Genomic DNA, 67,541 nt, shown 5'->3' on the forward strand with positions numbered 1-67,541 from the left:
AGCGCGAAGCGCAAGAGCCTTTATATAGTAACATGAAAGATTTTGCAATTTTTTCAAGTCTTCCCCTCATCGTATTTTATTGACTCGATCCTTCCTCGTATTTTTATTTTTTATTTTTTATTTTTTCCCTTTAATTCTCTCTTTCCCCTTCTTTTTCTTTGTTTCTTCCTACCCCTTTTTTGCTCCTCCAATAGGGGCCCCTCGGCCTCGGCCCCTCCTAGATCCTATAATCATTCATGTGAAAATTATACTATGACAGCCAATTTAGGACGTGTATGGGCTGGACATGGGTCCCCTTGTGCACCTGGGCTTTTGGGTTTTGGAATCTCGTATGAAACCATTAGTTGGAATTGCGCTATTTTCCCCCGTTTATTTGATTTTAAACCGAGAAGATAATTTTTTTAGGCAAGCCCCCCCCCCGCCCCCGGAAAAATAAGATATATGCCTATATGGATCTATACAAAAATATATTATTGTATTATTATCATTTCTTATCATTCTGTGCTTTTCCCATGAGGCAAATGCTTAAAATGAATTAATAGAATGGATTTATATAAGCTTAAAACTACTACATGTAATAGTTGGACACATTTCCATCCTCACTTGCGTACGAGGGATCGAGGGGGGGGGGGGGCTTGCTTATACCCCCTTCATGTTCAACCAATTAATTTTAATTACGTGTATTGTTCATATTTATTCATCGTAATTTTCATCTGTTTATTTATGTTCGGATATGTACGTTGTTAAACTAAGAAAATATGTCTATGAATGAATTGTTAAAATAAAAATTATTTATGATAATGATGCTCGAAAAGGGTAAAGAAGGGCACTTCTGCACTGCACACTTCCCGTGCATCAATAAAAATGTTTGTAATTGGGGTGGGCCGGGGCCTTGGATTAAAGTAAACTCATTCAGGTTAAAGTTCGGTAACAAAAAATTCCAACATTCTGCAATTGAAAAAAAAAAGAATCTGTTCGACTTTGACACACGGTGTAACATACTCGGTAATAATATTTTACGTGCTCATCTTTAGGCCGAACTGCAAAGCTTGGCATTGTAACATAGCGAAAAGCCTTGGTTTGGGGAGGGTGTTCACTGTCGGGATTTTCCTTATGATGTCGGCCATGAAAATCAATTTCTCCGCCTCTCCGATATAAAGCTACGGGTTTCTCATTCTCCTCATTAGCATTTGTAAACTACAGCTACACTCACACAAAACAACATTCAAAATTACCATTTGTAATTTTTATGGATTGGGGAATTATTTTAGGTCAAGTAATGCATTCAACAATGAATTATGCTTTCTAGAAAGACAAAATAGATGGTGAAATTGTTTGATTTACAATTTTGTTAGTGAATATGTACTTGCATTTGGTCCATGTTATTCTGTTTAAAGCAAGTGCAAAGATGTGCCTAACGAATTTTATTTTATCTACGTTGTTCCTGCATTGAGAACATTTTCTATTAAAAGGGTCGATTTGGCTCTCTTATTCATTTGCACGAACGTAATTCCAATTCAAAACTCTGGAAAATTATATTTTGTGAAGTAAAATTGCCATTTCGTGTAAATTCCATACATATATGACCTAACGCACTCTGGAGGGTTTCTGGAATCCCTGAATTAATCAGTGCTTCGACCAATCAGCATCGCGTACTAAGCAGTTCACGTTGCAGTCGTCATAGCTACGGGGTCAGTCTCTGCCTTGATTGCTTGACAGGTGCGTGTCAGTATAGCTACCCAGCATGTTCCCTAAAGGGAAAGGTTCAACTGTACCTTCGGACAGTCAAGCGAGGGAAAAGTAAGTATTACTTTCATAAATTGAATTATACACCTGAAAAATGAATTCTACGACTTAAAAACTATGTGTTTCGATACAAAATTCGACGGCTTTCTTCGCCGCAGTCGACGAAACACATAATCTAGACTGCAGACTATACACTGTCGCAACCATATATCGCACCGCGTACATTATGTCGCACCCGCAGCGGAAAGCGTCGTTCGAAACGAGAATGTAACACGTATTTTATTTTCTTTTATTTTCATATTGCATTATATTTACAGGTTAGCACTCTATGTATACGAATATTTACTCCATGTCGGGGCACAGAAGACAGCACAGACATTTTTGTCCGAGGTAAGACCTTCATAAAAATATATTTAGTTTGTGTAGTAAATGCATAGGCAGTTTCGGTTATTATGGTCTTGCCCATTGGATCCTGTGCATTAGTCTACTACGGACCACTGCACAGTGAACATGCATACAACTTTGTAGTACTAGTAGCCAATATGAGCGGACTTGTCTTGCGCGCTGTCGCTCATTCCCCGTATACTCCCCGTGTGTATACACTCAATACTTTGCTACCAATTCAATGGCTGTATATATAAACTACAGAATCCCTTTGTAATCAAATAAAATATGTCTTTTCCTGAAGTAGAAAACATGTAAAGGGAATTCAGTATTTGGGTACTTCTGAAAATCACAACAACAACAACAACTGAAAATAAGGCCATGGTGACGGTCATTTCTTTTTCTTTGATTTAGCTAATTCAAAATTATTGCGCAAAGCAATATTATTATTTTTTTTTTTCTCACTGTCGGTTATGGGGGGGGGGGGGGGGGGGGCAGTAGCGGACCGTGACCCGGAGGAGACAAAGCATTGGAGGGGCACCGTATTGTTTGTGAACAATGCTGTGCCCCCCCAATGCTTTGTCTCCTCCGGGTCACGGTCCGCCACTGGGGGGGGGGGGGGGGGGTGGGGATTTTTTTTCAAGCACAGCAAAGAAGTTGAGGTGGGTATTATGCAATTGCCTAATCACTTTAGCCTAATGCAAGATCTGTAACTGCATGATCCTATGTATTATTACATGGATCAATGCAAGATAAAATGTAATGAAGAAAACAATATTCCAAGGCATTAGAGTTAAGACCCTACACTACAGTAAGCAGAATTACATTTGTATCTTTCTAGGTAAACAATCTTCATTCTGAAAATTACAGTTATTGGTAATGGTATATACACTAAAGATATTACATGAATGTTGATATTTTTGCAAATTTGTATGTACTGAAAATGTGTAAATAATTTATACATATATTGAGGTCTAATATTTATGCCCTAGTACTTGTGTAATACTGCAGATTATTAATTGTATCGTAGACAACTCTAGTTATGAATACATCTAGGCCTACATAGGATATTGTAGATAACTGTTTTTATCTACAATACCCTATGCAGGCCTAGATGTATTGTACGATGTTAATTACATGCATATTGTACAATGTTGCATACAGCTCCTCACTGACATGTACTAACCTTTCGCTATACATTCAGGGGTGGTGGAAGTGGAAGTGTGGAACCATGCAGGGATGGGGGTTTCTGCTCTCTCTTTTTTTCTGTAGTACCCATGCATGTACAAAAATATGAAATTTACTATCAAATTGTGATGTTATGCATATTTAACCTCTCTAATATCAATTTGTTTTTTTAATGTTTAGACACCAGTCACTGATAGTTTTAGTTTGTATCCCACTGCTGCCACCATTCCATGACCTTTGTGAGTAAGGTGGATTGTGTTTCTAGTTTGGGAGTTTGGGACAACAGTCATTTTATGGCATTTGGCCATATGGTGCTGCTGCCACCATGCAATCAGGGTTTCCTTTTATCGAAGGCTATTTAAGGCTGTGGATGCAGACACCCTTTTGATGGGCCTCAATGGAGCTTTGTCCCCTTTTTAATGTTTTACAGTAATATGCATAATACGATCAATGACTTTGTAATATGATCTACGATTCTATGTACCCTACACAAAAGTGGCATTTCCTTTACAGTAAAGAAGTTTAATGCTTGTTAGCATGATTTTGCGTAAAAGTTTATTAAGTTTCTACTAGTTTGAGACACCAGCCAGTTTGATCATTTTAGTTTGAATCCCACTGCTGCCATCATGCCATGGTGATTTTTTGGAAGAAGGTTTATTGTGGATCTAGTTTGATACACCAATTTTGATGGTTAAGTTTATATTCATTTGGTCTCTAGTCTGTACCCATCAGAAATAATAATTTAGTGTTATCAATTTTTTCTAATAATATTTGTTTCTCTGTTGCACTTGGTCTAATTTCTACCTATTACAATTGTTGTTTAGCTTAATGACGGTGCCAATTGACCATATAGTCTGATTTCTACTTTGCCTTATTATTTTTAGCAAATGGTCTTAGATTAATTGCCCAGTCTAACAGGAAATTAGACAAAATGGTAGATTGACCAAATAGCAGTTAGAAGTTTTAGCTAGAAGACAAAGTAGTTGTTGAAGAATTATTACTATATACCATGTAAGATGAGACCAAATGAAAAGTACACAAAGCGGCAGTAGACCAAGTGGAAATTTACTGATGGGTTTTTGTTGTATTCCACTTCTTTCAACATGCCATGGCAATCATGAGTAAGGTTTAGTGTGTTTCTAGTTTGGAAAACCAGTCACTTTTATTGTTTTGGTAGCATCCCGCCGCTGCCACCATGCCATAGTGATACAGTTTTTTTGGTTTGGGTCTTAGGGACACCAGTGACTTTGGTGGTTATATCCCACTGCTGCCACCATGAAATGGTGATGTTAATTTGGTTTGGGTCTTAGGGACAACAGTGACTTTGATGGTTATATCCCACTGCTGCCACCATGTCATGGTGAAACAGTTTTTCTGGTTTGCGTCCTAGGGACACCAGTTACTTTGGTGGTTATGATTTGTGTCCCACCACTGCCACCATGCCATGGTGATATAGTTTTTATGGTTTGGGTCTTAGGGACACCAGTGACTTTGATGGTTATCATAATCCAAGGTGCTACATAAGCACTTGCCCGATTGCCAGGGGGCAAGTAAAAGTTAGAATCGGGCCAGTGTTTTGAAGTAAAGAACAAAACTACTTGCCCGAATTGGGCAAGCAAAATTCTCACAGTAGAATGACAAAAATTAGGGTCGATATGATATTGACTCTAATTTTGGTCATGGCAGGTAGATCAGTTCATGTCAAAAGAGAGAAAAAGGTTAATGGTTTATAAAACTGCAAAACTTTCTTTTGAAGAGGTAAAACTTTTTTTTCAAGGATTTTTCGGGAATATGAAATAGATTTTAGGGCAAGTATATTCCAACTATTTGAATAATTTACTTGCCAGACTGGGCAAGTGCTTCTAAAAAGTTATGTAGCACCCTGCATAATCCCATTGCTGCTACCATGCCATGGTGATACAGTGTTTCTGGTTTGGGTCTTAGGGACACCAGTAACTTTGGTGGTTATGATTGGTATCCCACCGCTGCCACCATGCCGTGGTGATACAGTTTTTCTGGTTTTGGTCTCAGGGACATCAGTGACTTTGGTGGTTATAATTTGTATCCCACCGCTGCAACCATGCTATGGTGATTGTAAATAGGGTTTTTCTGGTTTGGGTCTTTGGGACACCTGTGACTTTGGTTGTTTTGGTGAGTATCGCACCACTGCCACCCTGCTCTGGTAATTGGGAATAGGGTTTTTCTGGATTGGATCCTTGAGACACCAGTGACTTTGATGGTTATGGTTGTATCCCACTGCTGCAACCATGCTATGGTGATTGTGAATAGGGTTTTTCTGGTTTGGGTCTTTGGGACACCAGTGACTTTGGTTGTTTTGGTGAGTATCCCACCGCTGCTACCCTGCTCTGGTAATTGGGAATAGGGTTTTTCTGGATTGGATCCTTGTGACACCAGTGACTTTGATGGTTATGGTTGTTATCCAACCAGTGCCACCATGCTATGGTGATTATGAATAGGGTTGTTCTGGTTTGGGTCTTAGGGACACCAGTGAATTTGGTGGTGGTGATTTGTTTTACTGCTGCCTCCATGCCGTGGTGATTGTGAATACCTGTAGGGTTTTTCTGGTTTGGATCTTAACTCTTTGGGACACCATTGACTTTGGTGGTTGTGGTTTGTATCCCACTGCTGCCACCCTGCACTGGTGATTGGGAATGGGAATAGGTTTTTTTCTGGTTTGGGTCTTAGGGAAACCAGTGACTTTGGTGGTTATGGTTGGGATCCCTCCACTGCCACCATGTCATGGTGATTTTGAATAGGGACCGGGTTTTTCTTGTTTAGGTCTTAGGGACACCAGTGGCTGTGGTGTTTATGGTTAGTATCCCATCGCTGCCACCATGCTACGATCATTGTAAATAGGGTTTTCTTGTTTCGGTTTTTTGGACACCAGTGACTGATGGATATGGTTTTTATCTTTCTACTGCCCCCATTCACGATTCATTATAGAAGAAGGGTTTATTGTACTTTATATTGCTTCTACCAACATGCAAGTTATTCTTAGTAATGACTATTGGGTTTCTGGCTAGACAGAAAATCATCTCATCTCTTGGCACTTGGTTAGGGATTGGGAGTCAGAAGGCCCTCGGTTAGGTTTGGGAAAGAAATTTCAAGTTTCAGTCTGGACTATCAGATACCCTGCACCAGTCACTTTTATTGTTTTGAGTATTAGATGGTGGAAGTTGTTATCTTACTGCTGCTGCCATTCCAGTTCTGACGATTCTGAGTAGGGTTTACCATTAGTGTTGATAGTATTAGACACTAGTAATTTTCATGCTTTGATCAATATACCACTGTTGTTACAATGCCAGATGTAACCATTGTCATTAGGAATTGCTGTGTTTTGAGATATTGTATCGGTCATTTTGATGGTGGTGGTTTGTACCCAAATACTGTCACTTTGCCAGTTATGATGTTGAGTAGGGTTTATTGTGTTTTTGGTTTGAGTCTGAGATGAGGTCCATTATCCTCCACTGTCACTAACTCGCCACCATTTATGCCAGTCATTTCGATTCTGAGTAGGGTTTACTGTGTTCAGTATGAGACAACATTGGCAATTGTTGATATTCCATTGCCTTGTACGGTCCACCTTGCCAGTTAGAACGATCCTGACTAGGGTTTACTGCATTTCCTGTTTGAAACACAAGCCATTTTATGGAATTTGTCAGTGTTCTTCCATCTGCCACCACAACAGATGTAATGATTCTGAGTAGGGATTACTGTACATGCATTTCTAGTTTGAGATTACTGGTCATTAAATACGACTCATGATCTTACCACTGCCACCATGGTAGACATAACCCTAATGATTGTGAGTTTATTTCTGATATATGAGACATATTGATCAGATGGCATTCAATGGTCTCCTACTGCTGCCACCATGCAAGTTCTAATGATTCTGAATAGGGTATATTTGCAGTATTTTTAGTTTGAGATTACCAGTAATTTTAATGTAACTGCTTTATATCCCAGTGCTGTAGCCTGTCACAATGCCGTTAAGAATCTGATTAGAGTTTATTTTTTATTTGAGACACCAAATGGGTCTTAAACCATGACTCAAAATAAAAGATGACTCCAAACTCATGCACAGCATCATTGGATTGTATCTCACTGTATCCATCATGGGAGTTACATAATTGATTGGGGTTTACTGTGTTTATGGTTTGAGTCTTATGTCAGCTCCAAAGTCCAAATGATTATGGAAGGTTTCTTATGTCTCTTGGAATGTGTTAAAAGTCTTTTCTATAGTATTGTGTCCCACGCCAGCCACATGTCCATTTTGACTTGTACAATGGCATTCGTTCACTGCTTGTGACTTTTAAATACTTGGAAGACTGTTATGCAGAGTAATCACTCATTGATTGTGCACATTGATTCGCAAAGTTGTGGGATTTAACTTGACCAAAAACAGTCTGTTAATATACATGTAGACCTCATTTCCAAGTATTTCTTTATGGATGGGTATTTTCTCTATCAGGAATATTACTATTGAGACCCTTTGTTGACGCGGAAGTTGTGGGTATACATGAAACTTTATTCTTTTTAGTAGAACTGTGGATATCAAGAAATTAATTGTTTATTCCCTTTTTTTACTTCGCTGTAACAGATAAGGTGGGAGAAAAACATCACATTAGGAGAGCCCCCGGGGTTTCTGCACTCATGGTGGTGGTAAGTATCATCTGTTGAATATTAAGTGTCTTTATTTTTTCTTGAGGTAAATGATGAAATAAAGTGTTTAAATCTACAAGTAGGCCTGTTAATCAACATAGCAAGTGTCAGATAACCATAATAAAGTCACTTTACCTCATAGATCCACAGAGCTACCAAGTCTCATGCATGTGCGTGAGACTCACGCATCCATTCATCTCACGCATGGAACCCATTTTTCTCATGCATCGAGACCCGACAGAAAAAAAGAGAAAAAGTAGCATTTTTTGCTAGATTATACGCACTGGCCGACCGCCTTCGCATGCCGTCGCGTCTACCCCGGCACGTGAGACGAATCGAGAGTGCAGTCAGCGCACAGCTAGTACGTGTTACGATGAATCATGTGCGCGCATCGCATGGTTTTGTAGTATGGATCGATATCATTTCGAAACGTACAAGTGTAAATACTGGCCGCGTGCGCGCAGAGACGCCGAGTCATGAAAATCTCTCGCATAACATTTTTTGTAACTTGGCATCTCTGGATCCATTTGAACATTTGAGGTACATATATTGCCGAAGCAATATGTTAGAAAACAAGCATGTTCAGGAATTCTAGCATTTTGACAGTTTGGTAGGAGGCGCGATAGCTGAGTCGGTAGAACAGGTGTTTCGGATTCTGGTGACCCGGGTTTGATTCCTACTTGGTGTGCTAGTGTTCTATGTTAAGGCATTAATCCTTAATACCTGGTCCCTTGGATAGGACCTTAAGCCACCAGTTCTCTGGTTGGTTGCTTGTTTACAATGCTTTCTGTCTCTGAGCAATCAGGTAAAAAGAAATCACCAAATTACCAGTGATATCTGTGTGTGCCAAGCATATTTTTCTTTTGTTGTTACAACTGTTTATTTCTATGTTCTATTTCAGTGTGTTTTGGGATTTATATTGTGCTGCGCCAGAGAGGAGAGAAACATGTGAACATTCAAGTGAAGCGAAGGCCTTCCATGATTATGTAAGTCTAGTTTTTCAGTCTTAGTTTGATGTTCCCATTAACAAATTATATGATTTATGATAGAGGTTACCATGCCCTACAGACATATTTAATCCAGGGGAGACAATTTGACAAACTATATGCCACAGTCACATCTGCAACACTGTCTCTAGACTGACAGAAAATTCTGTTATTTCCAATTACTCCAATGACATGTCATCGATCAGTTTGGTGTCGGTATCGTTGATGTGACTGTAGGTTTATTCCTGTATCCCCAGATAATGTTTTGGACCATGTTTACTTATATGCTTGTATTGATGTGGGGTGCAATTGTGGCACCCACAAAATTAAATATTCAACAAAGATTATCGATTTGGTGTTCGTGAGACAATAGAGAATTTTGCAATCACTACGCGGCCACTCTACAACGCACCAATACCTTTGAAAATGCAAGTCAAATCACAATGAAAAACTGAGAGGCTTTTGTCGACAGTTGGTGGACCGGGACAGCAACGTTGTCTTGTGACTCTAAACAACGACATATCTGCTATTGTCCGTCTGGTCTAAATCTACGGTTTTGTGCAGCCCCGGTTTTCCAACCTTTGACAAAAGCCTTTCAGCTCTCCATTTTGATATGACTGGCATTTTCAAAGGAATTAATGCGTTGCAGAGAACGGCTGCAACGTGATTGCGAAAACTCTCGAACTGGGAATAGTGGAAAATACCTGCCTTCCGATCAAGAAAGGTTGAACTGGCCATACAGAAATGTTGTTAGCACTAACAGAGCACTTACAGTAGGCCCATTCACAAATGTTGCTCCGAGATGTAAATAATACGCTGTAACACTAGTAATCGCTGCAACATTATTGGTTGTAACAGGGGCCTCTGTTAATGTATTGTTGGTGCTAGTAACATTTCTGTGCGGCTGGTACTGATTTGGAACACAGGTGTGTGTGTAGCCAGCATGTGCATGAGGACACTTGGATGCCGGACCCTTTCTATTTTGAATCCTGGCCAATGGCCGTATCATGAGCTGAATGGAATTATTTACCTCAAGTGCTCAATGTGAAAATCAGCATATTTGAGCATTCAGAACATGGCATCTACATAAACATTGTACAGTGTTGATGTCTTGGTTGTATATTAATGTGTTATGTTTTTAAAGCTCCCTCTTTAATGATGGAAGTATTGCTTTGAGAGACTTCTACTTATAGGTATCAAGTCTCCATGCATGAATAATCTCAACTATCGACCACACCACAGTCACACCTCTTGTCACTGATGTTTGGCAGGAAAGCTCACAAAATTTACACATAAATTTCAGGATTGTTCATGAAAGACTCATAAACTACACCCAATTACAATTATTTGTGGCAAAATGCTAAAAGATACCCTATTTTAATAAAATGATAATTTTTCCTTGAATTAAGCCCCTAAAAGTAAAATAAACCCTTTTCCCTGAAAAATCATGAACACATGGTGAGTAGAAATACAGAAGGGTCTCCGGGGGAGGGGGCACTTCCATTGACGAGTGGATACCAGGCGCGACCATGGGGTTTCGAAAAGCACCCTAAACAAGTATTTTCCAAATATATTCTAAACATGCACCCCTTAACACGTATTGGCAACAAAACGGTACCCTTGACAAGTATTCCCTGAATTGACCCCTTAATCAAGTACAGCGATATTTTAATTGTTATGTCACAGAGTACTGCCCCACCTCCCACACATCGCTCAAATCGGACCAAGTCTAAACACTTAGTTTTGGGACAAAAAGTACATACTTTAGTACATAAAGCATTAATAGTCTTTTTTTTATACCCTCGCGAATTTGACCGTAAACACATAGCTTTCCTAGTGAAATATATGTATACCCTTTTTTCAGTATTTTAGTGTTTTTGACACTCTTATTTCGTTACGTACGTAACATGCCCAATCTTGAAAAAAAGATCCTTTTACGCATTTCTTTGGTCGCGCCTGGTATCCAATCGTCAATGGAAGTGGCCCCCCCCCCCCCCCTGGTGGGGTCTCCATGGACAATAAGATGGTAGCTCCTGCTATCTGCAGCTGAAAATTTTACAAGAAAAAGCAATGGTTCTGCATTCATTTCCAATGGGTTGCAGCCAGTCTGCACTGGAGCTGAACTAATGATTCCTTATTTTTATACCATATAGCAAGAGTTAGAGCTATATCTATTTGCATCTGTGCGCTGTTGATTGTATTTTTATCTAGATGTAAATACAGTCAACAGCGCACAGATGCAAAATCGTCTCAAACTTAAGAATAATTGTTGAATTGCACTAACAGTAACAGTGTTGTTTATTGTGTCATCTCATATTTGCTGAAAGAGATCTGGCAACCGCTGAGCATGGTGAAGATAAATAGTTACATGTAAAATTGTATATCGTGATTCAGGTTGTGTGTACACTTATGTTGTTGGTTTGTTTATTTACATTATTGAGATGGGAGGATTGGGATAGGAATCCAACACCGCTGGAATGACAGTGACCATTATCATTCATGATGAACGTTGCCTTTTTATGGGTTGAAACTCTTAAAAATTGTTGCATGTTTCCATATCTATAAAATTTATAATGTAAATTTCAATTTATTTATAACTTAAAAGATATCTTTTAGTGATGATAATTGATCAACGTGTGAATGAACATCTTTGAGATGGGATTAAAGTTTGTTGATGTAATTGACAATCGTTGAATACATGTATGCTGTCACAATGGGTCAGATGCATAAAAAGTAGCAATTGCTTTTGCTAAGCTTTTGCGCTTGGTGTTTGCTTGGTTCTGTAATCAGTATGCATAAAAATGAGTGAGCAAATGCTTTTGCAAGTAAGCTCAAGTGACTGCTAACTGCCTGGTAGCATTTGCTTGACAATTGCTAAAACGTGTATGCATAAAGACGAACGTTTTGCTTGTGTGATTAAGCATTTGCTTGGGATTTTTTAAGCTCTGTCAGAGAAGTTTGAGCGTTTGCTTGATCAGGGTGTTTGTTTAAGTAAGGGATATAATAATGTTCATGCACTTGAGAGAGAACCCCAAGGTGTAAAGTAGCCTACATGAACACATTTTCTTCCTAGTAAGTACAAACCGACTGCAAACTACGGTATATAGATTTAGTAATTAGAAACAAGTTAAAAGGACTAGTTTTATACCACATCTCAGGAAAAGATGTTACACGAGAGTAGCAGTATTTTGCCCTACCACACATCTGCATTCGAGTCCAGACTTTGTTCTGGGAGCCGTGTTCTCACTGGTCAGCGTGACGTCGATATTGTTCAAACCGCTAGCAAATCCTTTACGAAGGCAAGAAAAGGGTTATGCTTTTGAAATGAAACAATTGCTAAGGCATGAAGGCATGATCTTTTGCTTAGCGAGCAACTACTTGTGCTTGAAGCAATTGCTGTCCAGTAATTGCTACTTTTTATGGATCTGACCCAATAGTAGTGGTAGCCTGAGTAAAGGTTTGCTTCTAAGTTCTAGTTGCTCCAAGTAGGGCCTCTGCTTGATGAGCATTTTGCCTAACTTGTAAAACATGTGCTAACCTATACTGTTGGAGCTGGAACATTTTTGTGTGTTTCATAGCTTGATGGGAAATGGTTTCTGAAATTTGGACATCAGAGCACGTTTTTGTTTCATTCACTTTTTTCTGGCAGAACCTTCGAAATATATCACACTTTTAGTGACTGTCCTGTTGTTCAAAATCGGTGATTTCTGTTTAGAAATGGTATTTGAACTACATGTAGCCAGTCAAATGACTTTAATCACAAAATTTAAGAGTCTCAATCCACTCAATTGATTCCATAGATAGTGTAATGTCAAGGTATAAAAAGTTTTGCATAAAATCATAGTCGCACTTTACAACAAGTGTATCTCGAAAGCTGGCTTCCCTCTGCTCAAACCCTTGAAGAATAGTTTGTGAAATGGGTGACAATAGGCGGTTTCAAACCGCCTCGATCACAAGAATCCCCGTTAAATTACGAGAACATTTTTAGGCTAAAAAATACCCATTAATTATTCCTGCATTCACACCGCCCCGAAACATACCCTTCGGGATAAATTCCTGAAGTTAGGAGCATGCGCAGTATGGTCTAATAAGCAGGCAAGGCGCGAGATTCAAAACCACTAGCCCAGCAGCCACCCACGGCGCCCGCGCCCAACGACACGATGGGCTAAAAGTTCCCGTAAATTGCTTTCACATTGCCTAAATACCTGCGACCTTGGAAAAATCCCCGCGAAAGTTCTCGTAATTTCGCCAAGTACCTACTATTTAGCGGGTATTTTCTTTCGGGGAAATTACGCGTAGTTTGCTTTCACTTTACCAAAATACCTGGTATTTTCTGATCGGGGTAAATATCCCGATCAGAGAATACCTGGAACTGACGAACTTCGAGGCGGTCTGAAACCACCTAATATGAACACCAACCAATTATAATATTTCTGGTAAAACACCTTTTTGCCATAGGATGTACTTATTGTTATTACCAAGAGTTGAGCAGATTGGCCCTTTTTTTACTCAAAGTGTAGACCTCAGGAAGATTTCCATCCAGGTAAATTGAAATCCCTTAAGTTATACCAGTGGCGTACGCAGGGAGTTGGTCACGGGTTCAACCCCCCTTAAATTTTTGGTACAAAACGACCAAAATTTTTGGTTGAAGACTTTTTTTTTTGCTTGTCAAATTTTTTTTTGGAATGAAACAACTACAAAAACATTGTTGGTGTTGAAGACCTTTTTTTTTTTTTTTTTTGCTTGTCAGCTTTTCAGTCAGCTTGAACCCCCCTTCCACAAATCCTGCATATGCCACTGAGTGAAAGGTTAGGATGTATTTATGCTAAATATGTTTGTTAAAAGATGTAATGTAATCGTTTACATTCAATAAACATGGATTTTAAAGCGTTCTTGTACAGTGGCAGATAGACATTTTGACCAACGTGAGTGCTAGACTTGTGACATCGCTAATCAATGCATAAAAAATGCGTATTGATTATGTTCTTTTGTCGATAGTTTCTCGACATAGGCAAGATATTTTTTGCGATATATCAACAGAGAATTTTCTTATCGATAACAGCACTATGATCATCTATGAAATATGTAACACATGACTTGTTAGCATACTGCAGTTCAGTATTGGCCTATTATCTCATGTAGTGATGGCCTTGTGCTTCGTCCAATCAATTTTTTTCTTCAAAAGTGTTTATCTTCCACTGTTAACATAAATTTGAATTATAAATTATGAACTCTCAGCATGAATCTGTTAAACTATTTTGTCCAGAAATACCCAGGGCCCTAGTCAAAAGTGAAACCTTGAAAAGTGTACTTGATTGTAGTTAATTGTTTAAGCATCCCAGGGGTTTTGGCATGTAAATGTTTAAAGTTTATCAAGAATTCATTACAAACTAGTTTTTGTCTCACCTGCATAGCAGAGTGAGACTATAGGCGCCGCTTTTCCGACGGCGGCGGCGACGGCGGCGTCAACACCAAATCTTAACCTGAGGTTAAGTTTTTGAAATGACAGCATAACTTATAAAGTATATGGACCTAGTTCATGAAACTTGGCCATAAGGTTAATCAAGTATTACTGAACATCCTGCCTGAGTTTCATGTCACATGACCAAGGTCAAAGGTCATTTAGGGTCAATGAACTTAGACCATGTTGGGGGAATCAACATCAAAATCTTAACCTAAGGTTAAGTTTTTTGAAATGTCATCATAACTTAGAAAATATATGGACCTAGTTCATGAAACTTATACATAAGGTTAATCAAGTATCACTGAACATCCTGCTTGAGTTTCACATCACATGACCAAGGTCAAAGGTCATTTAGGGTCAATGAACTTTGGACGAATTGGGGGTATCTGTTGAATTACCATCATAACTTTGAAAGTTTATGGATCTGATTCATGAAACTTGGACATAATAGTAATCAAGTATTACTGAACATCCTGTGCAAGTTTCAGGTCACATGATCAAGGTCAAAGGTCATTTAGGGTCAATGAACTTTGGCCAAATTGGGGTATTTGTTGAATTACAGCCATAAATTTGAAAGTGTGTTGGTGTAGTTCATAAAACTTGGACATAATAGTAATCAAGTATCACTGAACATCCTGTGCGAGTTTCAGGTCACATGATCAAGGTCAAAGGTCATGTAAGGTCAAAGAACTTTGGCCACGTTGGGGGTATTTGTTGAATTGCTATCATATCTCTATAAGTGTATTGGTCTAGTTCATAAAACGTGGAAATAAGAGTAACCAAGTATCACTGAACATCTTGTGCGAGTTATAGTAGTTTTCAAAATCAGCACTGCTGCTATATTGAATCGCGTGATGCAGGTGAGACGGCCAGAGGCATTCCACTTGTTTATAATGATATATTTCATTATACTATCACTGCAGGATGTTTTTTTTTCTCATATGATTTTCTTCCCACTGTCAGAATAGGGTTTATTCTTTCAAAGACTACACCTCATGAATATTCATGTCATGAATCGTACAGCTACTTAGTAATATGTGCTACATTTCGAGCAACTTGTCAGTTTGGTATGAAGGTTGCAGGTCCAAATCTCAGTATGGGCAAGAATGTTATTTCCAAATTTTCTCTTTCGTTTGAAATTGAGGCATGATGTTTGAGAGATATAAGTCAAAGAAATGTAGACTTATTATTCAAAGTCTTCGAAACTGGTTGTGTTAAGGTTATACTTATAGTCACTTTGAGCAAGGGCTTTGTCATGTTAATCCACTTCGGTGATCCCACAGGGCTATGTAAAGTCTCTTGCGCAAGTAGTCCCTCATTTGTGTCACACGTGAATTGTTAATGCACTTTTGTGACCCCATACACATAGGGCTCGCAATGGCTCTTTCATTTGTTTCACATGCAGATTCTTTTTTTTTTATCACAAGGGGCTATCTCTTTGAGCAAGGGATCTCTCATTTGTTTCACATGTTAATCCACTTTCGTGATCCCACAAGGCTACATATAGTCTCTTTTAGATTAGTCTCAATGATCAAGGGCTATTTCATTTGTTTCAGATGTACATGTATGTAAATTCACTTTTGTGATCACAAGGGGCTATCCCATGAGCAAGGGATCTCTCATTTGTTTCACATGTTAATCCACTTTCGTGATCCCACAAGGCTATGTAAAGTCTCTTGCGCAAGTAGTCCCTCATTTGTTTCACACATGAATTGTTAATGCACTTTTGTGACCCCATACACATAGGGCTAGCAATGGCTCTCTCATTTGTTTCAAATGCAAATTCACTTTTGTGATCACAAGGGGCTATCTCTTTGAGCAAGGGATCTCTCATTTGTTTCACATGTTAATCCACTTTCGTGATCCCACAAGGCTACATATAGTCTCTTTTAGATTAGTCTCAATGATCAAGGGCTATTTCATTTGTTTCAGATGTACATGTATGTAAATTTACTTTTGTGATCACAAGGGGCTATCCCATGAGCAAGGGATCTCTCATTTGTTTCACATGTTAATCCACTTTCGTGATCCCACAAGGCTACATATATTCTCTTTTAGATTAGTCTCAATGATCAAGGGCTATTTCATTTGTTTCAGATGTACATGTACGTAAATTCACTTTTGTGATCACAAGGGGCTATCTCTTTGAGCAAGGGATCTCTCATTTGTTTCACATGTTAATCCACTTTCGTGATCCCACAAGGCTACATATAGTCTCTTTTAGATTAGTCTCAATGATCAAGGGCTATTTCATTTGTTTTAGATGTACACTCCCCTCCAAAAGTTTGGGAACACCTGCATTCAGTGTGTGCTTTTATATACTTGGTAGACTTTATTGATATTGAGGCTCATAGCATAGTTGATTTTTTTGTTTTAAAGTGAAGATTATACAGCAGTGTAAATTTTGTTATTGATTCAAACAAATTTATACTCTCTTAAATGTCTGGCTACCAGTCAAGATGGCATTCTTTCAAAATGCTAACTTCTTTTATTACATGCAGTTATTGCAGTTATTCAGAGCTTTGACACTAAAACATGTGCAACTTCATTCATTTGTCCTTTTCCTAGTCAGAAGTCAGACACAAAAATAAAATTAAACAATACTCAGTGTTTCACTGATATGGAAAATTCGATGGGAAACTCGATGGGATTGAGATCTGGGGACTGGGGTGGCCAATCCATGATTTCCAGGACTTGCTTCTCTTTCTTTTTCTTCAAGTAGTCTTTGCATAGTCTTGACATGTGTTTTGGGTCATTGTCCTGCTGGAAAACGAATTCTTCTCCAATCAGGCGTTTCCCTGAAGGGATGGCCTTCCGCTGTAGGATTGAATGATAGCCGTGCTGGTTGAGGATACCCTCTACTCTGTGCAAGCTGCCTACCTTTCCTGCACCAAAGCAACCCCAAACCATGACATTGCCACCACCATGTTTCACAGTTGGCTTGATGCACTGGGGTAGCATCTTTTCTCCCTTTCGCCCTCTCACATAGGTACGTTGCTTGCTGCCAAACACCTCGAACTTTGATTCGTCAGACCAAAGAACCTTCTGCCACTGCTCCAAAGACCAGTCTTTATGCTTCCTAGCCCAAGCAAGCCTTTTCTTCCGGTTCTTTTCTTTGAGGAGTGTTTTCCTTGAAGCCACACAGCCCATCAGCCCTGCTCCACAGAGACGTCTTCTAACAGTTGAAGAACATACAGGCATCTATGGGTGTTGTTGAGGCCAGCTGTAATTTGTGGGCAAGTCAGACAACGGTTGCGCAGACTGCTCACCCGGATGTATTTATCTTCAGCAGGAGATGTTGTTTTTGGCCTACCACTTCGTCTCCTGTTCCCATTAGACCCAGTGGCTTCTTTGCGTTTCAGGCTGTAGTGAACCGCATGGATACTGATCTTGAGTTTCCTGGCTATTTCTTGCATGGAGTAGCTAGCCTTCTGTCCTCAAAACTACAATTGACTGATGTGTTTCCAAAGGAAGCTGTCTTGTCTTAGCCATTTTAATTTTGTGACTGACTTCTGACTAAGAAAACTGAATAGGCAAATTGAGTGAAGGTGCACTGGAATAAGTGTAAAAAACTCTGAATAACTTTTGAATTCATGAATTTCAAATTGCACTGTCTACTCCACTTCCATGTATTTTCTTTAAAGAAGGATTAGGCATTTGTCAAGTTCAGATGTTTTTCAGGATAAAGATGCAGATTTACATTAATTAACTGTCTTATGAACAATACTGAGCAACAAATTCTGAGGACATCTGCTGTAACATTCACAAAATATTGGGAAGAATTTCAGAAAAGAACCCCAAACAGAACAATGTTAAAAGAAGTAAGCATTTTTTATAGAATGCCATCTTGATTGGTAGCCTGCCCTCTTTGGCAGCTGCACGTCCCTTAAGAGCTTTGAATTTGTTTGAATCAATGATAAAATGTACACTGGTGTATAGCCTTCACTTTAAAACAAAAATACAGCTGTACTATGAGGCTTAACCTCAGTAAAGTCTACCAAAGTTCGAAAAACACACACTGAAGGCAGGTGTTCCCAAACTTTTGGAGGGGAGTGTACATGTATGTAAATTCACTTTTGTGATCACAAGGGGCTATCTCTTTGAGCAAGGGATCTCTCATTTGTTTCACACGTTAATCCACTTTCGTGATCCCACAAGGCTACATCTATATTCTCTTTTAGATTAGTCTCAATGATCAAGGGCTATTTCATTTGTTTCAGATGTACATGTATGTAAATTCACTTTTGTGATCACAAGGGGCTATCTCTTTGAGCAAGGGATCTCTCATTTGTTTCACATGTTAATCCACTTTCGTGATCCCACAAGGCTACATATAGTCTCTTTTATATTAGTCTCAATGATCAAGGGCTATTTCATTTGTTTCAGATGTACATGTATGTAAATTCACTTTTGTGATCACAAGGGGCTATCCCATGAGCAAGGGATCTCTCATTTGTTTCACATGTTAATCCACTTTCGTGATCCCACAAGGCTACATATATTCTCTTTTAGATTAGTCTCAATGATCAAGGGCTATTTCATTTGTTTCAGATGTACATGTACGTAAATTCACTTTTGTGATCACAAGGGGCTATCTCTTTGAGCAAGGGATCTCTCATTTGTTTCACATGTTAATCCACTTTCGTGATCCCACAAGGCTACATATAGTCTCTTTTAGATTAGTCTCAATGATCAAGGGCTATTTCATTTGTTTCAGATGTACATGTATGTAAATTCACTTTTGTGATCACAAGGGGCTATCTCTTTGAGCAAGGGATCTCTCATTTGTTTCACATGTTAATCCACTTTCGTGATCCCACAAGGCTACATATAGTCTCTTTTAGATTAGTCTCAATGATCAAGGGCTATTTCATTTGTTTTAGATGTACATGTATGTAAATTCACTTTTGTGATCACAAGGGGCTATCTCTTTGAGCAAGGGATCTCTCATTTGTTTCACATGTTAATCCACTTTCGTGATCCCACAAGGCTACATATAGTCTCTTTTATATTAGTCTCAATGATCAAGGGCTATTTCATTTGTTTCAGATGTACATGTATGTAAATTCACTTTTGTGATCACAAGGGGCTATCCCATGAGCAAGGGATCTCTCATTTGTTTCACATGTTAATCCACTTTCGTGATCCCACAAGGCTACATATATTCTCTTTTAGATTAGTCTCAATGATCAAGGGCTATTTCATTTGTTTCAGATGTACATGTACGTAAATTCACTTTTGTGATCACAAGGGGCTATCTCTTTGAGCAAGGGATCTCTCATTTGTTTCACATGTTAATCCACTTTCGTGATCCCACAAGGCTACATATAGTCTCTTTTAGATTAGTCTCAATGATCAAGGGCTATTTCATTTGTTTCAGATGTACATGTATGTAAATTCACTTTTGTGATCACAAGGGGCTATCTCTTTGAGCAAGGGATCTCTCATTTGTTTCACATGTTAATCCACTTTCGTGATCCCACAAGGCTACATATAGTCTCTTTTAGATTAGTCTCAATGATCAAGGGCTATTTCATTTGTTTTAGATGTACATGTATGTAAATTCACTTTTGTGATCACAAGGGGCTATCTCTTTGAGCAAGGGATCTCTCATTTGTTTCACATGTTAATCCACTTTCGTGATCCCACAAGGCTACATATAGTCTCTTTTATATTAGTCTCAATGATCAAGGGCTATTTCATTTGTTTCAGATGTACATGTACGTAAATTCACTTTTGTGATCACAAGGGGCTATCCCATGAGCAAGGGATCTCTCATTTGTTTCACATGTTAATCCACTTTCGTGACCCCACAAGGCTACATATAGTCTCTTTTAGATTAGTCTCAATGTTCGAGGGCTATTTCTTTGTTTCACATGTAAATTTACTTTTGTGATCACACATGAGGGCTATTGTCTCTGAAAAATGGCTCTTTCATTTCTTTCACATTTAAATACACTTTTGTGATCCCACAAGGCTGCTTATAGTCTCTTTGATCAAGGGCGATTTCATTTGTTTCACATGTAAATTCACTTTTGTGATCACACATGAGGGCTATCTATTTTAGGATTAGAGGAATCTCTCATCTCTTTTTCATACAGTAATTCACTTTTGTTATCTCACAGGGCTATATATAGTCTCTTTTGAGCAAGGGCTTTTTCATTTGTTTCACATGTTAATTCACATAAGTGATCCCACAAGGCTATGTCTCTTTGAGCAACATTTACCATCCCTTAATGTAAGACTTTCCAGAGGAGGAATATAATTGGATGAATTTAATGATACTCAATGACCTTTTGTGGGAAACCGGAAAATTTTGGATGAGTCACCAGAGGAGTTTTAATTTTTAAGGTGAATATCAATATTTCCATGTATTCCATGAAAAATTCAGTCATCTTTCGCCTGATGTGACATTATTTAGGTCATCCATGAGAACGGGTAAATTATGATTGATGATCATGTAGAAATCTTGTGTGTGATCTTGGAATTATCCCACTCCAGTGTAGGAAATAACTTATATTTAGGGGGCTACTTTTTCACTTTGGGGCAACTGTTAAATTTTGGGGGCTATTTCTTTTATGAGTTTTTTTTATACATTTTACAACAACAGTGTAGCACTTATTTGGTAAATGAAGATATCATGTGTGTTGTGGCTTAGTGGAGAAGTCTCTGGACTTTGAACCACAAGGTCCGGGGTTCAAATCCCATGGAAGCACTTGCGTCCTTTGGCAAGGCATTTATCTATATTTCCCACTCTCCACCCAGGTGTAGTAAATGGGTACCCGGTAGGAAGGAATTCCTTAAATCCTTGAGCATCCGATCAGGGTTGCTGTGCTAAAACTGGGGTAATATCATGTAGTGCTTAGAAACATTCGTATTATACCACTATATAAATGTTGCATGTTATTATTTTATTCTGCCAGATGTAGAATATTGATGTTCTAAATTTTCCTGAATATACTTTTCAGACTGCAGTTTTTTTACCCTTGACTACCTCCGGAATATACTTCAACCTATTATTTTACAAGTATCTTTTTTTTTGCTCCAGACTGTCTCTCACTCTCTCACTCTCTCTTTAACCCACACTATTTGTTTACCCAAATTTAAGAATTTTAATGCAATCTATAGAACTGAATACTGACAAATTATCATCAGCATTAGCTGGTATGGTTTAAAGATCATTGTATGTATCTTGTAAAATCCGACAGTTTCATCTATTTTTTTTTTTAATCATACACTCTCTGATAGGTATTAATAATGCCTTATGGGTAATTCCATGTACATTTAGGTCTATTATAATTAGAGCCGAGTCATTAAATTTTTTGTTTTTTTCCGGTGACCGCCTGAGATTTTTTTGGCAAAGTCTGGTGGACCGCTAAAATAAAGAACCTACGTAAGAAATTCATTGTCACCAAAGACAATAAAAAATAAATCAATTTAAGGCCTAAATTTTCTTATCTGATACCGTCTTCACACTGGCCTTACACTCCGCTATAGTTCCGGGAAATTCCCGATACTGAAGCGGTGTTGCCTTCAGTGTGAATTCTCTGACTCGCTGTAAACTACCCCAGGATAACCTCGCCTCGCTATAACTCTGCAACAAACTTTTGCTCTTAAACCATGCTAACAGTAGCAGGACATCGCCCCGCGACTGTCGTGTTATTGTAAAGGAACTTCGGTACAACATTGGGATAAACCACTTGTGATTTGTTTACTTACCAATGTATTCTACATCATGTCGGTGGAGATAACTCTTTCTTCGCTGCCTCTTTCTTGTTTTCATTTTCTTAGAGAATGAGTCCTGCTCTTTGACTTTTAGCAAATTACGATATGTTCTCTGCAACTGAAAGATAAATAGCAAAGCATAAAAGAATAGATAGCTCCATAATTGATGTAGTAACTTAAATTGGTCATGTAAATAGTGTAGAGTGGGCAGAGGATTTCAAGCAACCCCACCCTCAAGTTTTCCGGTGTATCAGAGTTGGGTATCTCACGGGGTCACAAGCCTACACGTTTTGTTACGGAGGTCATAAAAATCACCTGTTGCAGTGTGAATGGGTACATGAAATTTATCCCGGGACTATGACAGGATAACTTTTCTACTGTGAATGCATTTATAGAGGGTTTGTAGCGGGTTTATAGCTGTTTTGCCATCCTGTGACAGCACCGGGATAAATTTGAAAACCAGCGTGAAGACGGTATAGATCTAGATATCAAACTTTCACATGATTCTATATTTCTAAACCTTTAATCCACCAGGTAGAATTACGAAAATAATTTTGACACCCAATGTTTTTCTTTATTTTCCACCGGTCTAGAAGAAATTCCACTGGTGACCGGTGTCATCGGTCAGTCGCTCGCTTCGACTCAGCCCTAATTATAATGAACGGGTCTATGCGATAAAATGAAAAAAAAAATGTGTTATGGACACCAATTCTCACAATTTTATTTCAATTTACAAAGTGTGCAAAAAGATGTACTGTGTGCATCATGCCTCATCAACAGTTTTAAGTAATGTATTTGTTAGTTGTATTGACCATATACTTTTGTTATCTTTTTTTCATGTACACGTAAGATAGTGTACTTTGTCATCATACAAGGTATATAGCAAGTAATTTTAGGGTACCGTAATTCAATTCAGTTGATGAATCACAAAGCCAGACCCATCTTACGCACAGGAGACAAGCAGGCCTATGCATCTCTCCTGGGTGTATAGTAAACAATTAGCTACACAGGGAAGATTCCATAGGGAGGGAGGTCACATGGGAGAAGAGCGACTCTGTTTCACCCTTCATTGTGTAGTCTCATTATGTATGCACACTTTCATTCATTCACACAGGCTTCGGTGTACAGAGTCTCCACACATGTGAGCGAACACACAAATTCTTTCCTCACAATAAGTGAATAGAAGTGAATACAAAGAGACACATACATACATGTACACAAACACAGTGAACATACATGGACATATACTCAGTGTGCATGCCCATTGATTTTTGGCAATAGATGTAAACATATATATATATGTTTATGTATATGTGCATCATATATATACTCCTACATATTATTATCAAGAGGCAGACTTAGACCTGTGCTCAAAATTTATCTGCTGATTTTGTGTCAACAAGACTTTGTAACTGAAATGTGCATAAATGAAGTTTTACACTGAGTGCAGACAGTGGGCTTTATACATGTATAGTAGACCTCAGTCCATACATGTATATTTTTTAGGACTTGCAAGAAAATCCAATAGCATGTCATATTGTCCTACAGATAAATGTTCATACATTGTAGATCTATTTGACCCTTTAAGAACTTTTTCAATATGCTAAGCATTTTAATGAATTCCTCCTGAAAATTTTTGTTTCAATTTTTAAGGAAACTGTTTTATAAAATTTTGCTCACAAAGAATAAAAGACAGACTTTAATAGGACCTGCTATTTTTTGCAAAGTGAATATGACAGCCTACAAAACACATGCTTTCATGTAGGGGATACCCATAATCTCACAAATTGAATTTGTTTTTAGAAAAGCTCTATACCCAAGAGTTGGTGTAGTATAGATCTACATAACCATACGATACAAGTGCAGAAAAATTGCATGATTTATTTTGTGCAATCAGAGTCCAGGTTGAAAATTGCCTGAGCAGCTCAGGATTTTTCTTTAGTATTCATTTATGCCAGTGTTTTTTATAGTAATAATAATAATGAAATGTTTTTGTATAGCGCAAAATACATAAGCAAAGTTGCATGTCTCTAAGCAGTCATGATATTGATAATAAATCAAGATCATACTAATAGCAGTAATGATAATAGTAACAACGACAACAACAACAATAATAAGAATAATAATAATAATAATAGTAATGATGATGATGTTTATAATAATAATAATAATATTAATGTTAATAATAATGAAAATAATAATAATAATATTAGTAATAATAATAATGATATTAATAATATTAATAATATTAATAATAATAATGATAATAATAATAATAATGATAATAATGATAATGATAGTAATAATAATAATAATAGAATGGTAATGTCATGGTAAAAATCATTATTATGAATAGTGGTAGTGATACTAATTTTAATAATTTTGATTATTATAATTATGTTACGAATTAAGAAAGACCTTGCTTGTAGTGCCTAATTTAGACCAACTCACCTCTCTATAGCAGCCACTTCCTTTCAATGACTTCTAATATTGATTTTCATGGAAGCATATTATGTGTCAAGAACATATAAAACAGCCAACTGTGTATACTGGCCACATTTGTGTACCCCATGAGTTATCCCAGACAGGTTTTTATGTTACCGGTACTCTATATTTTTTCAAAAGTCTTGAAGTGACTTACAAAATAATAAGCAAGATTGTAATTGGATGTTGATCTTTATTCATGTACTTGTAGATTGCCCCTTTAACTTCTTGTAAAGTTATCTGGATCCAGTAATTCCAGTTCATATTGCTTTTTTCCCATTTCCCTGAAATAATTGCAACTCTCTACAAGTAATGAAATAGGAAGCAATGGAAACCACCTTCGCCAATTGCCACATACTACATTTCCTGTGTTTCTGCTCTTCAACAAAGCTCCGGAACCATTTGAAAGTTCATAATTTTGACATAAAACAAGAATAGGATATGTTTGCGTTTGCGATAAGCATGGTGGTAGCCATTTTCGTAACTTTGAAGTAACATCCATTGAGCCAACAATGAGGTTTATCATAATAGTTAAACAAAGAATTTATTGCTATAATTTTATTTGATAATTCATTCAGGATGTTTTCTTTTAATGCAGTGATTGCTTTAATGTAGTAACAAGGGTTAGAATCCTGAATCTTAACAAATATTAATATTCCAATATACATTTCATGAAAGCCACCAATCCTTTCAGTGGTTTAGGTTCCATCCCACCGCTGCCCCCACGTAAAAGCCGAAGACATTGTGAAGACAAGAAATCACACCATCTTAAAGGGGAAGTTAATCCTAATGAAAAGTTTACTGTAAAAATAATCGAAAAGCTATAAAATATATTGGTAAAGGCTTGAAGAAAATCCATCAAAGATTGATTAGAATTTTAATTATTTGATTTGTGACGTCATATGCGAGCAGCTTCCCCATATATTGTGTTGTAAAAATTAAATGAAACGTAATTTTCTCAAAAAATTGTAAATGGTTTTTATTGTACCATTAACCATTGGCATTGACCATTAGAGGCATTGTCTGACATTGATTTTACTTTTTAAAAATCTGATCTGAGAGGTCCCACTTATCACCAGAGTCAGTGATATATTGAAAAATGAAGCCCAGAAAAAAAAATCGCGTCCGAAAACCATTATTTAGTGCTTTTAAAAAAGTGAAATACAAAGTGACCGGAAACACCATCTTAATTTCGTCACATACACTTAAAAAAAAATTACATGTCTATAAATGCCTTTATCTGTGATTGCAATTTTATTTTCTTTCTGAACAGAGTGCGGCGGGCCCGAACTCAGTCATGGGACAGATCCCCCAAGGAGCAGATGGCATGCCTGGTGGGCCCATGCCAGGTTTCTTTCAGGTAAGAGCCTACCTCTGAGATAATATAGTATACAGGGACTGTCACATCTCCACGTTCTAGCCATCATATTGCAAGTTACTTTACCTGTAATAGCCCCCACCATGTTTTTCCCTTTAATCCCATCTATCGATATCAAGCATTCCAACCTTGATATCAAGAATTGGATTTTATTAACAACACAAATATTGAACTCCAATTCTTCATAAAATGGATCCTATATATGCATTGTTTACTGTCTAGGATGAAGAATACCACATACATATGTTTGAGAATTGTGAAAGTTCATTTGGTATTTTACTCCTGATTTCCACCGTATAACACTCATTGTTGACCTGCATGTACGCTATACTTCTCAGACCATCAACCCACCACTTACCGCTCAAGCGGTCAAAATGCTCTGTAAAAATACAAACACACTGTCACTGACTCATTGGTTTAACACTAGTGGATGAGCAGGCTTTGTGACTTTGCAAATGACAATTGTCCTTTGAGCCAGAGGACAAATATTCTTTGTTTGTCATGTGCTAAATATTCATGTAGATGGGAGAAAATTTACAGTGCTCAGTAATATGATTTGCTGCTGGCTGTAATTTTTAATCATATAATTATAATAAATTATTTTTGTAGTTCCTACTGAAAATATAAATGCATTTGAACAAATGTTTGAATTGAAGATTATGAAAGACAAAAATGAGGTTGATTAAATTAACCCATCAATGATCAGGAGGGTTCATATTGGAGAACTTCTTTTCTTTGGAATTCACTTACAACACATTAATTTTCTTTGTATACACCTTTTTTAACTGTGTGTGTTATCTTGGCACTTATTTACAAATTGTTACCTAAGTTTTTTCTTTCTTTTATGTCACCATGCACACTTATTATGAAATTCTTTCAAATTCCCATTAATTCTACAATCATTGATACATATAATGGTCACACTAATGTTTTGCTAAGGATGATACAAAAAGATAAAATGGTTAAATCTATAATTTTATACCTTGATAATATTATGCACTGGAATTTTACCTAAGTTCAAAGTGTTTTACATACTGTTAACATAGCGAAATGTTCTTTTAAAGCATATCATTTTTGTCTTGCCTGGATAGCAGAGCGAGACTATAGGCGCTGCTTTTCCGACTGCGATTACGGTGACGGTGGCGACAGTGGCGTCGTCAACATTGAAATCTTAACCAAGGTTAAGTTTTTGAAATGTCATCATAACTTGGACCTAGTTCATGAAACTTGGACATAAGGGTAATTGAACATCCTGTGCGCATTTCAGGTGACATGACCAAGTTCAAAGGCCATTTAAGGTCAATGAACTTTGGCCATGTTCGGGGTTATTGTTGAATTGGCATCATAACTTATAAATTTTATGGATCTACACCTGTAGGTAGTTTATGAATCATAGACATAAGGGTAATCAAGTATGAATGATTGTTTTGCAAATGTCTTAGGTCACATGATCATGGTCAAAGGTCAGTTTGGGTCAATGGACATAGGATTTTATTATAATTTATCATTATTTATGAGTGTTTTCTTTTGTGAATAATTATTCAATAGCTGTTTTCAAAGTCAGCACTGCTGCTATATCGAATCACGTAATGCAGGTGAGACTGCCCGAGGCATTCCACTTGTTAAGAGCATATACTGTCGACATAGGGTTGTATCTGTGTTTTATGGTTGCATTTTTCAACAACTTTGTCCATTACAACACCATAATCGATGTAGGCCTATATTTAGAATTAGTTGGCCAAACACATAGGCTTGAATTATGTTTTAGCTACAGTGTTAGCTCTTAATAAATAATTAAAAAAAAAATTAACTAGTGGAAAACAAACATACCAAGCAAAGTGACCTGCTTCACCATCATAAACGCAGATTTTAGTCTTAGTTCCGGAGCCACATTGTATCTCAGTGAATTGAATTTCACTGGCTGGTGATGTAGATGCCTTACCTGGGAAATATATATATATCTGTGGAAAGGTCAGGGGGATAGAAGAATAGAATTGCTTGATATTTGTATTTTGGCTACCCGTTCATAGCGATCAGTTCCAAGCACTTGCATGCGGGATACCTAGATTTTAGTCATACTTCACAAGATAGGTTCAAGAGCAAGAGTAAACCGTCAAGTGGCTTCGTTAATTGGTGAATGTGAATAGGATCTAACAATTCAAGGGAAATTTTTGTTCAGGATCATACTATTTTGTTACTGTAGAAAAATCGTTAAAAGAAAGTCCTTGAAATATAAACCCAAGAATTTAGAAAAATCATATTTAAGAGGAATATGTCCATTTGAGTAATGTTCCCTTTTTTTAGGGGGGAGGGGACTGAATGATGGTAAAAATGTCATGACCCATGTAAATGTTTTCAAAACCTGTATTTGTTTTGTGGTAGAGAGTGTCAGAATATAGATTTACTTGATTATCATTTTTGGGTCAAGTTTTTGCTAGGGGCAGGGATAGGAATCTATGTGCCACACAGTATCTTATGTTGATCCTGCTTCTGCTTGCTTGTTGAACTGTAGCAGACCCCGTTTCAATAAGTTTTTGATGTGATTATGGGTGTGTGATTAGGTTACAAGAAGGTGTCCGATTATGGCCCAATATGAGAGGGTGATAACTTTGCATGGCATATTCATATCCGGACCTCGAGTCAAGAAATGTCAAAGGCCGATTCTTTAACCTGTTATCCTATGTCCGTTGATAGTACCCAGTGCCAAGGCATATAGCACATTGTGAACATGTGGAAGGCATTGTGTTTAGAATCAACATGGATGTCATCATACTGCTCATGGTCATGGTCAAGGCTACTATAATGTATCTCCCTGTTGGAAATTCAGCCATGAACGGAGCTATTCCTTTTGAAAAAGGAGGATGTTTTTTGTCATTGTTGGCTCAGTTCCTGGTCATCTATTGTCTAGTCAAATAGCAGGTTATGTTCTTGGGTTCGTCATATTGTTTCTATCAGGGGATAATTTCATGAAACAAATGGTCAGTTATTGTCATTATATAGGGCCGTTTGCACCAGCCCGAGTTTTCAAATTAGCGCGCTATTTCTGATCCGGCAAATTATCCCTATCTGAACAATCTCAAGATATTTTGTAATGGAGATTCAATTATCGCGCTAGTTCGTAGTCCTTAATCTTGAGATTGCAATCCCAAGTCAACTTGGGATTATTTGCAAAGTAACGCGCTATTTTACAAATTATCCTGCTAATTCGCAGGTGCAGAAGCACACGGGATTATTTATTCACGGCGTCAGACCATAATTCATCGATGCCTCGCTTGAGCAGGATTCGCCCTTCTTGCGATGGTGGAGACGGGGTGTCTTTAATCTCGAGATTAATCGCGAAGAGGGTCGATCGAGTTAAAATCTCGAGATTGAGCAAACTTGGGCTTGTGCAGCACCGCCAATTGACTAAAGTTATAAGCATTTGAAATACTTGGATATGGTTGGCTAAGAATAGGTGAAAACTTTATAAAACACATCCCAGATGTGATTATTTGATTGGTTTTGATAGTGAGTTTAGTGTTTAGTTGGTAATATTATACATGTATTTGTTATCAAAGCGTAATTTTAGGCTTATGTGAATTTAGCCATGATTGATGCATGAACTTGTGTAATAGCTTTTCTGCTATTTCTTTGGCCAAAGTCAGAATTTCTAAAGATAAATTGGTGTTATTGAAAAAAAAAAACATTTCTGTAGAAATAGCATTGGACAGGTATGCATCTTCAGTTCCCTACAGTTTGTACATTGAGCACCACTGATGTTTGGTGGTTTGTAACTCTTGAATTGGTTTTAAGAATTTGTCATTATTTGCTGAAAAGCAAACAATTTTTCTATCAAGGAGGACAGGTCTACTCAGATTGTGAAAAAGTCTTATGTTACAGTCAGCTTTTGCAGTGAAGTATAATTTCAATTTGCTTCAAACATTGTAATTATTATATAACAATGATTTTATTTTTATGGGGTTTTGGTCAGATGACTTAGACAACTATGCATGTATGCACATCCACATTTTCTTAAAAAGAAATTGCTAAATGCTCTTAAAATTTACTTTGTATGTTGCAATGCAAATAATCCCCCACCCGACTACAATTTTTACCCAGCCACCTTCACCAAAGTGACTTTGATCCTCTCCATTATTTAACAACCACATTACTAATTATTAATGCTGATTCTTATATTCAAATATTATTCTTATATTCAAGTCTTAATTTGCTCTGCTTTTTTGCTTTTTAGATTATTTCAACCAAATAGAAAGACACAATCCTGTCTCATTTCCCAATATTAACCCTTTATTAAAGTTCATATGGGCATTTTCACCACAGATGGACACAGAGGCAAAAAAATCAAGTTGATATTCATGTAAAATGCTTTATGTTTTTTAATAAAACAAGACCTGAAGTTTCTGAGACAAATTTTTTTTCCAACTCTGGCAGCCATTTTTTATTTCAAAATGGCTGCCAAAGTATGGATACAAATTAGTGTTGAAAATAGTATATTGATACATATTTTGTTTTGACAGATTTTTAAAGAACAGGTTTGATCATTATGTTTTCGCCTGTGATTTAGCTTGCTATTATAACACTTTTTAAAATCCCACAGAAAGAAACACCAGTAATTCATAATTCATTCATCTGATTAAAAAACATTGATGAAGTATGTGATATGGTATGTAATGTCAGTTACCGAAAACATGAACTTTTTTTTCTCATTTCCTGGAAAAGAGGATATATTATATGAAACTTGGTAGATTTCCTCTCTAGGTAACACCCCTCCCTTCTACACCAAAATTAAAGATTACCATTTAACAATGAAGCCATAGGGTACCATTAAATATATGTAATGTCAGTTACCAAGTGGAAAATGTAATGTCAGTTACCGAGATGTAATGTCAGTTACCATGATAAAATGTTGGTTACCAATATTGAAATGCAAATATGTGGTCAATTTTATGGTGAAGAAATATTGTATACTTGTTATTTAAGTCAAGCCACACCAGAAGGAGCTTGCTATTGACTTTTAAAAGGTATAGTTCACAAGGAATACTATATGAAATTGTTCTGTACATGCACTTACCAAGTACCTAATTGTTTGTATCAGACAATTTTTTGTTTGGTTTGGGGGGGGGGGGGTAGGGGGTACTTTTCCCAACCTATTGCCTAAATCTGCAACATTTTTAAAGCTTAACATTGTGATGAAGGGGATTTCCAGGGTCCCTTTTTTAGTTTCTAGGATTCTTTTGAGCATTGCCTCGCTAAAAGTAAATTCCTGGTTTTTATACCTGTTAGTTGTGTGGATGTGTGATACAATTTTGTTTTTGGTTTACAAGTATAGATGAAAAGTGAAATTTGACAGTTCTGATCAATGTTGCATGGATCTACTAAAACTGTGGTGTTTTTTTCTAATTTACAAATAGTTCAGTTTCAGTTTATAAGCTGGAGTTTATTTTTTGTTGACAGCTTATAAAAGAAATTAGCAAAGAAAAATTATTAAACAAATTATGAAGAGAATTGAAATCCGACAGATATGAACAAGCATTGCTTGCACTGACCAGAATAGAAATCAATAAAACTACATGGAGCCCTGCATGAGATTCGGGGGAGGGGTACATGTAGCCTAGGAGAGGAGACCCTTATTCATTTTTGCCTTTTTTTAGGGGAGGGGGAGGTTGGAGAAGGAAAAGGAATAAAAAGTCAATATAAAACTGATGAATATATTATGGGTGTATAGTCAGAAAAATCCATGTGTACAGTCAATGCAATATTAAATTACTATAGGAAAACATGTAGCTGCTATGACCCCACCCCCCCTCCGAGTAAGTAAAACATACATTTCTTATCTTTTGATAATTAAAAATGTGAAGTATTATGAAACTTTTATGATTTTAAAAAGCCTTACATATAAGTACCAAGAAAATTATGCCTTTGAAAATCATATAGCACTGGTAAATGTTAATGTGTATTGTCAGTTACCGATAAGTAATGATAAAAATGTTCAAATCAAAGAAAGGAATTAAGAAAAAGAAAAAGTTTTTCATTGAAATGTTCCTAAAAACTCGGGTATACTTCCACATCAAGCTCACTTTCATGTGAAGCCCTGCACAGAAGATACTATGCAATGATTCCACACATTTGACTTCCATGTGTTATCTCTATGGCAAATTAAGTGTAATGTCAGTTACCGTAATGTCAGTTACCAGCATGGTTGTGGAAAAATTATCATAGTCCCCAAAAGACAAAAACGAATTTTTAAATATTTTGACACATCTTAACCTAGTAACGGAGGTATATTTACATATTCAAATTATTACTCTATCTACTCAGGGACATGAGATATTTCAATTTTAATGAACACCCTGAAATTGCATGTCCTTTTGCGTAATGTCAGTTACCGACACATTTTTGCTTGCTGATGCGTAAAAAATTGGGTTATATAGGAAAACTTAGTATCAGAGTATACAGCAAGGTTCACTTTATTAACTCTATCAAAAGCAAACTCCCATCATTTGTTGTTCTAGAGATACACACAATGAAAGGTGTGAAAACATTGTGCCGTGTAATGTCAGTTACCGTGAAAATGCCCATCTTGATATAATATAAAAATGACTATGTTTTCGTAATATACATTTTATTGTAGTTCATTTGACTTAAAAAAATAAAATTTGCAATTAACCACGTAATCTCTCATAGTTGTTTATAATAATCCTGATATCCTGAAAAATTCCTGATGTTTTATTTCTGTAGCCTTTGTGTGACTTTGTAAACAAGAATCTAATATAAATCTCTGGTAGGTAGATAAATCACTGAAAAATATGATAATTCAGTTTGAAATATCAGGGACATCCCTTGAGAAGAAGAGTGGATTAAAAATAATCGTGACTTTTTAAACATAGCATACGTAGCATAGATGGAGGAATTCTTTTTTTGACAATCTTCAACCTTTTTTATCTTATGAGATGTGCGATATTTCAGAAAGTCTATATACCCTTAGAATTTCAGGTCAGAATTTTTTGGGGGGCTGGCACGCGACTAGTACACATCTTTCATGCTTAAATACACGAATATGTAGATGATTGGCAAGATGGTAAAACTAAAACTGAATTTCTGCTATTGTCCATTATATTTTTTATTTTTGATAAATTGTTCCCTGTAATTGGGTCTATGATGTTAATTGTTTAAAGTGTTATTATTTGGCGATTGAAATGTTTGGTTACCAAGAGGTGTTTGAACATTTACCCTGCTTAATGTCCCAAGTTCCTAACCTGAATTACTTGAAAATCAAGTTTATTTTGATAACTTCTCCATGCAGTTCGCTAATTCCATGCTTTTTTGCTTTTCTCTCCCTTTTTGCTTCCTGCCACTCAATTGTTGCCATTTTGTAACAGTCGTCTCCTCATCATAATCCTAACATGATGGATGGAAACCAGGTGAGTGGTGCTACATGTACAAAGTTTGTACCATCTTCTAGTTTTGTCTCGTCCTGTGGTGAAACAATAACTCTGTGACATTGTTATCAAGGATTTGTCAATTAGAATTTAGTTTGTTATCTCTTCCTTTTCTGAAACACCAGATTTATTATTTTATGTTTAATGAGAAACTACTTGAAATGAGTTGAGGGTTTGAATTAAATCCATGGCTGGCCGGATGACTCTTGATGCCCCTCTTATTGTTGGCCTTGGTGAGTTGTCTCTCACTTGTGCTATGATAAATGGAAAACTGGCCTTACCCTATAAATATTAAAATTCAAGGCCTGATGAATGAGGATTTTTCAATTAGATCATTATCTCATCTTTTGCTCTGGAAATCGCATCTTGTCGTATGATGCAGTACAAAGCATTATGACAAAGTTCCAAAAGTGTTAAAGATCCAGCAGCTTCATATGGCTGAATATACCAAGGTTTTGGTCCACCACCAATGATGTGTGATAGGTTATCATACCTAATCACATGTATATGTATTTGAGACAGCTTGCAATATTGGTGTTCTCTTTTAATGGTAAAGGCTGTACACCAAGATATGGTGGCAGCGGTGGGATACAATTATGAAAAAAATCAGGGAAGCATTTTATTAAACAAATAGTCTGTGATTTTCACTGTAAGCTACTGAAATCATTGCATCTGATTGGCCAAGAACAAATCATTAGTGAATATCACCGACTTTGCTTCATGAGACACTCTTCAGGTGCGACCCACAAAAGTAATGAAGACTCACTTGGCACTATCTGTGAGGCACTGTATCATCAATTTATTGTGAGAATTTAAAGTTTGGGAATCGAGTACATCCTTTGGGTTCAAGAATGATTACTTTCCTTTCAATATTTTAGTGAGTGATATTATGCTATTTAGTATATAAGTAAATAAATACTCCAATGATAGTCTAATATTTATAAAGGGATTGGTAATAGAAATGAGCTTTACGACATGCCAGAATGATGGAAGTAGGCTTTGAAAAAAAAAAACTCCTGCAAAGCAATCTTGCATTTCCTCTAGTCTTGACTGCTAAGCTCTAGTTTTAAAAGATTTCTTTTTTGGTATACCCTGTACAACAGGATGTGCCTGTGAGAGAGAGAGAGAGAGAGGGATAGGGAGATTGATTTTAAACAATTGGTTTATTAGTTGAATTCATGTTATTATTGTGGGATTGGAACCTCCAAGTTGTTCGTCCGTGAAAGTTTTTTTTTTACCCACTTGGTCTTTTGCTTGTCTTTGATATTAGATTATGAATGCCTTTATTTTCATTTTGACATCTTAATGGCATTGGAATACGGTCAATTTGCTTTGTTTTTACTTATTTGCAATTCATTGTTTGAGTTACTCCAACATTTCAGAATCAGACTTAACTGTGACATGGCTGGTATGTACATTGTACAGATTCCTCTGACCTGGCTTACAAAATGTTAGTTTCCTCGACTCGATGACAAAACATAAAACAAGCCTTTACTCTTTTCTTGTCCTTTGTGAGATAAAAGTGCACAATGGGTGTGTAACCAGAAGTGACTTAATTTCATTCATAGTATTTTGCCAACCAACCCATGACCGCAATTAAAAAGTGCAGGGATGAGCAGAGCACTTGGCGGTGTGGCCTTGGATTCCTATATAAGAAGTGACCTTTTGACCCCTGTGGTTATGTCAATAACATGCCTAGAATAGAGTAGGAGGCTGCGTATATTCCCGATTGATTAAGGAATAAAAGATCATTTTGAATGCAGATTCATGACAAAAGAAGTCTGCGGCTATTGACCTGGAACTTCCCTGTAACCTCATAGTTCTGAAATCATGTCCTGAGAGAGAACAGAGGTACATGTATTGTGATGTTCCCTTTTGTAAGAACCTATAGACGGGCTTGTCCAATTTTTCAGAGGGTTCTGACACAGTGACTATTACACTTGATTTAAATGCATGCCCATCAAAATATGTAAGATTAATTCAAATGGTAAAGGGAAATGGTATCTTATTCTCAATTATATGATATCAGCGTTCCGTACATCTAAAAGAATGTCAGCTAATTATTGATCTACTACAGGTATATATGTAATATTAATATTTTATTTGGAAAGTCATTTTTCTTTTCATTCATCCGTACCAGGGTAATTTCATGTATTGGCAATACATTAAAATCTATGATGGTACTGTATAAATTTAAACAAAAAACCAAAACAATTATATGCAGACAGAGAAGCTTACCGACAAATAAATAGAACCAAATTGCACAATCAAAAGTATGTATCAAAATGTATTATGATTAACTATATCATTTACAATACTTCAATAGGATGATGGAATGAAGAATCATCACCATTTAAATCAAGGCATGTGTGAAGATCTTGTATATTATTTCATTTAATTTATTTCTCATACATGCATTTTTTAAATCATGATTCATGTTGCTGTTTAAATTTTAAAAATCAACATTGAACTCGGCCTAAGGCACTTCATACTTGCATATTACAATGTGTTGAACAGAGTTCATTTATCTTACCATGGAGCTATTAACACAAGGAGATCTGGCTCTCTCGAAAGCTTTTCCCCATGCGCGGCACCGCTAATCCCCTCACAGCAGGGTGGTCCATCACGGCACTCTCACACTTCAGGCGCAGGCCGCTCATAAATCAGCCCTAAATCAGATAGGGAAAGTTGACCGAATGCAATTTAAAACGCTGATATTTGGAACCAATGGGTAATATTAATATGAATAAAATTTACAGATCATAATCAACGAAATATCATCAAATTTAGGTCTAGATCTATCTCTTCAGATTCGTCAATTCTAATATTTTTCAGAAACGGTCCAGAGCTAAGGCCTGTACTGTGTGGCTGAGCGTGCGAGCTCGGAGCTCCGGCATCACACTCACCTTCAACTTATACAAATAGGAGTACGTGGGGCACCGGAGGATACTCGATGATGCGACAATCACCATAGAAATGCCCCATAGATTCGTCATTATATTTTCAAGGCAAACACGACCGAGCAAATAATCTTAGCATTGAAGTCAAGTTCGAAGTATATGTTTTTTCCCTCATTGTAATTTCTAAGAAAGGAGCATACAGGAAAAGGTTTAAATAAAGCAAGAAAGACAGACATACATAAATGACTAATATTCAACTTTTTCCGTACGTACTGTGGCTTGGTTGAATCAGATTGTAACGTATTTGGTATGTATGCAAAGGGGATCATCTCAGAAGTTCAACCATACATCAAAGACGTACATCAGGAATCCGTAGGAAGAGATATGGATGCTGTTGGAAGAACAGCTGGTCGTGTTTCGATTTTGAAAAAAAACAGAGCTCAAATTGAAGTTATGTGGAAGAACGTCATTTACGGCGATGCATCGCAGGGACCTTTTAAGAAAATCACTGACCTCAGAATTTACGAGCAGGCTTATCGCGTTACGTAAGCGGGCTCTTTCTTTCGCCTGGCGGCTTGCCGATCGATGTTAGATATTGTTCCTTCGCCAGAAGGAAGCGATCACAGAGGATTAACAGAGGAATTGGAAGAAGGATCTCCTTCTGTGTTAATAGCTTCATGATCTTACCTTTCACATTCTTTGTTGAAATTTATTGTTGAATATCTTTTTTTTATATCTCCTTTACAGCCTTTCATGTCTCCAAGGTATCCTGGGGGACCAAGAGGGCCAGTCAGAATGCCAGGAAACCAGGTAAGATTCTCTTTTCCAGGGATGATAATTATATAATATTGACTGGCCTTAAGGGGAACATCAAATATATTGCCAGCAAAAGAATCATATTGGCCCAAGTCGTTAGACGACCGCAATATGATTCTTTTAAGGGAAATATATTTATGTTCACCAAAAGAAAAGCCAGTCAATATTTTTATTATTATCCAAATCAGACATCTTTTTTTTTACAGTTTAAAAATGGGAATCTATTTTGTCATGCCTCTGGGCCTCTGAACTTTACCATTGTGACGTAATTGAAATGACGCGTCCCTGGCCTGGGGACACAGTATCCACGTTGTCTAAACTTGATTAACATTATGACGTATAGCGCTGCGCGGTTCAATAGGACGCGCATAAGGACGCTTAGAATACCCGGATGTTAGCTCTGCCTTATTGCCCCCTACAGTTCCAAGCACTTTCTCATTGACTTTCCTGAGCGGGCAATAATTTGGGTCCGTTGATAAACGATTGGAATCCTATTGACCGACCATTTGATCACAGTCATAAGCAAGCAATAATGTGTTACATTTGCCCTGCTCAGATTTCTGATATGGTTAATAATCATTAAATATTGACTGGCCTTGAGGGGAACATCAAATATGTTGCCCGCAACAGAATCATATTGGCCCGAGTCTTTACAAGAGGGCAATATGGTTCTTTTAAGGCAATATATTTTATGTTTCCAGAAAGAAGAGCTAGTCAATGTTACCTACAGCTGTATATCAAGCTACTATTTGCCTGTTTGCTTATCATTACTTCTGATGTCAGGTTATTCACGAACTTGGCAAAGTAATCCTCGCCAAGCATTTGTGATGTAAATTGTTACCGCGCAGTCGTGCATCATGCATGGAGCATTGGTTCACAAACTGGTTCCAACCAGATTTCGAGATAAAAATTGAATTCTACTGCGCAAGTGCACTAGCAGAATATGGCCAATGTTGCCCTCTGTTTTTGTCTCGCCTGCATAGCAGAGTGAGACTATAGGCGCCGCTTTTCCGACGGCGGCGGCGTCAACACCAAATCAAGTTTTTTAAATGACAGCATAACTTAGAAAGTATATGGACCTAGTTCATGAAACTTGGCCATAAGGTTAATCAAGTATTACTATACATCCTGCCTGAGTTTCATGTCACATGACCAAGGTCATTTAGGGTCAATGAACTTAGACCATGTCGGGGGAATCAACATCAAAATCTTAACCTAAGGTTAAGTTTTTGAAATGTCATCATAACTTAGAAAATATATGGACCTAGTTCATGAAACTTGGACATAAGGTTAATCAATTATTAATGAACATCCTGCATGAGTTTCACGTCACATGACCAAGGTCAAAGGTCATTTAGGGTCAATGAACTTTGGCCAAATTGGGGGTATCTGTTGCATTACCATCATAACTTTGAAAGTTTATGGATCTGATTCATGAAACCTGGACATAATAGTAATCAAGTATCACTGAACATCCTGTGCAAGTTTCAGGTCACATGATTAAGGTCAAAGGTCATTTAGGGTCAATGAACTTTGGCCAAATTGGGGGTATCTGTTGAATTACCATCATAACTTTGAAAGTTTATGGATCTGATTCATGAAATCTGGACATAAGAGTAATAAAGTATCACTAAACATCCTGTGTGCATTTCAGGTCACATGACCAAGGTCAAAGGTCAATGAACTTTGGCCATAATGGGGGTATCTGTTGAATTACCATCATAACTTTGAAAGTTTATGGATCTGACTCATGAAACTTGGACATAAGAGTAATCAAGTATCACTAAACATCTTGTGCGAGTTTCAGGTCACATGACCAAAGTCAAAGGTCATTTAAGGTCGTTGAACTTTGGCCATTTTAGAGGTAATTATTAGATTGCTGTCATAACTTTCAAAGTTTATAGATATAGTGTATAAAATGTGGATATAGGGGTAATCAAGTATCACTGACAAGTTTTAGGTCACATGATCAAGGTCGAATATCAATGAACGTAGTATTGTATCATTATATATTTATATGAATGGTGTTTTTTGTGAATAATTATTTTATAGTAGTTTTCAAAGTCAGCACTGCTGCTATATTGAATCGCGTGATGCAGGTGAGACCGCCAGAGGCATTCCACTTGTTTTAGGCGAAGCCTGTGAGGGCAATATGGCAAATGTTTACCCCGTTGGTCTTGGATTGAAAGTAGCGAGCAATTGACATTTAGTTATCTGCTAAAATGCCTTGTATAGGTAATAATATGGAATATCCTTGAGGGTGATATAACTTTTATTGACCAATATTAGTCACCTGAGGTGGTTTCAGACCAATAAAAAAACTTATAATACCTCTGATTAGGGAAATCTACCCCCGTTTTTTGGCAGTGTGAACTGTGAAAGCAAATTATTTGATTATCCACCAGAAAAAAATATCTGCTTAATTTCCAGCAAGTAAGCTATAGTAAGCTTGGGTTGCTAGCTTGCTGAGTTAGCAATTTTTAATAACTCACCTGGGGCCTGTGAAAGCGTAGCAATGATCATAGAACATTATTTGACAACTAATTACATTGACTACAATGTACAATGAATCGTAAATATCAAGCGTATGATCAATCTGTAACTTTTGTGTTACTTAACCCAGGACCCCGTTACGATTGATCCGATCAATCGTAACTCTATGGAAATTCATCAGTGTCATAATTTTGTTTACAGGAAATTTGCAAATTGTCCTTTGTAAACAGAGGAGAACACACTGAATTACCAAGAAAACAATGAATTTATGAATATACATCATATCTGGAAAATATTTTGAACAAATATGCATTATAGATGTTGACCTTTGCTGGTTTCCATAGTTGCGATTGATCGGATCGATGGTAACTCTTTGTAAGATGGGCCCCAGGTCTGCTACTCGACTGTGCTGTGTATGCTCATAACTTTGAGAACTCACCCCAATAGGGTTTTGTTTGGATGAGTATGGATGTTGAAAACAATAATTTTTAGGCTTGAAATATATTAGTGATCAAGCCAGTCAGAAAGCACATTTAGTGCCAGAAGTCATTGACCAGTACAATATGGGTCTCTTTTGATGGCAGTGTATGGTATCTTTCAAAAGATATGGTCTCTTCCAAAGGGTCCTGAGGAGCTTGCATGCCCCCTCCTCAGCCCCCTCCCCCCATTATGCACCTGCATGCTTACATTAAAGATAAATGAAAGTAGTTGCAGTAAACACTGATTTCACGAGAAAGTGTGTAAAACCAAGCTTAATTGTCACTATATCATCGAGGATCGAGATCTGGTACAGTTCAATAAACTGAACTTTGTGAAATCTTGAAATCTACGCTGAAAAATGTTCACACTGAAGATCACCAACACAGATACGCGCACGTGGGACAGTGGATTATTATTGCATTGAATGTCGGCCCGACGCTTGACCAAAATCACGTGCTTATTTGCTAATTTCTCAGCAACTACACAATTTCTTCCAGAATCCTTTGGCACATATTTTTTATTTATACAAACAGAGACTTTGGTGGTCATTTCATTGGATTCTGTACGAACTCATTTTGAAATCGTTACCACAACTGGCATTTATCTTTAAGACAGTTAAAATTGTTTTCAAGGATTGTCAGGAAGTCAAGCTAAGCTTACAGTGGCAACCTGTGCAACCTTCTTTAATCAAATATTGAAAATTCAACTTCATTGTTTTGCTTGAAATTTATTTTGTTATATACTATGTTTATTGTGTTTTATTTTTGTTAATGACGTAGTTGCCAAAATCAATCAATAAAATGAAATATACATGTACACATTGCGAATAATGCTGGATAATTTCAAATTTATATATTTTTTTCTTTTGATACAGCCTGCAGTGGGAGTACCCAACTCACAAGCAATGATGCAATCAATAGACCCCTCAAGGCAACCTGGTAAGATGACCTTTTTGTTATAAGCTACTGAAATTCTTGCATCCGATTGGCTCTTATGAAAATATTCAGTGAAAATCATTGACTAATTGCTTCTTGAAACACTCCCCTCCATTCAATTTTCATTTAAACTTTGATCCAATGTTGATGTTAATTATGGAAAGCTAAATGTGGTAAAAAATCTCTATCAAAAGAGGTTCATGTAATCAGCACCTTTCTACACAAATTTTTCAAAATTGTCTGGAAAATAGTTTTCTTCATCATTAAAACACATAATAAAATTAAACGTAAGAAACATGCAATGTAAACGGGGTTCTGTGGTTTTTAGGACTTCTTAGGGGTAATAAATGAGTCTGATAATATGTACCCCCACAACAATAGAATAGCTCTAAAAAAATTTTAGAAAATGGGATTTTGGGGGAATTCATATCACACAATATATAGAGGAACTGCTCATCTTTGACGACACAAAATAAAAATTTGTAAAATTCACAACTCTGTTATTCTTTGACGGATTGTTGTCAAACCTACTTTTATAAAAACCAACTTATCGTCAAGGTGAATGTCCCCTTTAAATGAACTGAACTGTCCAATATTTCCTGCTTTTTTCATTTAATTCACATCCTTGGTGTGATCTGATACATGCACTTAAGTTTGTGGTAAATTCTTACAAGAGTTTACAGGAGTCTGACAGGAAACAAATGCAAAATACTCGTTTCAAGATAGGAATATTAATGAGAGATGTGGCTTGTTTATTTAATATATATATATCATTTTACATATGAATTTGTTGTCAACATTAACTGCTCCCCTAATCTATCAAAATTTAGGACAAATGATAGCTTTTCGTGATAACACACAGCGATATGGCCCTAATCATTCTCATTCTGTCAGACCTTATTCTTTGTCGTCCTGTCCTTCCTCCTCTTCTTCCTGTTCCTCTTCCTTCCCTTCCTCTTCCACTTCTCCTGCTTCTTCTCCTTAGATTTCACAGGTTTTGTGCAATCATCCTTATCTACTTGTCTGATTTATATCTCTTTCTTTATAAAACTTCTTTCCATTTGATTAAGATTCCCCTTTGTGTACAGATATACAAATAGCATTAAAATATAATATTTACTATCTTCTTCATACAGCTGTTTGATAATCATTGTATGATTATCTATAACCTCTCTATAACCTAGCCCCAAAATACTTGTCTGATTGTTTAGAAATTTATGTCCCAGGTAGAAAAACTAGATCCTCTGAAGACCCACTTAAATTAACATATCCAACAAAAAGAAAACAGACCGGAGATAGAACATTCACCGTTGCATCCTCAATGGAATGGAACAAACTCCCTCTCGCAATAAGACAATCCCCAACAATTGAGTCCTTCAAGAAATCCCTTAAAACCCTTTTGTTCTAGGCAACTGCCTTCATTTAATATGTCATTCTGATTTTTGTTTGTATAAATAAGTTAAATGAAATTGTGAGCGCTTTGGGCCATGTGGGAAAAGCGCGTTATAAATGTTGAGTATTATTATTATTATGAATTAACCAGGGTTTCATTGATTCTTTGTTTAACTTTTTTATCATCTTTTCAGGTCATATAATGGGTCCGAGGATGAATCACCCGAGAATGCCCATGAATCCTGTGAGTTTATTGTGTCTGGCTTTTCTAATCAAATCTTCTCACATGATACGTTTCAAACCAGGAAAATTATAATTTACATTAATAATTAATAGATATTCTTATAATGTAAAATCCTGTTGTGGATTATCAGGGGCTGTCCAGGTGATTTCTAAAAAGATGGAACACTGAAAGATTTCTTTTTAATTTTCTGCAAAGCAAAGAAAGAAGACCAAAGACCTTGTATTGAAATTAAGTTGCTGCATAAGCTGGAACAATTTTCTTATTTGTATTTCAAAATTAGATTTGATTTTGTACATTTCTGTAATACCGTGCATTTCAATGTTTATGTTTACGCGTTGGACAACATGAAACCAAGAAACATGTAGGACATGATGTCTTTGATAGAAAGTTATTTATGTTAGGGAGAGAGATGGTTATAAACCCTCTTTCAGTTTTGCTACATTATGATTTCCTGTTGGTAACTGACCAAATAGTATGTCATCGGTGGGCTGTTAAAACCTCTTAACTCAACATTGATAAATTTTGAGGGCAGCTCAGATTAAGCTGTATTGTGGAAATATGGCATTGGTGGCAACCTCATATTGTCTATAACAGACTTCTAATTCCTGTAGAGAATTCCTTCTAGGGATGGGAAAGTTGCTACTTCTGTCATAACTCTAAAATCAAGCTTTTTATGAACCATTGTCTAAATTGCCAACTTTTATACGAGGTTTAACAGCCCAGCAATTATATGATATGTAAACTAGATACCCTGGATAGCGTATTTCATGTAGTCAAAAGTTAAGTGAAACCAAAACCAACTACCCTGGGTCAAATCCAAACCCGATTTTCACTTTCAAACCACTTTTAAATTATATCTCAAGACGAACAGAAATATTTAAGATTTTAAATACATACTTAAAACAGATTTTGACTTTTATGTGTACATACTGAAGCTAATAATTTATGTGTTAGCATTTTCTCCATTCATGTGAGACTCATTGTATACTGTGTGAAGGACATTGTCTCACTTTATTTGTATCCTAAGTTCTAAACTCGTCTTATATGGCTTCTTGTATATCCGAAAAGTAGATCCATACCATTTTCAACAGGTATGGTGTTACTTTGGCAACTTTCAGCAAAAATGTCCTCGTTTGTTCAAATTTACTAGTAAAGGAAGGGTTTGAAATTAATGAATGTGATTGTAAAGCCCATTTATGCAACCAACACTTATTCATGAAAATATTTAACAAGCTCAAGGAATTTGAATTTTAAATTCAAAATGTTTATTATGCCTGTGACTTTGATCTTTTCTTTGATTTGCATATGAATAGTCAATCCTGTTATCCATACTCCATATACATACATGTATTTCTCAGAACATTTATTTTATACCCTTAATGAAAAACCCTAAAGTTATCCATGCTACATGTACCTTGTCAATGAATATTTACATTTCTCTAAAGCTTTTTTAAAATGAAAATATACCTCTGTCACATTTTTTTCAAAGATTGTGAATACAAATAGTTTCATTTCAATGTGATAACTGTTGCACACCTGGAGAAATAACCTCTTTGGTATGTACAAGAATGAATGAGTTTGATACAAATTAGATGAAAACATTTTCCCCAGTTGGGCATTAGTTAACTTAAAAATCACCAACATTTGGAGGAGAGAAAAATATTTTTTTTCTTAACCAACTTCAGAAGGTTGACTGTGCTTGTTGAATATAGTGTTCTTTCCTAAACTGCTTAGATCATTTATGCTTTTGTAAGTTCAGTTAAAGCAAGTCAAGATTTTTATTCTTTTTCCTTTTCATTAGAATTATGGTGGTCCCGGAATGAGGGGGCCTTTGAATTCAATGCCAGGAGGAATGCCAATGTCAATGTAAGTACTGTTCATTATGGTGACACGACATATGCTCCTACAACATTAGCTCTCATCTTAATAGCTTGGAGGGCATACGGTTAGAGTTTGGATTTCAATAGTTATTTGTTAAGATAAGGATTAGGGTTTATTTCTTGAGGTGAGGCTATATGTTAGGCTTAACATGCAGATTTCCATCGGAGCAATTGTTGCCGGAGCAAATGTCATGGAACCATAAATATGATGATGTCTTATCTACGTAGGGTAGCCACTTCATTTGAACTGTCTCCTAGCGGGCCACCCATCATAACATAATATGTTATTGAGAAAACATTTTTTATTTTCATGATTATGAAATATTACCCCTCTGGTATGCCCTCACTTGTGAGGCTGCAATTTTCATCAGACCTTCGTCGTCGATGGCATACATTGTTGATGCTGCGCAATGAGCCTAGATCCAAGATGCCAGATTCTTCAGTTGTCTTCTTATCAAATCAATGTTCCACCGTGAAAACACAAAAGATGATATTGGCACAGTTTTGAATAATGTATCTGCATGTACAAAAGGAGCACGGTCAATGTAATAATCATCATTACCAATTTAAGTTCAGTTATAGGGTATGGTGGGATGTGGTAGAATTCTACTGTCGTTTCCATTTCAGTGGTCTACAGTGAACATCCTTGAGGAACCGAAAGTAACATGAAATTGGTATAAAGCATCGTAATTGAACATTTAGTCCGTATTCTGAACTATGGTTTGATTCAAACTCTGGACTTAAGTTGTGGTTAAACTATGGATAGCCAATTGTGACTCAAATCACCAACAGCACATGCTCAAATTACCAGCTCATTTCTCCCAGGAATGATTCTGGATCCTCTATTCACCTTTAACCCTAAATAGACTGGGCTATTTTGATGCCTAAGAAGATTGGGGGGGGGGGGGGCTATGATCTCAACCGTCAACCGCGCGATCGCGATGAAAATTGGCACGTGCATTACCCATGGCATAATCTCCAAGACTGTAGGATAAAATTTTCCGAAAAATCTCATAATTCATTTATTATACTAATTTATGCGTAAAATCAAAGATTTGCTCTAATTAACTAAATAAGGCCTCTAAACTGCTAATTTTTAATTCTCAGACTCTTTGAAGGATTCTGATCAAATGTACTTTTAAAAAATTCAATTTCACAATTCTTTTCTTATGTATTTTATTGTTTTTAAAATTTCTTATGTATTTCTTTGTTTTTCGACCCTTTGTTTTTTACTGTTTTTTTCAATGGAAATCGTCCGCTACTTTATTTTGACCATAAACAAGATGAAATTAATTGAGTTTGATTAGTAAAATTGAAAATAATGATACATTTATGAATTTTGGCTGAAAACACAATTTGCATTGGATTTGTACACAAATTCACGTTTTTGAGCAATTTCGGGTCGACATGCACTTACAAAATGTTGCGTAATTTCGGAACCACGTACCCGGGCATCGCAAATTTGGTCTCAAAAGTTGCGCAAGACTTGAAAGAATAAAGTCATGTAACGGCGCGGTGCCAGCTTTTCGCGTTACAGATTTATCGGGAAAAATGTCGAGGGGGGGGGGGGGCTGATTCAGCCCCCCCAGTCTTTTTAGGGTTAAGACTAAGTAGTGTTAGACCAAGTGGATATTATATAAAATGGGTATAGCATAAATGGAAAGTGGAATGACAATCAGACTGAATTGTAAGTAGAAGAACTGTTTTGTAGACAAATTATTATTGTACCTTATGGGATGAGAACAAAGGGTAAGTCAACTCAGTGGGTGGATCAGTGAGTGGATAAAACTCAGCAATTTTTCATTTTACTGGAATAGTTCCAATGATAAAAAAGAGGATTGAAACATAACAGAGGTTCAACTCCAACTTATTTTATCTTAGCACTATACAATTGGCGTATATAAGTGCACATTACTCATGTGCATATTTAAAGCAAAATTGTTATTCAATTAGAAAAAGTGTATGCACTTGCTTGAATATTTCAGGACGGGTTTAAACCAACAGGGGGTCGAAACTGTCGTGAATTCAGATCAGAATTTATTTAAATCCTTTTTATTTTGTTTACAGGCCAGGCGGGAGGCCGTGGAATCCCAATGCAGCATCAGTAAGTTATATATAGTCCTTCAGCAAGTAAAATGCTGTTTATTTTTTGTAGATTTGTAAAATGAAGTAAATAATGACTTTTCTAAGTTTGGAAAATAATTTATTGATGCTGAATATGCGAACTTCATGCTTCACTTTGATGATATATCACACAAAATGATATCTATACTAGTAGGGAAATTTACACAACAGATCTTGAGAAAGATACACAATATAGATTGTTTAGATGAGATTACAGCATGAGTATTACAAATTCATGCATTTTGATGGACAGTGGGACAGTTTATCTTGTGTTTGGAAACCATGTGTAATGCATATTAAACATATTTTCATTTTCTTTTTTTAATGCAATTTGATTTTTTTTTTCAATAATAATTTTCAATTGCTCCCAATCTTAATATTGTCCCACTTATCTGTAAAACTTGAATTTTATCCCACTGTTTTATTATCACTTTTTGCTCTCTTTTGTTTTATCACTTTCCCTGTTTCTCTGCTCCATTTCTATCTATCTCTTTCTAACCCATTTCCCTATCATTGCCTGGTTACTATCGTTCTTTTTCCCTTTTTCTTTCTCTTCATATTTGCCTCCTCTCTATCCACTTTCCTCTCTCTCTCTTCCTTGCTATATGTAATATATTTTCCTATCTCTCTGTTTCTCTCTCCATCTCTCTCTTTCTTGCTGTATCACTCTTTTTATACCTCCTTATTCTCTCTGCATCTATTTCTGTCTCTTTATCTATTTCTGGCTCTTTTCATCTCCCTCTCTACTCCTCTTTCTCTCTCGTTCCTCTGTTGTTCATTCTGCGTCACAGGGTCCGCCTGGTGGTCCGGGTGGAGGGCCTCCTGGTACTCCGATAATGCCTAGTCCTCAAGGTATTTAACAATCTCTAAACTTACTGACATATTGTGAATGAATTACCATTCATGGTGCCTTCTATTAACATATATTCTATATGCATGATGAATTTATCCAATTAATCTAATCTTGAATAAAAAACAGACATATCAATAAACTGTCAAACCTGCTTTAGTGACCACCTGTATAATTATGAAGACCACAATTTCAGTTCCTTGGAAATAATTCCCCATTAAAACATGTATAAACTGACCTCTCTATAAAGACCACCTGCTCATAAAGACTGTTTTTCTTGTTCTTTATATACATGTTTGACTGTATAATCTCAATGATCAGTCATGCTTGTTTAACTCCTCACGATATTTCCTACCTCGGTTACATGTACACTTACTTTTTGTATGGTCTGTATCTCTGTATAAAAGAAAGATGTCAATATCAAACATAAGATTTTTGTTGCAAGCTACTGATATACTGTGATTGGATTGGCTAGGAGCAACTTTGGCATGAATTGATAGTGTTATTATTGATAGCAAGTCTAATGAAATAAGGCATTGATCTAGGAATGGATCTTTTGTGTTAATACCCTTTATTGATCCCACCGCTGCCACCATTATTAAACCCATTGTGTACTGTGTCCTGGAATTCTATAGGTTTGTGCAAATGTCACATGTTTGCATTTGGTAATGGGTCAAGAAATATGTAGCACTCTGTAATATGTGATTTAAATTCATTTATTTCATTTAAAATACAAGTATTTATTTCTATATTTTTAGGTATTTATGTTCAAAATACCATGTAAAATGGAAATTTCCATTTATTGTATTTGAGGAATAAATGCAACTTTATGACCCTTATATAGATTACATCGCCAATGATTTTCTGATTCTTTCTCTCTTCACAGATTCCTCTAATTCAGGTGACAGCATGTTTTCAATGATGAAGTCAGTACCTGGCGGAGCCATGGGACCAGGGGTAAGAATTATCTTGAAATATTTGAAAGAAAAAATTACCAGTGTGTCTTGGTGTCTCAGCAATTTGATACACAAATGATCAAGAACAGGGGTCTTATGAAGGTTTATTTCCAATTAGTCTAATGCCAATTCTTCTAACTACCAGCTCGTCTACTATCATTTGGTCTGTCATCAATTTGTCCACTATCCACATGGCCTAATTGCCATTTTGCCCACTCACCATTTCATCTAATAACCAGTTAGTCCAATAGCCATTTAATCCATAAACCATTTGGTCTGATTGGAAAAGTGTTGATTGGGCGAAATGAATGAAAAGAAAATGGATATTAGACTAACTAGTTATTAGATGAAATGGTCATAGACAAACTGGTGTTTAGGCGAAGTGATGATTGGACCAAATGGTTATTTGGCCAAATGGTTCTTAGACGAAATGTTGATGGACGGAATGGCATTGGAGTAAATGAAGGTAGACCATATGGTGAGTGGACAAATTGGCAATTTACCCTTATGAATACCTCTCACTAGGGCAATGTTTCAATTGAAAAGAGGTTGACTTAATTCTTCATTACAAGTCGACTACAGTTATAAGTGGGTGTCCACAGTAAGTGTTTACAAATAGCAAGAATTATTTTCATTATGTTCTTAATATTATCATGTGAATCATGAATAATGGTTAAAAGGGGGCAAGAAATGTATTATATTCTTGATTGATTAAGATGTTGATATGGGAAATTTGTTCAGACTATTTCTTAACATGAAAAAGGCAAGATCATGAGAAGCAAGAAATATTCTGTGAACCATTAGTCCCCTGTTGCCCATGGTGATTACCTGTACAAAGCCAAGTGTGGAATGATTTTTTTTTGCTTTTAGCTTTCTTCTTTGAAGAAAGTTTTGAGGTTACATGATGTATATTCATTTAAAGGGAATCAATATTGACTTCCTCTGGACATCCTGGATGATCTGTGCAACTTATGTCCCTTGTTTTCTTTGCTACTCACTTGTACAAAATCCATTGTTGAGGAAGTGCTCTTCGGCTTGGACACCCCAGTCATAGACCTCATTTAGAGATACTGAAATTCTCTTTTAATTTTATTTCTTTGAAGCAGAACTTTCTGGCCTGATGGAATTATGCTGATCAACAGTTGAGTCATTCATCCTGTGAAACGTGACTCTTTTCTTTTTGTAGTAGAATTTTCCAATGGCTTTTGCCCTGGTGAGGGAGTGGTCTTCTGATTGAACACTCTTGTTTAAGACTACTTCTGAAGATACTGACATTCCTTTTGGATCTTTTCTCTTTGTAGCAGAAATTTCTAATGAATTCTAGCCCTGATGGACCTATGCCACTGGGCATAATCAAGATATTCCTGTGAATCTCTGAATCTTTTCTGTTCGGATCAGAATTTTGCTCGCCCTGGTGAAGAAGTGCTCTCCCACTTGAACACTTCTTTCCATACCTATTTTGGAGATACATGTACTTAAATTCTCTTTGAATCTTTTCTTTTTGTAGCCAAACTTTGATAAAGTGGTGTTCCGTTTGAGACCACATTTATCATTGGGACCACGTTTTAAGTGATACTGAATTTAGTTTTCTCTGAATCTTTTGTCTCTGTAGCAGAACTTTCCAATGACTTCTGGCCCTGATGAGGGAATGGTCTTCTGATTGAATACTCTTGTTTAAGACTACTTCTGAAGATACTGACATTCCTTTTGGATCTTTTTTCTTTGTAGCAGAAATTTCTAATGAATTCTAGCTCTGATGGACCTATGCCAATGGGCATAATCAAGATATTCCTGTGAATCTCTGAATCTTTTCTGTTCGGATCAGAATTTTGCTCGCCCTGGTGAAGAAGTGCTCTCCCATTTGAACACTTCTTTCCATACCTATTTTGGAGATACATGTACGTAAGATCTCTTTGAATCTTTTCTTTTTGTAGCCAGTCTTTCCAATGAATTTTGGCCTTGATGATAAAGTGATGTTCCGTGTGAGACCACATTTATCTTTGGGACCACATTTTAAGTGTTACTGAATTTAGTTTTCTTTGAATCTTTTGTCTCTGTAGCAGAACTTTCCAATGAATTCTGGCCCTGATGGACCTATGCCAATGGGCAGTCAAGACATTCCTCCTGTGATGAACGGTGAGATGGATGGCATGCCGAAGAGTTCACCAGCAAGCAATCCACCGGGTGGCCCAGGAGGGCCAGGGACGCCGAGAGAAGACAATGGTTCCATGACCCCACAGATGTTCCCACCATATGCCGAAAACGTAAGTGCCATTTACAATGGACAGCTTTGCTGCCCGCTCTTGACTTAATAAGTGTATTGTCTTGCGATTATCTGGAGCCCATTGTACACTACACAAACTAACTGCTATCAGATATTCTTATAAATTCATGGCACTTCAAAGTGAACAGTTTAAAATGTATTACTATTTTTTAGGTTAAAAATGAATAAAGAATTTAAAAATAGTTCTTTTTCCTGCAATCCATCGGTTCTTAAATGCTTAATCAAATACAAATTAGAGCGTACTGCAAGATGGATATGATGTCTCTTCAATTCATACACCTGTAGTAAATCTTCTTTTGTATATGTTCAAAGATATAATCTACAAATTGGTTATATTGACATTATGACTCCTCTTTAGTTTATTCATATTAATTACTATTTTAATTTCCAAAATCAGATTGCAAAGAGGTTTTGTAGTGTGTCATTGGGTTTAGTATATGGTCAATAATTCATAAAGAATATGACTTGGGTTAGAATATGACTCAGCGGAACATCAAAGATCAGTCATCCCTCAGTTTAATTGTTCAGTTTGACCACAAAAGTGGAACATAACAATTGATTGGACATAATCACTGTGACATTTTGTGTTTGTGTGTGCTTTGAGCAGTATGAAACTTACAGATCAATGATAAATTTCATTAACATGAAATATTTGTATGTAAAAAAATAATTACTGGAAGTGCCCTCTCTTATTATTGTAATATGATTTCTTGAAATGGTAATGAAATAAGGAAACCTGGAAATATATATCTATATAATCAAAATAACAGCTAGATTAATTGTTAACAATACATAGCTGGTTTAGTCTAGCCATCTCACACTTTTTACATGTAGTTTATGGCATATAATAAGCCCTTTTACAGTTCATATTGTGCATTGAATTTTCATGGAAGTGTATGTATAAGCATTGATGGAAGGTGGTCTTTTCATGGTATGGCCTCCATAATCACCTGACTATTCTTGCTTACTGTGTAATCTCCACTTTATCATAATCACTCAAGTTGAATCTGTTTTTCAGGCCCTGTTGTACAAAACTTTCTATGAAGGGAAATTTTAAATCCAAGGGTAACTTCTATGCATTGACTTTTTGATGTGCCCCTGTAATCCAAGCTCCATGGGAATGTTACAAAATGATGAAGAGACATTAGGGATTTGAGGCCTAAGTCACATCCTTTGATGGTCGGTCTTAAACTTAAACAATCATATCTGATTGATGTATGTCACATACACATTGAGCAGTGGTCGTTAAGTATTGTTACCATGGTAGTTACCATTGGATGACAAAGTTACCATCATGGTAATTTTTAAACCATGGGCCCCCTGATATCATTACTTCTATATAAAAACCAATCTCTATAAATACTATTACATGGTACACATGAATACCAAATCACTTGTTTTTCTCTTGTATAGTAGAGTTAAGTTGTGGCAGCGGTGGGATGTTATCAAATTTACCAGTGTATAGTAGTTTTTAATTACCTAAACTGTCGCCTTCTAGTAGGAACGATTCTTAAATGAACATTAATTACATTTCAAAATACCATATTGCCTGGTGAAGCAGGAAAAAGGCTCTCCATGTGTACAAGGTTTTTTGCACGATACATAATGGATATTTGAGTGTATTGTGCAGTTTGAAAATCATAGCATTATAACTGTGTGAAGTATAAGTCAAGTATTTTGCCCGTATAAGTGAAACGATTTCTTCATATCGGCTATTGTGTCTCGTCATCTGCTACTTGCATATAGGCCCTCTATATCTATGCTAATTTATCAATATACGGTAACACTAATTGTGTATATATATATTGATCAAACACAAATTAACCGCTTTTAACATTCTTTATAGGGAGACTATGAAACCTCTGATAAACCTACACTTTGTTAAACCTACATTCAGAGTAACAGTTAATATTCTTGATAAGGTTTTTTGCATTTCACAATGCTGTCTATGAATTAGTCTCATATATGGTTAATTTTATCTGCTATGTGGGTACCTAATCTTGATGTAGAAAACCATTAAGACATGCGGTTATAAACTAGATTTTTGCAGATATGGCAAAAATGTGACAAATAAACTTTCTTTTGAGGGAGAATATCTTACTCACGTTATGAGGATTTGTTTTATCAATACCAAATTGACATGCACCGTGATTGCAAGCATTCTATAATGTCCGTGTTTTTCCATAGATGTTTGTATCTGCTTTAATGAAGTTTTACACTGCCATAAGGAATGGAAGATATTGCTCTATTCTAAATGCAACTCTTCGGTATGGGTTTCCATTAGACAATCATGTGTTGCTGAACTTGACATGACAGTATAATTTTCTAATTATTTGGTGAAGATGATGAATGCATGAAATTTGTAGATCTTGGTATGTTTGATCCTCCTGCAAAGTCAAACGCCAAACTTCTCTTGACAAAGTTGTCTGCTTTATAATGGATTGTTATGCTACAGTCTCGCCAAAGAAACCGAATCCAAACCAACTAATGGTACATGTATGTCATTGGTAAGAAAGTAGTAAATTTGGTCTGCCTGTAGTTGGTTTCACCAGTGTTACTGTGGCATTAAGTAGCAGTGGAATGTTTTCAAGTGAGACGTTCCTTCTTGGATGAGAATGATGTCTCTGTGGAAGAGATGAGGATATGACTTCATTCTACACATAATGGATTGAAACTAGAAAGCTAGAAAAAAGGTCACAATGTTGTCTTCCGAGTCTTCTTCCTATATTGATATAAAAACATCATCATTTAAATGGTTTGAAGACTGCTCAGTGAAGCAAGTACCTTTCTCAATCTTTTGACAAACTACATGTACTACTCCTTAATTTGAGAATTACCTCATTTTATTGACCTGGCATGTGATTCTTGATGGTTGTTGATGGTGATTTATGTGGTCTTTCACAAGCAGAATAATTGTTTGATAAGTTTGTATACTCTTAATTACTTTAGTAGGGTAGTTGTATTGGAGGTGTTCATTTTCACCCTCCATTGTAGAAGTTTACTTTAGTAATAATGTCAAACCCCTTTTAATTAAAGTTACAACTATTTGGATTCGAGCTAAGTTTGCTGAAATACGAATGATGGTGTTTTGAAATGATTTTATATTTTCATTAGTGGTAAAAATTGTTAATATGATAATCTAGCTATTTTTTGGTAGGATGAAAGAGCTGGGCAGTGTGTGAATATTTTTGAGAGCAGCGAAGGTCTGCGTACATACTGATGTGCTGATGTTGTACCTAAGCTGTTTTATCTAACACTATTAAAGATGTCAATTAATACTTCATTGTGTGTATTGAAGAGCAGAACATGCAACAAATGTTAATAGTCTATTTTGAGAAAAAAAGTACTAGCTACTTATCAAAGCATTTCCATAATCCTACCATACTCTAATAGTATTACTATCATTAGCATCTTGAATAAAACTATCTATTTAAATGAAATCATCCCAAATCATTAATAAAACTCTATTGAGGGCACTGTATTTACAAAAGGCACTACCAATGAATATTTAACCTCCAACCAAATCAAACTTTTATTTCCAATATGCTGTTGGTAACCACTTTCTCTTTTTTTGTGATGCACTATAATCCACTTTCTGGTGATGGTTTCATTAACCTAAAAACTGAGTTTATACTACTAACAGCTGACACAGTCAGAAATGACAAATTTTCCCAATCAAAATAATTTTGTCCACAGTTGGCGGTCTTCTAAATTGAATATCAGCATTAAACGATTAGGTGAGTGCCTTTTTCTTACATGTCCTATCCCAAGTCCTCACTTCTCTTTTTTTTGTTCGATTTTGCTCTTCTTATTAAATGCTTAATATACACAAAATGCACTGCTTTTTGTCCTTGTTACCAAACAAAACCATAGAGCAGCAAATTCTTTTCGTTTTGTTTTCGTTGAAGCACAATTGTAGATTAGATTTTGTCAGATGGAGTTGGTGATTTGGAAATCTGAACACCTTTCTTGCTATGTCAAATTTTCTTCACACAGAGAATGGTTTAGTATAGCTGCTCAGCAATTATTTGTTGAAGTCAAGAGGGTTCTTTCTCTATTGGTCTTTTATTCTTCTATCTTATCAACACCAAATCCAAGTCTCAAGTTTCTAAATTTAAATGAAGACACAACATAAGAGATTTACTTTAAGTTTCTTTTGGAAGTGCAATTAACTTTAACTCTGATCTGAGAATAGAAAGGTATTTTCATATTGCTGTTCAAACTCTTTTTTTATATGATTGATGGGCATACAAAAAGTATGGAGGGTAGGTGTATGAATGTAAATATGGCATAGGTCAAGTTCTCGATTGATTTGCCAAATTCAACAAACTATAGGGTCATTTCTCAATAGAGTTATATTTATGAGATGGTGATGATTATGAAGTTCGTAAACTTGCTAGTTAAAAAGAAATGAGTGAAAATTGATATAAATACCTCATCGTTTGAGGCTTTTTAATCAAGCTGCTCTCGGATTTAAATTTTTTCACTGTAAGTTGAAAATTGGGAAAGTCTGTAAGAGATTAAACCTATGATTTACTGCCTTGTGGTATTGTTGAAATGCTGTGGATGATGACATGCTACATAGAATGTACAGTTCCACTAGTAACTAAAAGCTAATGCATTTACAAACACGACACTCCATTAATTTTCATACTGCACAAATGAGTTTTCTGACAGTATAACCAAGAGTATGTGTCTTTTATATTTTAAACATAATATGTTTTGAGAACACTTACGGCTGCTTGGTTTGGTTGAGTTCAGTATATACTAGCTGGTTTGAAAGAATATCAACCCTGTATGTGTAGCATGAGTTAAGCAGTTATCCACCTACACAATTGTTATGGCCAAGCTGTCCAAAATACAAGCAAGTGGCACTCTAATTTCTTTTTGTATTTAATGCATGTTGGAAAACCTTTGGTTGATATTATTGTTGCAAATAGATTTTGAGAGCTTATTTTTTCACTATTTCGAAATGAAAAGTAAAAAAAAAGGTATTGGGGATAAGATGATGAATGAAGTGTTATACACTTCAATATCAACAGCAACCCGAAATTAATCTGCACAATTGTTTCAGCTATGACTCAAACAAATGCATCTCTCACATGTTTGTTCACTTCTTGATTATGGTTTAATGATATATTGATTGTGTCATTAATACTGATATAATACTAAGTTTTAGTAATATACATGCTGTTGTTAATAAAATTATTCAGATTGGTAACCATACTTTAAAAGTTTTCTTTTCCTTTCAGTAAAATGAGAATATTTGTCATGTCCTTATGCAAATTTCAGGCATTTGAATTTTTTCTACCAACCTTAAAGATTATGTTTTTGTTGAAAGAGAATGAAATTACACATTTTTATAAATGTTTTAATAGATAATTTTCAATTCCACTGAATTAATGCTCATAATGATAGTAACATTATCATATTGTACTCTTCATGTTGCATTTATGTTATGCCTTTATTTTATTTTGCTCTTTATTGATGCAGTGTCCACAAGACCAGAATGAATCAGCAGCTATACTCAAAATTAAGGAGACAATGCAAGAAGAGGCTAAAAGATTTGAGAAGGACACGCCCGGGCCTGATCATCCGGAATACTTCATGCAATAATACACCCCCCTTTCCCTTCCTCACAATCCCAATTCTTCTTGTCAACTATTTCGCTTTGGAGACGGAGGGAGCAATCTGATCTTCCTTGAGATATGCCGCCGCACAAATTATGGCCTGAAAAATTGGATCACGCTCTTAGCACAACTCCAGGACATCAGTAACCATACATGGGACTATATGTGCATGTTGCAGCATGCAGGCCTGATCCAATTGTGATATGCCATATGGGATAGCATTGCATCACATCTCCTAACACAACTGCAGCAACGGCTGCGATCACCTTTCAAAACCCTGAGGTAATGGTCGTTGCAGGATAGTGGTTGGCACCATAGAGCCTCTTAATACAGAGCACCAGATGGAATCGCTCTCTTCACAGCCCAACAAGAAATATACCATGTGGGACTTTGGTTCCAGTTTCACCAACAGGGGGACCATAGGCATATATATCTGCATTAAACAATTCAAACGTGTTCACTCTCCAATTGGCAGGGATATCTCGGCTTAGTTACATAAAAATTCCAATCTGAATAGCAATTACCAGTCAAGATCATTGTTACATGTCCACTTTGGTCATAACATTGACCAGAAACCAATCAAAATTGTTCTTTCATACACACAATCCATCATGGTTATGGAGTCCTCATAAATTTGGATATTCCTCAAAATAAGTATTGAGATAGATACAGCAAAGGGTTTCACTGCATTTAGCTGATGTGAATACAGCCTCCTTACCTGCTGCAGGAATTTTTTCTTTCAAACGAAATGCTTAAAGAGTTATACATTATGTTCAATATTTAATGGCAGTTGACCCCATCCAATGTGCTACATATTGAAGGGTTAGGGTTAAAACATCTCGGTACAAACCATAGGCGTCTTTGTGCATAAAAAGTTAATGCATAAGATCTACATGCAAAACACCATCATCATGAGTCACCTTTATCCATAGGATATTTTAGTGCATAAGACCTCCATCTCTTAGACATCTTCATTCATATTATCTATATGCATAGGATTTTTTGTCTATAAGATCTTCCTGCATAGGATTTTGATCCACAAGATGTTCATCACTTCATGTAAAAGACCTCTTCATATATAAGACATTTTTATGTATAAGCCATCTTCGTGCATAAGATCATCATGCATGAGATATTTGTGCAAAAGAATTTCACGAGATCTTCATGTACAAAATCCTCATGCATATGATCTTTTCTTCTGTCTGAGAGTCATGATTTTCTTCAACCCATTGCCTAATTCTAATCCCAACAGATTTTCAAAAGGGACCAGAAGCTTACTGCCAACAAAGGTTCAGATTTCCAAAATGCATTTCCAATAACATGAATATATGTCTCCTTGGCAGAAGTAAATTTACAATACCAATCATAGTTTGACCAAAGTAATTGATAATTTTCTTGAGCTGATGAGCATGCAGTGAATCTAATTTTTTGTTCAAATACTACATTACAAAGTTGCCCTTCGACCATCTCTATCTGACTAAGTGACAATTGCAATATTCTAGTATATCAAGTATTCTGAAGATTGACTATGCTGTTTGAGTACGAGTGATTCTTATGAGAAGGCCTTTATGTGATTTCTTGTAACATAAATTCCTGAAGTGATGGAGCTCTGATTGAGTGTACATGATGCTGACCGTTGTACAAAGTAATCATTCACACTGTAATTATTAAGTCCTTGTGTAATTTATTCTAATTTTTTGACATGCTATGTTTTGAATATATTTCATTTAAGACATGCAACTGAGCTATTACTACTTGTAGTTGTACCGATTTATCCTGTTTCAAATGTAACAACCAGAAACACGTTCTTATGCATAATTCTTTTGAACCCTTTTAACAATTTCTTTTATTGCTTAGTACAAGGCTTACATGAAACCAGAAACACATTCTTATGAATTATTCTTTCAGCCTTCTTTGAAAAAAGTTTTTATGTCTTAGAACAAGGCTTTCATGAAATCATAAATAGTTATATCGGTCAACCATCTTTGAGATATCAGGACTAAACAAAAGAAACCTTATACCACAAGAAGCCTTCTACATATGCTTTGCATTTTTGAAGTAAAATCCAACCTTGAGAGAAAAGCCAAAATAATAGAAAAAAAAAGTGGAAAGAAAAATGGCTAGGACTGATGGAAGGAATAATGAAATGGGACCATTGAGACCAAGGAACAATATGTTTTGTCAAATCACAAAGTTTTATCCTTCTTGATGATATTGATAGTCCAACATTTTTGAAAAAATTCTTATTCCTCATTACTGGCCATAACACTGATATTTCATACACAACTCATTGGTGTAAAACATTTGTTTATGAAACATATTACAGAAGCAGCATTGTTTCTTGTACAAATTGATTAAGTAAGCAGAGCCATATAAAAAATGAAACTTCCCTGACAAAAAGTAAATTCTGGTGCTGAATTGCAAATAGAGAGATGGCCATGGCTATTTCATTGTTCATTGTCCACACCCAGGCCCATCTTACATAGTCCGATTTATTGAAACATATAAAACATCCTTGTTAATATTGTTTGTCTCACTTTTTTTCCAAACTCAAAAGAGAAAAATCTTTGAATTGGCTGTCCCCTTTTATTCAGCTTGAATGAGTATATATATCTCTTTTGTGATGTGGAGTATTGGGTAGCATGTAAGCCTTTTTTTAAAGTTACTGCTGCACCGGAACACAATGGCCCATATTCATGAAGTTGGTTTTGAATCTATGATCTGAAACAATGGTGTATGTAGATTTCATTAATTACACTTAGTTCATTGCATGTATTGAAAAGAAATCAAATGTGAAGTGTGTGCTTCTGTCAGATCAGGCTTGTTACTATGGTTTCCGTATCAATTACCCCAATAATAATTTCATGATTTACACAAACAATTGGGTCAATAACGTTACCTTATAAACAAGCATGAATTCTGTAAGCTGTAGCAAAAAATCTACCTTCATTTTTTGAATATTTCTCAAAATATGCAGTGAATTAAGCATGACGTAGGGAATCTCCATAAACCATGTTTTCGGATCATGGGTACAAAACCACCGCTGTTAATTTGGGCCATTATGTTCAGGTATTGGCAACGCATAGATTGCAAATGGTTTAAGACTAGTCATCGACAATGTCTCTTACGGTGTATATATTTTTGATGAAGATGATAAGTGTAGGTTTGAAATATTGTCTTTGACTATCATCGTCTTAGTTATTTTAGTTCACTTCTGATAATTTGCTTTCACACATTATGTGTCTTCTAAGACATATGACTCTCCAGTAAATGGGGTAATGTTATAGTCACACCAACAAAACAGTCTCCAGGACCCAAAAAAGTTGATATGATAGCAACTCTTGCTGGAGTGTTAATCTACCTTGACAACAGTAAATATTCTGCTTCCTGATTGGCTCTTCAAATAAAAGCCGACCTTCCAGCAAGAGTTGCTATCATATCATCTTTCTTTTCTTAATGAGGCCCTGATCAACCAATTACCGCCATTCAAAATAATGCAATAGCTTTGATCGGTGTCTGATGTTTTGTTGATGTGTCTGTAGCATAAGCAAGCCATCGCGTCCCATTTCCTGAGGAGTGTTTCATAAAGCTGTTGGTAAGTTAAGAGCGACTTTTATAATGACTGGTTAACCTGTTTCACGCGCTAATTACCAGCGCCAGTGAACATTTTGGTGTATACCATTTACCAAAAAAAGGATCACCAGTCATTCTTAAAGTCGCTCTTAACTTACGAACAGCGTTATGAAGCACCCACCTATTACATTGGCTTCAATGCAGATGAATTAAATTATGTAGCACAGATAATGAAGTAACAAATGGTATACCACCCATATGTTGCCGTGTTGGGCAAAGTATTTAGATTAAAAGCATAATTGCTGAGAATGTGCAAGTTTGCTTGAAGCCTTTTTAAAATCCTACTCTACCTTATACCTAGGGACTGCTGTCTTATACCACATATGCATAGGTAATGAATGCTGTTTCTTATAATGTGGGTAAGTTGTATGACTACAAGGAATTTAAATTTGTCAAATTTTGTAATTAAAGGAATCCAATTTTGGGATTCTTTTTACATGTATATCTGTACAGGGTCAGCATTGCATTTATTCTTTCACAGTAATTTTTTCTCTCATAATCTATTTTATATTTCTCATTTGTTTGTTTGTCATTTTTGATAGAGGTGAACACAGATGGGGTTGTTCATACGTATAATCAGTTTACTATTTACAGATTTCATGCCCCCTTTTGGCTTGCACTCCATACATTGATAAACAAATATTTAGTATAATAAAATAGTATAATTCTGAATTCATACCAAGTCGGTGTTACTTATAGCTATGGAAAAAAATAAGCAGTGTAAACATTCTCTAAAACTTAAAAATTATTACAACAATTTTGTTCAAATTATTAATTTATTTAATTTCAAAATTGATGAGATAAACCCATTTTGAGAATATATTTCTTCCCCCTGCCAAGGTAAGGAAAACCAACTGTTTATTATGCTCCAGTTAATCTTAATTCTTGATAGAAGACAAATATTGGGAATGGCCCAAATCTATCTATGCAATTACTACATACTGTCCAGTGGTCTACTCATGAAGTAATTTAATTTTCATTGTATACTTCCACAAAAAATGTGAAAATACAGACTCAATTTAATAGTAATTTTTATGGAAGTTTCATAGCTTTTTAAACCCCTGCCTAAGTCACCTGTATTGACCATGGCCCAGCTACACTAAGGCTTGCAATCAATTGCAAAATGACAATGGCCTCTCCTGATCATTGTTACATGATTCTTTAACATACCCTCTCCTCTCTCCACCAATCAGAATTGTTGTTTTGAATGTGCAAAGTGTAGTTCTTTGTGCCACAGACCCTAGAATGTGCACATTTGTATGCCCAAACCCTGCATAGTTGACCTACAAAACGGCCTTTAAAGGAGAATGAAACTCTTGGAGCAAGTTAGCTTTTGTGATCAAGCAGAAAAATCAAAGAACAAGATCAACAAAAGTTTGAGTAAAATAGGACTAGCAATAGAAGAGTTATGAGCATTTGAATGTCGAGATCACTAATGCTATGGAGATCCTCCCATTGGCAACACAACCAAGATCTATAATATCACAGATGAACAACTCTCCCCTTTTGGACACTGAAAATATATACCCCAAAACATCTCTTTTTGCTCATTCTAATCATATGACAAACGATTCATCAATGATATAATGTTGTGAAACCTCTGTACTTGTCCTCTCATAAAGAGAACACCTCACCTTGTGATAGATTCTATAAAAGTGAGAATATAAGTGAAATAAGTACTAAAGCAATGAGGGAGTTGTACGTGTGTGACATCACAGATCTTGGTCGCATTTCCAATAGGAGGATCTACATGGCATTAGTGATCTCAATATTCAAATGCTCATAACTTTCTTATTATTCATTCAATCTTCCTCAAACTTTCAACAATATGTTTCTTTGATTTTTCTCTTTGATATGGATTCAGCTGGTTTCAAGGGTTTCATTCTCCTTTAAATTTATGCAGTCAATCTCCATATTACACTAATTAAAAACTGTACAGTTTCCATTATGAAGAATTGTGGGGCTGTTAGTGAGGAAAGGGAATAAACAATTACTTGCCATTGTTAAAATTACTGAATAGACAATAAGTCCATGATTATCGAATCCTCAGGAAGTTGTAATCAAAACCATTCACCGGGAAAAGTTTTGGGCGGCTTTTTGAAATGATAGTAATTCAATGTTTTTTTATATCAAGCTTCCGAGACATCATTTTGAATGAACTGTTTAAAGTCTTGGCTGTCCATATCTACAACTCGCTTGTACACACACCATTTTCCCGTTGATCTCATGTAACCTTGACAACAAGACCAAAATTATAAACCCTTCTTGTTCTCATTCCTCCGTTCTTGTACATAATCTGGGCCTGCAACCTGCTGCCAAAACCATAAGTAAGCCCCCATTATCATCATTGTTGAATAACAATGAGCCAGCCATGCCAGGTTTGTTTTAACACAGATATACAGGAACAGTTGAAGATGATGAATCTTGTTCAGAATCATGAGGCAGTTTGCCTTCTAACTTATCAAACACTAAAAGTGGGATGACCTTGTGTACCATGTATTTTGTATTATAATGTTGAACAAATATGAATTCACCTCCGTACAATGTCTACATTGTACCTGTACAATGTATATTGGTAGAAAATCGTGTATTTAGGAATTTATTGAATGTTGTACAACTTTGTTTAGAGAAATTCATAAAAAAACTATTTATGGCATATTTTTGTGTATTGTGCAGTCTGGTAGTACATAAAGTATATAATTTTAACATGTCAATTCTCTATCTCTTCATTTTTAGTGAAGAGACATATTTTCCTGAAATTGCTTTATCACCATTATTGATTGGTGCTTTAATATAATTGTATTTTGTTGGTAGATATGTGTATTTTTGTCAGATGTGCCAGGTGTTCCCGTGCACATTTGGAGCCCAATACATCACCAGAAGGGATACAAGTTTGAACCATTAATTGGACAAAAAACAACCTTTGCAAGTTCTTGTAGGTTCTTTTATTTTCTCATGATTAAATTATTGATCTTGATGACTGATACATAATTGATAAAACATGGAAACAATACCTCATGTATTCCACTTTTCTGTTCAGCTTTCTTGAAGGGATTTGCTCATTATTTGGTGTAAAAATTAGTCCCTGGAAAATGCACTTCAAAGCTCCTTACGTATATTCTAACAGATTTTCTTTCCGTCCACTTTTGCCTAGAAGTTGGCACAGCTGTCTTTTTTTCTGGGGGTTGGGGTGTGTTGTCAAATGATTTTAACTATTGAAATTTAATTTGGCTTCACTACATGTAATTATTAAAAGGGTTGTTTTTATTAAGGGTAGAAAAGCAGTCAGCTATCTTTTCTATTTTACAAATTTTCTGGTTTTAACAAATTTCCCAAACCATTTATTTTAAGTGTCAAATTATTAAACTAATACTTTAATTTGGAAACCCACTTTTAATGTGGGGATTTCTTATTGGAAAACGGGAGGGGGGGGGGGTTGTCACGGAAAGAGATACGCTTGATTTTTACCATTGATTGTAACTGTTTGCACATGGTTTGGCATAGACTTGCTATTATGATTAATTGAAGATCTTTTATTTTACAACGGGAACTGATGAGATGTAGATAGATTTACTCTCAGGAAACAGAAGGTGATTCCTATATTGGAAATTGCTAAGATCTAAGTATGACTTAATAATGTGCTTGAGCGTGACTTAAGTGTAAGTCACACTTAACTTGTTGTGAAACAGCTCCAAGATTCAGAATCATGTCTTTAAAATTGAGAGATATTTAATGAAAAGAATATTCTACCTGAACTGCACATCTATCTGTATGGAAGGTTTAAAGTAAATCAACTTGAGATGTTGCATCTTGCCCTGTCGACTTAGTAGTCTTATGTTGACATGATGCAATACATAATCTTACCAAGTCGACTATTAAACTGTTATGTTTTGATGAGATATTTTATGTTGCTAAGTTGACATATTACAAGTTTTGTTGTCATGGTGTTATCATTATCGTATCCCGCCTTGACAACATAAAGGCTATTAGGTCATCATTGGCAAGAAAAAATATATCTCTCCATCTCATCTAGTAGATGGCACTTTAAAGCTTCCATATATCTGTAACTAAACCATGTAAATAATATGATAACCATGGCTTGGCATAGGAAAATGGTTCACATTTTAGTATTCTTATGCTAAGCACTATTGTTGAAGCAGTTGTATTCATCTCCATATCTTCTCTTAATTTGTTTTGATTCTCCAGCGTGACTTTGGAAAGAATATATTGTAGATATGAAGGAGAAAACATTTCAAAGTTATTTTGAGAATGCATAATGTGGCTGTTCTGTCATGAATGTTTTTTTTTCTTACAATCATGAGACTGAACCAAAATTTCAGATTCCATTGAGAGTAGTATCTCTAGTCAATCAATGTTAAATTATGTATTTGTTTAAAGTAAATTGACATGTAATGTTAACTGTCTTTTGATCAAGTGATCAAGGGGCATGATCAAGTGACCAGTGTCAGTGCTTAATATAAGTTAGTCATAAACATATTGAGTCATATTTGACTTACTCACTGTTCTTGTCAAAATGATTGAACTCAAGCATGAGATGACCAGAATATTTGACTTAGATTAAAAATCGTGCATGGGGAGAATTATTCTACTAAAAATTGACAGACATCTAGGAATACTTAAATTAAATTTGTTTTGAATTCTGGTCATTTACAATAACCATGTCAATTCTGACTTGGGTTTAATTTGACTAGTTTGATTAAGGATTTAGTCAGATAAGGGCCTGGCTATACAAAACATGGCAATTGGGTATGTAGTTGATTTCATAATGGTTGCACATAATTATTAATGCAGCCAAACGTGAAAATCAGCCCCATGATCGATTACTACACTTGTGTTTTTTTGGCCTCGATTGGTTTCAGAGTGCTCTGGCCAGTGATGTCTTTCATCTAAGGAGTGTTTCATCAAACAAATAGTCTGAGAATCTCTGACAGTTATTTCATTAAAGGCATATATCCCAATTTCATGATATGACAGAATAACAGTTTCAGTTACATTATAAACAACTTGCTATTATTATTTCTAGTGCCCCAATGAATTTCAAAAGCTTATTCTGAATTCCTTCAATGGCAACAACTTCAGAGCAAATTTTAGTGTATTCTTAAATGCTTTCAATTGCTGTAAGTGATAATGAACTGGACAAAATGATTGTGACTTACAATGTAATGGACTTTGTTGATTCTGAATCCATACTATGGCCTCTTACTATTTTGATATGATTTATAGGGTAATAGGCCTTCATTGCTAGATTGGCAGTGACTGCGTTTCTCTGTCTCCTTTGTAATTGTGGATTGTACCTATTCAAGAGAAAGATTTGATGTTCATTTTTATATATCTCAATATTTATTTAAACTTTTTTCCTCATTCTCTTTGTTAACTCTCTACAGATTTTTCTCTTGTGTGTGTCTGTACAAAATTATTAAAATGTGGCACATTTTTTGTCAAATCCATAACGATGGTAGTAGTAGTGATTGATTTGATGGTGTGTTTATTTACTTTTTCTTATTCAATGTCACACTTCTGTTTATTTCTCATACATGATAGGCATAAGTACTACAAAAAGAGTGGTTATGAAACTACACCAGTCGTGTTGTGATAGGACAGCACCGAACATTTTACACCAGTGGTTTAAAACTTTGCACATAGATACTAGCTGTAGCACCTGAATATTCCAAATATGCAAAATTAACATGGGTCCATGTGCTTGACTTTTGGTTATAGAGCTTCAAAGTTCACCCAAATGGATGTTCTTAAGAATTGCGCATTCAAAAGAATTTGGCATTTTCAGACCTCACAAGATCACTACACTGACTTTAAAGCTCTATTATACTCAGTCATCAAATTTTGCAATATAATTAACAATTATATTTATGATGGAAAATCTATTTATATGGCTATTTCTTTGCTCTTTTAAGTCTAACAGTTCTGAAAATTGTGTAAAAGATAACAAAACCTAATCTAAAAAATGTGAAATTTCAATAACAAATTTGAAAAGTACAATAACTGCTACACTTAATGTCATTTTCACTAAACTTTGCAAAATTGTAGAGGAAGGTATACCTAATAGGTGCAGACATTAAAAATAAGGGTTCATGCGCTTGTTTTCAAACTATCAACACCAAAAACATGCCAAATGCTTTTTATCTTTGTGAGGAAAATTCAAAACCAATCTACCATTTATTCAAACTCAAGGTCATATTCGTCATACTTTACAGCACTGCAAAGTAAATTATTTTGAAATTGTTGAGGTATCTAAAAAAAATTGGTCCATGGAATAATTCCACTTTATTAACTTAAAAGAACACATCGGATCTGCAGATAATGAGAAAAATCAGCTCATACCTACTGCTGATTAATCACCTGTTCATCCATTGTGACATCAGCATGCAGAGTGTAAAATATGCGCAGATCATGATGCGTACAAACATAACTGTGGAAAGGTGTATTTTGACACCTGTGGGTGTGATCGTCTCACAATCCTAACTGGGGGTTTCAATATATAAGTGTACATATTCTTTTATGAAGGCCGACATGCATATTAGTTTGAGATATGGATTTTGACAGTGTGAGATAAGAGAGGTTAAAGGGTGTAAATGTGTTTGTGAATGAAAGAGCAATAAAGAGCTAAGGATGTTGGTGAGGGAGAGAGAGAGAAAGAGGGGGGGGGGGGAATGGGGTAAGGGATAGGCTTATCTTAAGTTGCCCTAATGTTTCATCGATTTGTGCTCCGCCCTTCTGAAATCATCGATCCATTCACGCATATTTGAACAAATTTAAATTCTTGGGCATCAACTTTCAAAGACCCCAGACTTTTTGGAAAGCACTGAAAATAACTATAGTATTGTCAAAAAAGGAAAAGCAAGATAATTTCAAGATAGTGGTTAAACAAACCATCTGCATCTGGTAATATATAAATATTGTGCCACTCCCGTTCCACTCTTGGTGATTGAAATTCGAATGGTGTCAAATTGCTCTTGAAAACTGACTGCAATATGCGTTAACAGGCTGAGTTTTTTTTGTGAATAACTAAAACAGTAAACATCTCAAGGCTGAATATTTAATGGAATGGATTTCGATGACATTTGCAATGATGTTTGTTTGATTTTTTATTGGAATCAACTAGCTGTTAGACTCAACATTTTATTAAAAACAGACCATGAAATAAGTAAACAAATCCCTATCCACATGCAGCTTGTAAAATAATTAATGCAAATAATTTTCATTTTGCAAATAAAAGATTCACAGACATATAGTTTTCAGATTCGTTTGGATTTCGGAAAATTTTGAAAAATATCTCATTTGCGAATAAAGTTCACAGAGTAAATTATTTTTGGTTGTTAATCAAGCAGCATATTGTTTCCAGGGGCGTTGTCGTCTATGGAGTGGGTGCTTAAAGAGACAAGACTCTAATAACCAATTTATTCAAGTG

General features: G+C 36.0%; 1 protein-coding gene across 4 annotated transcripts; it reads left to right on the top strand.

The window, feature by feature from the left end:
* The first annotated feature begins 1,095 nt into the window (after positions 1-1,095).
* On the top strand, positions 1,096-59,122 carry LOC129271077 (single-stranded DNA-binding protein 3-like). Of its 4 annotated transcripts, none has more exons than XM_054908433.2 (16): positions 1,174-1,800; positions 2,064-2,136; positions 7,940-8,001; positions 8,903-8,987; positions 25,934-26,020; positions 33,418-33,459; positions 37,125-37,187; positions 41,041-41,104; positions 42,688-42,737; positions 44,539-44,603; positions 46,685-46,721; positions 47,533-47,593; positions 48,478-48,548; positions 50,608-50,811; positions 54,528-54,568; positions 56,325-58,596. In XM_054908433.2, the coding sequence occupies exons 1-15, from the start codon at positions 1,745-1,747 to the stop codon at positions 54,540-54,542; spliced, it is 1,035 nt and encodes a 344-aa protein (XP_054764408.2). In that variant the 5' UTR covers positions 1,174-1,744; the 3' UTR covers positions 54,543-54,568; positions 56,325-58,596. The 4 variants fall into 4 exon arrangements, with proteins under 4 accessions (XP_063962282.1, XP_054764408.2, XP_063962284.1 ...); XM_064106214.1 differs by having other exon boundaries at positions 1,477-1,800; positions 50,611-50,811; positions 56,325-59,122; XM_064106212.1 differs by lacking the exon at positions 54,528-54,568 and having other exon boundaries at positions 1,096-1,800.
* Positions 59,123-67,541: the final 8,419 nt, after the last annotated feature.

This window comes from Lytechinus pictus, chromosome 11 (assembly GCF_037042905.1).
Source record: "Lytechinus pictus isolate F3 Inbred chromosome 11, Lp3.0, whole genome shotgun sequence".
Classification (NCBI taxonomy): Eukaryota; Metazoa; Echinodermata; class Echinoidea; order Temnopleuroida; family Toxopneustidae; genus Lytechinus; species Lytechinus pictus.

Bases quoted from the DNA above. Each gene is read 5' to 3' on its own strand.
- LOC129271077 (XM_064106212.1), top strand. From the start codon at position 1,745: ATGTTCCCTAAAGGGAAAGGTTCAACTGTACCTTCGGACAGTCAAGCG. The intron at 44,604-46,684 runs GTAAGTACTGTT...TTTTGTTTACAG, and splicing joins GGAGGAATGCCAATGTCAAT to GCCAGGCGGGAGGCCGTGGA. The intron at 46,722-47,532 runs GTAAGTTATATA...TCTGCGTCACAG, and splicing joins GGAATCCCAATGCAGCATCA to GGTCCGCCTGGTGGTCCGGG.